This window comes from Phoca vitulina, unplaced genomic scaffold (genome assembly GCF_004348235.1).
Source record: "Phoca vitulina isolate PV1807 unplaced genomic scaffold, GSC_HSeal_1.0 scaffold11, whole genome shotgun sequence".
NCBI classification, from domain to species: Eukaryota; Metazoa; Chordata; class Mammalia; order Carnivora; family Phocidae; genus Phoca; species Phoca vitulina.
The window spans coordinates 21,557,157-21,629,245 of NW_022589714.1; positions in this window are offsets into that span (position 1 = coordinate 21,557,157).

Consider the following 72,089-nt stretch of genomic DNA (forward strand, 5'->3'; position numbering starts at 1 on the left):
TTACATAAAGATATAATCATAGCTTAATCAATGTAATATAAATGACATATATAAAAGGGAAAAAATGAGCATTGCTTTTTTAATTAAAAAAAACAACTTTCAAATACCTGTTATAATGTATGTTCCATAAAGATAAGACTTTTTGTATGTTTTGTGTGTGTATGTTTCTATGTGTGTGCATGTGCATGGGTATATATATATATATATATATATATATGGATATATATAATATCATATAAATCAATCAATATTTGTTGAGTTCATTTAAATATGATGTGGTATTTTCAAATAATTTTGACAGCAGCATTTTTTCTGTTCTATCTTAATCATTTATAACCCCACCTAGAACAGAGCCTTGCACATATACATGTCATAATTAGTGAAGAAACATTTATTAAGTGAATAAAGATATTTTGAGACAAGGCTAATGTTTTGGCTGATATATCTTCATTCAATGATAGTTTTAAATACTTACACCAGTGGTGAGTTATAAGGAGAGGAAAGAGAGATAGAGGGATAGAGGGTAGAGGGAGAGAAGACAGTAGGAGGAGAAGGAGAAAACAGGTAAATAAAGTATGTTAATTGTGTTTTGGTAACTCTTTTTCAAAGTGTGACCCCACAATTTCAACTGTTGGAAGTTAAAATATGCAAGGCCTTCAAAAATTAATAAAACTGACAGTACAAATCAACAAAACAGCAATTGTTAAATTTTATAGATCACAAATATGCCCATCTAATATGAATAATAATTCCTAAAACTATCCAAGTATTATGTGGTATAAAATGTCAATTGGAATAAAATTTGTAGTGATTGCATCTCTAAGATATTCAGGAAGTGCATTGTCATAGTCAGCTTAGGGGAACGAAAGGTAACTTGCTCTGGAAAACTAAGTTAAATGACTTGAAAATGGCTATAATCATAAAAAAGACAGTCATATTTTTCAATGTTTCTAGTCATCTAAAAAGCAACGACAAAAAAAAACCCTTTCTTCATGAATTTTTTATTAAAAATGGCAATATTTCTAAACATTAATTTATATGTAATTTTAAATATACATATGTGACATCAAATATTATGCCTTAACTGTTTGCTGTTAAATTTTAAATTCCTCAAAATTTCCATTATCAAACTGGACAGAAAGCTACTTGGTGGGGTCTTCTCATTGGGAAAGTGGGAGTTGTCTTATACTTGAGGTGTATTTAGGCATTTATGGTAATCCAACTTTAGAACACCCTATATTCCTATGAGTTTTCTGTAATGTTGCATTTATTAGTGGGGTGATATCTACTAAGATTAATTTAAATGTCATTTAGAAAACTGTGATAATAAAAGAGTGATAACCCCTATTCATGCCTCTTACTCAACATTTAGCTCTTTCTGGAATAAAGTATTAAATCTTTAAAAATGAGTATACATATTTACTTATCACTAGAATATTCTGTCATTATATATTTCTAACAATGGTGGGAAGCGATATTTTAATGTATCAGAACACATCTGATTTGGTTACTGCTCCTATGGGTTCATATTAATTTCCTTTTGCTGTTTAAACTTGAGATTCTGAAAATTGTTACACTTTAAAAAAAGATAAAAACATGAATGCTCTCAGATAACTTTATCTTCTGTATCTAGTCATTGTAAATGCTACAACGTTTTTGCTCCAGATTTGTCTTAAGTAATATGTATAATATTCACATAATCTTAGACATTTATTTGTGTCAATTACGTTTACAATCTGATAACTTTGGTCGATGAGTAAAAAAAAAAATTATAAAAGGTAAATCTCTGATGTTTTTATAGTTTTGTTTATTTTTGTAGTTTCGAGTTTTTATGTAAATTTCAGTTAGTTAACACACTGTGTAATATTAGTTTCAGTGTAGAATTTAGTGATTCATCCCTTACATAGAACATCCAGTGCTCATCACAAATGATGAAAATTAAATATCAAACTACCTGAGAAAATGTTGTTTTCAGTCTGGCTTCAGTCACAGGGCCTGGACAATCTGACGAAGAAATTCTATAGTTTTTCATAACTATTACATTTTAAAAATAATAGGTCTATTCAAGAAAACACAAATCACTCTAGTTTCTTCTTAACAGTGTGTCATGCTTGTATTCTTATTTTTATTTTCTGAGGCATGGAATTAAAGGCATTACTTCATGAAACCACACTGAAGGAAACTTGTCTGTGAGATTTCTTATCTTCTAAATCTTTGAAGTCACCTGAAATGATCTTCATTTCTACACAATTGGTCAGAATCTGTACGGTTTCTAGTTTACCTCCACTCCTTAATCATTAAGTAACTTAAAGACAGGGCTTTTTATGGTTATCATTGAATTTTATCACTGTGCATAGCACTTACTTGGTGTTCAATAAATACTTAGTAAATGACTCGGCAGATGAATAAAGGTGAAATTTATCAAGTTCTGTACATCAGAGTTTTGTGTATCATCTTTGTTCATATATAAATAAAATTATGGTCCTTACCCACTGTGTTTACCCAGATCAGGTTTTCTTCACTAAGTGGTTAACAAGGAGGGCATAAAATGATCTAAATATTTTAATTTACATGCTGACAATGTGGGTTTTTTTTGGGGGGTCACCCCAAAATGAAAAAGAAAACAAACAATATGAAATTCCATATTTCATTTTGCAATATGAAAAAATATTAGTAAAATATATGATGATATTCTATATAAGTAGATGGAACCTATTTTAGGCTAAATTCAACATATATCACATTGTCCTAACCAGACCAAGTGTAACTTACAAGTGCTACAGAAAATACCTAAATTTTAAAGATCACTTGTAACACCAGAAAGTTTACTATTTAAAGCTTACTAAATAACAGATGAATTAATTTACAACTTTTCTTTTCTTTTTTTTTTCAGGGACCATAAATGCTATTCTTCATGTATGGGAGGATTTTGATATGTAATATCAAAGCTATTAAGCTTATGTTACTTTTCTTACAAAGGATTTTTACTGAAGTATAATTAACATAACAGTGTTATGTTAGTTCAGGTGTACAATATAATGGATATCATCCAGCATTATTTCTTTGTTTCTCAGTGCTTGGTGGGAGGGCAGGGGTTGAAATCTAATAAATGTCATTCTGATTAATTTATGAGATTGATATCTGAAGAAAAAATATTGAAACTTTGTCTTTCTTTCGATGTTTCTAAGCTTAGAGAACATAGGTTGCCGACATTCAACGAGTTCATGGTAATAACAACTGCATTTAGAATGTAGGCAATCATAGACAAACAGAGCTTATAGATGGATTAAGAGGCCTGCAACATTTTTTGAGGCCCAGGATCCGATATTTCTTAAAACTAGAACCATATCTAATCTTCCCACTAAAGTGAGCCTAAAATTATTTTTTTTCTCAAATATGTTTTAAGTTAGAATTATGTCAGTTTAAACTGTAAGAATCCAAAGGGCTTTTTGTGACTCATGTTCTGTTTTGATTTCTATAGCTTACTAACCATCTCTCTATTAATCAGTTTCTTCAATGGAACGGTACAGGTAATTAGTTTACAGTCAAAGCTGGTGCTATCATGAGAAATATTTTATCCCATTAATACAAATTTCCATATCTGCAATGATCCCATATTATATTTGGTCTAGTAAAAAAGATTTCTATTTACCTCATCTTCAAATCTTTGTGGGCTACCCACTGTGGCTGCCAGCCATTCCTATACACTCTTTCTTATCATGTCCTAATTCTCAGTTCTAAATATGTTCTTACCATGGATGCCTGGGTGGCTCAGTCGTTAAGCGTCTGCCTTCAGCTCAGGTCATGATCCCAGGGTCCTGGGTTTGAGCCCCACATTGAGCCCTGCATGGAACCCCCATAGGGCTCCATGCTTGGTGGGAAGCCTGCTTCTCCCTCTCCAACTCCCCTTGCTTGTGTTCCTGCTCTCACTATCTCTCTCTCTGTCAAATAAATAAATAAAATCTTTAAAAAACTAATAATAAATAAATAAATAAATAATAAATAAATAAATAAATAAATAAATAAATAAATCCTTAACAAAGCATAGAACAGATATTTTTCTTACTCTTTATGGGAATTCTCAAATACTTTATGGACTTGATCCTGTTCTTCTAAATATCCTTTTATTCAGAGTGCAATTTCCACTTGTTCTTCATTTATTATGATATCATTGACCTTGTCTATGTGCTTTGCTTTCTTGGAGTTTTTTCCCAGATTGTCAGTTTCTTCTTTTAAATATTATATAAAAATTTAGTAAAATCCACAATTTAGATGGAGGATGGAAAGTAGCAAGGGTATCTGTCGGTTGTACTTATTCAGTTTATACACATTCTGTCAAACTCAAGGTATTATTTCAGGTGAAGAGAAGTTCTGATCTGGGCATACATTCAGACATGTATGTAGGTAGTTTTGAAATATCTCTTTGTATCCTTATCTATGGGTTGGATAATCTGAAGTCAGTAAACTTTGATCCAACTAGAGGGAACAACATAAATACTTCACAATTAAATTCAGAAAATATGTTTTACATAAGTCATCTGGATCTTAGTAAATTATGGTCACTCTACCTATAGTAAAATCTCAAATAACTCTGATGAGTCCTTTATAAACAAAATGAGAAAGCATATCATCCTGGCAGAACGAAAGTATGCATATCTGTGACAGGCGAATCTGTGAGGGCTACTTTCTCACTTCCCCATCTGAAATGAGCATAAGTCCCAGCTCAGGGCTCTTTTCTTTTCTAAGTTGGCTGGTTTCTTATCTGAACCAGTCACAAGCTTAATATGGTGCACCCCCAGCAGTGTAGGCACCTTTTCAGGGCAGAACTGCAGTGCTTATCTAAACTGCTATGACTCCAGTAACAACTTGAAGTTTTTACCTTCAAATATATGGCTTTTATTTCCACAGATAAAATTTTCAACAATGGTCTTGATTTGGTTCTAAATCAATGAAATGATAGTGGAAGGGTGATAGAGTGTATTTGGATGAGGTTTTAGAAAGGGATCATTTCCTTCCAACTGTACATCTAATAAAACCATGTAATAAATTCTTTCTTTGCTTTGCTGACAGGGTTATCTTCCAGAAGATTGGGAACATAACCAAGGAACTTCAATTTTTACTTAATTTTAGCAAAAAGAAGTCCTGCCTACTGAAGAGTAGTGATGAGAAATTTGGAGAAAAATAATCAACTTTCTGGGTATAGTCATAAGCACTATTCTTACTACTATAGTAGTAGCATTATTCTACTATTTTACTCCGCCAAAAAGGAGATTTTAAAAAAGTTTTAAGATAGTGGACAATTCTGTCGTAATAAAATATAATAATACAGAGGATCTGCAGAGATTGGAGGTCATGTCACAGAGTGATGAAGAGCACCTAATTCTAGCCATACCACTTACTAATGATATAATTGTCTGCATTATTTGTAAAATAAGGATAATGATAGTACATATCCTAAGGGTTTGTTGCAAAGTTTAAATGAAGTGAAATATGTGAAGTGCTTAGAACCGCACCTGGAAAAGGATCTTATTGAGAGATTTATAATGAAATTCTATCATTTCAATAAGTGAAGGAAGAATAATAATAATAAAAAAAAGCAAGCAGAGTATCAGCTCAGATATTTCTCTAATAAGGATACATGTATTTTTTTAAATATGTAAAGAAAGGATACTTAACTATGGAAAAATACATCAATAGAATGAAAGTAGTCCCATTGTGTCTATTATCAAAAATAAGCTGGCACTTGCAAAATATATCAAAAAGACCAAGAACATTTATGAATATGGATATACTCACCACTTTAGGCAAATCTTAAAGAATAAAAAAGAAATAAAAAAACATACTACTAAATGTAATATGTTTGCCTTTTGTCTGTCAAAGAGAACAATTTGCAAACTGGAAGGTATTAGTGATTTATTGTTGAAGGACCTCTTGCCTGTAACAAGTGAAGAAAAACATTAAATGAATTAAAAGCTCTGACACTGAGGATTATAAATATGACTTGATAAATAATTTAGAGTGTGATTGTGCAATCATTGCTGGCTATCTATGAAATATTATGAATAATAGGATTAGGGCCAGAATTTAAAAATAGGCAAATGTACTACACTTTTTATAAATCAGAAAATGATGTATTCTGGAATCTACAGGCAAAATGCACTAAATGTTGTCCTTGGCAAAATTTGGGTGTTAAATACAAACCAGGTGGTTTGTAAACGAATTTGTAGTTGACAAAGGGCCATAATATCAAGATTCTAAACCTTATCTTTCAAATTCCTTATTCTGTAATCCTCATCAAGATACCTCATTTTCTTGATTTATGTTTGTCACCTGAAAAGTGAAAGATTATATTAGACACTGCTTGAGTTCTCTTTTAACTAGAACATTTTATAAACCTATGACTATGTGATTCTGTCGTTGGCAAGGGCATCTCAAACAAAACATATTTTACTGTGTGTGCAAATCAAATGTGATTAACATGAAGAGAAGCTGTGAACATTAGCATTGTCAAAAACAAATCTGGACCTAAGAAAGGAGAGACTTTCACTGAATGGATTATTGCAGTGGAGAAGGGGTTGAGGACCATTACAATGGGGAGAACGCTCCCAACAGTGAGACCTGGAAGAATCTTAAACATCAGGCAGACAAAGGACTTTTCTTTTATAAAGACAAGTAAATGATGGTAGAAAAACAAGACGTGTGAGGAAATTAGAAGAGTGAATGCAGATGATGTGATACAAGAGTTGATCAGAGAACGTTTTACCCTGAGGTCAGCCTATTCTCTCTCTTGGAGAAGTTGTTAAAGAGGGTTTGCATGCTGGCTTAAGCTGAGGGTGGGTCAAAGATTAGGAGCATGGTGGAAGGAGAGAATTTTAACTAAAGTTTGATCAAGTTAGATTGATGGGCACCTTGTTCCAATTGGTCACTGGGGACAAATAGTTTAGCTAATTATTTATGAGACACATTACAGTCTTTTGGAGCCTGTGCCTGGCTTCGTCATAGGTAAACAAGGAGGAAGTCTGTAAGACATACGGGAAAGAGTGGTTCTAATAAGGCTTTTCCTGGAACTCACAGGGATTTTTTTAAGCGTATCTGTTGTCTGGCATCACAGTCTTGGTAAAATTTAACACTTTCAATGTACACGTCTCAGTGTAGATGTGTTTTCATTTTTCTCTGATAATTAACTATGAATGGAATTCTGAGTCATATGGTATCAAAAAAAAAAATTGCACCAGACGAAATAAATGGGCAACAGAAGAATTTATTTGAGATTATTGCAATAGGGAAGAGAGATTAAACCCAATTCCACTGAAACAAAAGGCAAAAGGGTTTTTGAGCACTGGTGTGAGCTAGTGGAAAAATACTGGAGGACTAAGTGAGGAAGGTTGCCAAATGTGACTAAGCTGTCTGTGTTTGCTAATGGGTATATATTAAAATTGGCTCCCTATTGTCCCACAAACTGGAAGACGGGGCTCTATTTTCATGATGATTGCATTTCAAAGGGGTGCCTCCCAGGTATTAGAGAAAGACATTTCTTGGGTTCTAAAACTTCAAGAGACCAGAGAAGTCTTATATCTCAAAGGGTCAGAGGAAAATGTATCATTTATCAAAGGTTTTGTAAAACAAATGCTCTAAAAATAGGGAGGTTAGGAGCCTGCATCAGAAAGAAACCTATCTAAAGTTTAGTCAAGCCGAGAGAAACATTAAGGCTATCTGGGTCAATAGTAAGTTCATATTTAACTTATAAGAAATTGTCAAATTGTTTTCCAACATAGTTGTACCATTTCGCATTCCCACTGCATTATGACAAAAACTAGAAACAACACAAATATCCATCAGCAGGTGAAAGGATAAATAAATTGTGCTATTATCTAAACAACGGAATAGTGCTCAACAATAAATAGAAATGATTGTTGACGCATGCGAAAACATAGGTGAATGTCACAAACGTTATATCGATTGAAAGATGCCAGGCAGGAAAGAGTACTTACTATATGATTCCATTTTTGTAGAAGTCTGAAAAGACAATTCAAATCTATAGTGACAGAAAGCAGGTAAGTGATTGCCTGAGGCTAGGAGTAGGACTGTGAAGGAACATGAGGGGCCATTTTGGAGTGCTGGAAACATTCTATATTTCAATAATGGTGATGATTAAAGGAGTATATGAATTTATGTAAACTTACCAAAATCTAGAGCTATAGTGGGTACATTTGATAATAAATTATACCCTAATTAGCCTATTTAAAACTTTTAAGAAAGTTGTAAGTCATGCTGGTATTACTAACCTGTTAAGTAGGAAGAAAACTCACATATTTATTACTTTCCATTTTTAATGTATAAGTTAATAATTAGGTTCTTGATGAGGTAAGAGAAAGGAGTCTGAAGATAAGAGTATCTATGACCTCAGGCTCTTATTGAACAAAGGGAGCAGAAGGGTGGGAGAAAAATCTTATTGGAATTTAGATTTATTTACTCACTGTCTCTTACTATGATTGTTGGGACTGAAGAACAATTTCCTAAGATATTCGTAAGTGATAACAAAATGTTCCCTGAGCTATTTAGTACATGGTGCTTTTTAAAATCTTGTAAACAACCTTCAACTTCAAAGCATGTAAAACATCGCAATGTTCAAATGATCTAAAGGAAGTTTGTTGTAGGAAAAGGAATTTTTTTCCACTTAAGTAGTAGTAAATGAACTTGATTAGCCTTTCATTTACCTATATTATTATTATATAAATTGTCTAGTTTCTTTTGCTCTTCTGACAAAATCTCAGAAAGCAAGTGTCTACTTTGTCTCCCAGGGTGCTTGTAAGATAAACGTGATGCTTGCAGGGGCGCCTGGGTGGCTCAGTCAGTTAAGCGGCTGCCTTCGGCTCAGGTCATGATCCCAGGGTCCTGGGATCGAGCCCCGCGTCAGGCTCCCTGCTCAGTGGAGAGTCTGCTTCTCCCTCTCTCTCTGCCTACTTGTGCTCTCTCTCTATCTCTCTGTCAAATAAATAAATAAAATCTTTAAAAAAACAAAACAAAACCCGTGATGCTTGCAGATTTAAACAGAAAAACAAGTGAGGTTTGATTTTGTCCATCACAACCACTGTGGCCCACTTGATGAATGAATGGCTTCAGAGAACATGTCTTAATTTCTGTTGCAAATTTTTAATTTATACCATGAGATCTTGTGGGCAAGATGAAGAAATGTGTTATGGAAGAAGGGTTGGAATTAATTGGTTAATCACACTGACACAAGGTTGCTAATAGTGATAGGAATGGCAGCATACCAGGGGACTTGGTCTTTGTCTCTGTAATTAAAAATCTTTGTCACTGACTTCACTAGACATCTTGGTGATCCATCTGTCATTAATCTCTTTTAAGACCTTTCCCTTTCCCCTTCCTCCAGTTCTGTCCAGTCTTTCAGAGGGCTGGTCTGCCCCACTACATTTGCCAGACTTCTTCACCATTAGGTGGCACTGGTAGAGGAATGCAAGGAAGAAGGAAAGGAGGAAAGGATGAAGGGGGAAGAAAAAGAGGCGAGCATTTGTGTGCCCATCACTCTATGTTTTAGGAAGTATTTTCTTGATGTTTTAGCTCCGTCTCCGTACTTCCTTCTGTGTTCACAGTTCTTGTTGGAGAGCCCCCTTCATGTTTCTAGCTGCCTCCACACAGCCTCCCATTGGAGCTCAAGAACACCACTGATTTCTAAGGGTCCTTCCTAAATTTGCTGATCTCTGAGTTTTCTAACGGCCACTTGTTTGTCTCTCATCTTTTTCAGGACTTTGCAATTATTTTCCCATATTAATCTCACTGCAATGAACTACTTGCCATGGTCTGTTCTTCTGACTTGCCCTTGACCCTCACTGGACATAGTTGCCATGTTCATTGTAATTTTAAGTGGCATGAAAGTAGGATAGTCAAGGAGGGTAGGATTCAAAAACATCTTGACAAATGTATTTTCTATTTTATCCAGCTATAATCCAATTGTCCACAGCGTGTTAAGATTTAATTCTTACATCTGTGCCTAAGAATCTTTATATTTGTAGAAAAAGGGCTATAAGTATATGCCATATAAAATGCTTCAATAGTGGTTTATGAACTCATGCTCAGGATAAGACAGACTGTGTTACAGGATGAATATTCTGGAAGAAGACATTAAGATGAAGTTTGTGGTACCCAGGAATTAACCACTGTGAAGGAAAGAGAAGAAGCAGAGCTGGGCAGAGAAAGAGGTAAAAGTCAAATGTAGTGTCAACAAAGCCACAGTAATTTGGGAGGGAGCTCTAGAATGATCATTGCCCTTTGGAGTGTTCTACAAGGGACTTAAATGGCCTGGCCTTATATCCATGCTTTACTCACCAGATAAAAACTTCCCCAGGAAGAGTGGGTTTTCTGTAGTTGAAGCAGACCCAAAAGAAATTGGAAACTGAAGGCTATCTGTTTATTGATTGAATTCTCCCCACCTCCCCACCCACATACACACTTCGTGTCCCCTCTCCAACACACAGCTGGGTTGCAAGTCTTTTCTTGAAGGGGGGAACTGAATTATATATTTCCAGATATTTCACAACCTGGCTTTGAGTCTTGGATCTCACTTTTACATATTTTATTATCTTAGACAAATTTTAAATGTCTCCTTGCCTCGGTTTATTCCTCTGTAAAATAAAATAATAATAGTACCTACTCATGATTATTAATTTAATGTGTCAACCTAGCTAGGCAACTCTGCCCAACTTCATGGTCAAACACTAGTCTTTGTTGGTTGGAAGCCATTTTTTAGATGTGATTAACATTTAAATCAGTAGATGTTGAGTAAAACAGATTGTCTTTCATAATGTGGGTGGGTCTCATATAATCAACTGAAGGTCTTAAGAGAAAATACCTGAAAAGGAAAGAATTCTGTCCTCAGACTGCCTGCAGACTCAAACCTGCAACATCAACTCTTGCTGGAATTTCCAGCCTGTAGCCCTGCCCTGTAGATCTCAGACTTGCCAGCCCCCACAATCATGTGAGCCAGTTCCTTAAAATAAATCTCTCTCTCATTATATGTATACATCCTATTGATTCTATTTCTCTGGAGAATGCTAATACAATATCTCACAGGGCCGTTATATGACTTAAATATATTGGGCTCTAGCACAGTGCTTGGCAAATACTTAGGATACAATAAATATTGGTTCCTATTGTTTACCTAAAGGTTTCTATTCATTAACAACTCAAGAAATTATGAATGCATTATCTTAACTATAAAAATAATGAACCCTCTGTATATGAACCAAGCTGGATTTAGATATTAATTATTCTTGAATATTTTAGAGTTCATCTAAAATTAAATGTACTCTCTTATACATGAAAAAATATGTTCAATTTTACTATTTTTTACGGTAGTCCCTAGATACTTTGTTTTTCCCAGCAAGTCTCTGAAAATTTATCATGCAGATTACAGTGTCATATTAACCACCTTTGAGTACTAGAAGACTGTAAAATGCACTCCATGGTGTTTCAATGCATGAAGGTACTTTCGGAGTGTTTTATGTAGCATAATCCATTTACTAAAACTTGCAGTGCCCCTTGTTTTATGAGGTTCTACGAAGATGACAGATGTTCCTTAATGTTTCACCCTGGGAATTCTCCCTCAAATAGAGCTGTCTACACAGGAGACTATGAATATAGATTCAATTGTTTAGAGGATGGAAATTCTCCAATTATAATACTATTTATTATGAGTTTCACAAAAATATTTGCACTAAAACAAAATGTACTGGAGTAGGATGTGTAACTCAATTGTCTCTTAATTGTCAAGCTAAAGGTTATTGCAAACTGTTTTTCAACACATAGGTGTAAATGTCTGACCGCCTATGTACAGATGATTTGGAGAAATTGTTCAGATACAGATTTCTCCATTTTATCCATACCGACTGGATCAGAATCCACAGGAAGAAAGCCCCCATATATCCATTGTAACAATGGATTCTATTTCTTATCCACCCTATAGTTTAAAATCTACTAGACTATATACTCACAAAATAAGTTTAAAAATTAGAAAATTTTCAGAATCAACTACATATTTAGAAATATAATTGAGCAAAATAACTTTTTAAAAATTTTTTTATAAACTTTAAACTCCCAATTATCTGCTCTGTTTTTGTTGAAAAACATAGTAGTTGGGTGTGTTGCATATATTTTTACATAGACACAATGTCAGAAAGCAAATAATTTATCTTCAGCAAGAAGTCTATGTCGTCTCACTATATTTATATCAATAGATTTTGACCTAAGGCAAACTGAAATCAACAACATACAGATGCTTTCTTTTGGAAATTATTGAAAGATGTTGCAATATTTCAGACTCGATAAACAAGTAATTAAGTTAAAAATTTGATCATTTTGATGTAATCATATGAATTCCAAAAAGCATTTTCCTTGTATAATACTAATTATATCTAACCAGCTATTGTACTTCTGCAGAACCACAAAACAGGGAAGTCTGATTCGATGTCATATTCACATTGTGGAGGAGAAAATAACTGTTTTCTTTTTCAAAACCCCTTTTCCTTAACACGTGCAATGATAAAAGAGCCAAAATCCATTTTAGTTTATCAAATGTTTATTCAATACATCCTATGTACTAGCTACTATTTATAGTATCAGCCACATAGATTAATAAAATCCCCCTTCTCTTTAGGGAGTTAAAACATTAAATTAAAACAATTTACCCTTATTTCTTAACAATACCATTATGTATTGCATTATTTAAGAATTTTTTTTTTAAGATATTATTTATTTGACAGAGAGAGACACAGCGAGAGAGGGAACACAAGCAGGGGGAGTGGGAGAGGGAGAAGCAGGCTTCCTGCTGAGCAGGGAGCCCCATTGCGGGGCTCGATCCCAGGACGCTGGGATCATGACCTGAGCCGAAGGCAGATTCTTAACGATTGAGCCACCCAGGCGCCCCTGCATTATTTAAGAATTATGCTCACTTACAAATAACAAGAACTCTATGTTAGTTTCCTATGGCTGCTATAACAAATTATCACAAACTTGGGATTTAAAACGATTCAAATTAATTTTCTTAAAGTTCTGGAGGACAGAAGTCCAAAATCAGTTTCCCTGGACTCAAATCAAGGTCTTGGCAGAGCTGCACTACTACTGTTGGAGACTCTAGGGGAGACTCTGTTTCCTTGTTTTTCCACACCTCTAGAACTGCATTCCTTGGCCCATGTTCCTTTCCTCCATCTTCAAACCAGCAGCTCCAGGGTAGCACGTTTCTGTAATCAAATCTCCTTTTGCCTCCTTCTTTTAAGGATCCTTTCAATTTAATTGAGCCCACCCATAATAATCAAGGATTGTCTTCCCTTTTCAATTTTTTTTTTAAATTTAATCACATCTGCAAAGTCACTTTTGCTATACAAGGTGATATTCACAGATTCCAGGGATGGGACCTCAATATTCAGCCTACAACTCACCCCAAAAAAGTAACTCAGATAAAAAAGAAGAATATTTTAGCAACCTAAAAATAAAAGTCCAGAATAGGATATAAAGGCTAGAATGACAGCACTACAGTGTTTTCAGGGAATCAGTTCTTTTCTACACCATCCCTTGGATATGACCCTTGTCCAAGTGCCTCTATAATGGCTTCTGGAGTTTTAGCCATTATTTCTGTATTTCATTAGGAAGAAGGAAGGACAGAAGAGCAAAGACATATAAATTAGCTCTCTCCTCCTCTTTGGAGAACTTTTCCAGAAATCCCACCCGAGGACTTCAGGTCACTACTCATTGGCTCGAACTCAGTCACATGGTTCCGACTGGCTGTATAGAAGGCTTGAAATGAAATTGTTTATCTTTTAGGGGCATCTGGGTGGCTCAGTCAGTTAAGTGTTTGCTTGCGGCTCAGGTCATGATCTCAGAGTCCTGGGATAGAGCTCCCTGCTCAGCAGGGAGTCTGCTTCTCCCTCTCCCCTCTTTCTTTGCTCCTCCCCCCTCCGCTCATGCTCTGTCTTGCCCTTTGTCTCAAATAATAAAGTATTTAAAAAAAATAATTGTTTATCTCTTATATTGCTGCCCATATAAATTGGATTTGGGAAAAGGAAAATGGGAACTGAATACTAGGATCTGCTGTTACACATTAATATTTATTATAAACCTATATTTTGGCTTATCTATTATGAAAATACATGTGTTATTAAGCCAATAATTATATTATCTCTTAGTAAGACCATTGCATACATAGCAAAATATGAACTCTTGCTTTTGAAATACACCAGTTTTAGAAGTAGGGTTCTTTCCTTTGGGTGTGTCTGGGAAAAAAAAAGATCAAATATGCTGCAGTCATGCTGTATCAGAAATCTATCGTAGTTGTCATTGTGTCATGTGATGCTGCCTACAAACACTGAAATTAGAATGGAAGTGCTGACAATGAAAATGTTGGAGGAACTGTGCGTGAAGATGACTCATTTTACGTGTCCTTTTGAAAGATGTGAGAATTATTCTGCCAGGATTTCTGGCCGAAATTTGAAGTTCTATCCTATTTAGCTCTGTCTCTTAATAAGGTAACTAAGACCTGAGTAATAAATTCCAAGCAGGTATAAACAGAGACATTTCCAATATACTTATTTTTTTCTAATAAAATATGCTATGAAGATGAAAACATTAATAAATTATGCTATAAGAAATACTATAGGTACTAAGATAATTTCTGGCAAATTAAAAAAGAAAATACGTTAACTGTTAGGGTGTTGGGTTTTTCTTAAAATATCCTGAAACCACTTTGTTGTCTTTCCCATATCATCAGTGTTATTTATCCTGAGTCAGACATAAGTATACTCTTGTATTTATATTTTATCCTTCTGCAGCTGTTTACACTAAAAATTGCATCCACACAGAATTGCTTCCCTGCGGCACAAACCACATTGTTTTGCTTTGAGGTTTCAAACATCAGAAGTAACTTTGAAGTGTTCTGCTAAGTGCCTTGCACTCAATAACGTGCCACTATTTTCTCCTGGCTCTCTGCTATCTCACTTGTTCCTTTTCAGGTGACTTTGTGACATCCTCCCTTCTGACTTGCCTTAATAATATTGGCATTTATCACAGCTGTTTTCCGATCCCTCTAGTTGCTCTTCCTGGGGGATTTTATTGTCCTTGTCTTGTTTATGACTTGCAAATCTGTATCCCCACTCCAAATTTCTCCTGTAAGTTCCAGCGCTGTAGGTTTAAATGTCCACTGAAGTTTTCCACTTAAATGCCCTACAGGCACCTACAACAAAGACTATTCAGAGCTTGAACTCTCCCCAACTTGCTACAAATTTACCTTTTCTCTATGTTCCTTCTGTTAGTGAAAGACACCATCATCCATTTAGTAGTTGAGGTAGGAAAGGAGGGATTACTGTATGTCTTCTTCATGTAATTTGTGTCCCTCATCCCTCAACAACAGCCATATTTAATTACCTTATCCTGTAAACATCATTCCAAAATATCTCTAGAATCTCTACATTCTACTCATCCAAATCCACTATGATCACTTACCTTAAGACCTCAACAGTTGTTATTCTGCATTAAGTGACAATTTTGCAACTCGACTCAAGACCAAGTGTATTGATCCACCCTCTCCCCAGTCCCATCACCACATGACCAACAGAGTCCTTTTCTGAAAGCTTGTATCTCACTGTGTTTATGACCTCTTCAAAACGCTTGGGTTAGAGTCCAGTTTACTCCAGATGGCTATAAATTTTTTCTTTCTTTCTTTTTTTTTTTCTAATTCAAGTTCTGCTTTTCTCTCCAGGCACATCCTTTTTTTCTAACTCTAAGCTCCAGATTTACCATTTTTCTTGATTCCTAAATATACCATGTGCTGTCTTAATTCTATGTGTTCAATATAAACATAAGATCTGTTCTTAGAAACTGAACATCCCATTAATTAAAATTCTTACTAGCGCTTTGGGTCTCATTTAAATTATTTCATCCCTTCCTAATTTCCACAATCTGGTAAAGAAAAACACACACACAGAGACACACACACACACCTGACCTACTCTAGTAATGTTTCCTTATCTTTCCTGTTCTGCCCTTACTCATAAAATGTCAAATTCAGTATCTGCACATTTGTGTAAATAAATGCCATAAACTTATGCTTACTTCTCATATTTTTAAGACATGGTTAGTTTCTGAACTAATCTGTATAAAAGTGATTTTAAGAAAATCAACCTCCAGTCCCTGAGAGCTAAGGTGCATATTGGGCACCTTCAGCAATCATGAAGGTAAAGGAAGTGAAGGTCCCTGACCTCCTCAGTCTGAGATGAGGGAAAAGGGGTACATGAGTGAAATTCTTCACACTTGTGGTTTCTTTGATGCAGGAAACACTTAGAGTGACCTTGAAGGTAGGGTTTCGTTTTTGCACTAATCCACACTGTAAAAAAACTCCCCTATAGTGATTAGTTTATCTGTTGTACATATATTTGGAATTATAGTTAGTTTTCATGATTGTCCACAGGGATTTTGGAACTCTCCTTGAGCCTCATTTATGCACTTTCCTGATTTAGTCCTCATAACATTCATTATTTTTGCCTATTGTCTTAATTTGGAATATCTTTCCTTTTTTTTCATTGTTTTGCCATTTATAACCTTTTAAAATGTAAGGATGCCTTTTGATATATCAGCCTCTATTAGATCAAAAAGAATGACTCTTGTAAAAGAAATTTAAAAGATTAAAAGAGACCAGATTCCAAGGATCAGACTAGACTGAATCTACCTTAAGAAACATAAAACAAGGAAACCATGGAGACCCATTTAATAATTTTAATTTAAGGCAATAATTTTAGTAATAATAATAACAACAACAATTAAGGCAATAATTTTAATAATAATAACAGCAACAATAATAATAACAGAGATCACATTCTTTATCTTTTATCTTGCTGTTTATAACTTACTCAGAAGGCCCAGAGCAGGCTGAAATGTGAAAATATTCTGTGAGAATTGTCTCTTAACATATACCGGAAATGTGGATACATTGAAGAAAGGAAGATTACATAGATCATTATGAAATGATCAATACATCACAGATGAGTTTCAAGGTGGCACAATTATCATGGGTGAAATTGCAGTTTCAACAGTGACCTAAGCACACATTCCTTAGAAACTCACATTTTTTTTTTTAAGATTTCATTTATTTATTTGAGAGAGAGAGAGAGACAGAGATAGTGACAGAGAACACAAGCTGGGAGGAGAGGGAGAAGCAGGCTCCCTGCTCAGCAGGGAGCCCAGTGTGGGACTCTATCCCAGGACCCAGGACCTGAGCTGAAGGCAGACGTTTAACTGACTGAGCCACCCAGGTGCCCCAGAAACTCACATTCTTAACTTCTAAATTTAGCAACAGAAAAGATTTAATATAGTAAAACAGAGCCAAGCAGAACAACAATAGATTAAATCCAAGTGTGGGAAAAGAGAAAATGCCTTCTATGTGGGAGTATTCCACTAAGAGAGTTAAACCTGAACTTATTTTTACATATTCCAAACTCCTTGATTTAATATCTCTTGCTAAAGGGTATCACAAAGAGCAAAACCATTTTTTTTTTTTTAAGATTTTATTTATTTGACAGAGACACAGCGAGAGAGGGAACACAAGCAGGGGGAGTGGGAGAGGGAGAAGCAGACTTCCCCCAGGCAAGGAGCCTGATGCGGGGCTCGATCCCAGGACCCCGGGATCATGACCCAAGCTGAAGGCAGACGCCTAGTGACTGAGCCACCCAGGCGCCCCAAAACCATTATTTTAATAATTAATTCAGCCAATAAAAACAAATCAAAGGATGCTAAAACTAATGGACAAAAGTTTGACAAATAATGAAATATTTATATAATATCCCCACAAAATACTTACTGATTACAAAAGAAAAAAACAGTAACTCTACAATAGAGATCATCAGACACCTTAGTCAAGAGATCAATGTTAACATCATCAGTGATGGGGGAAATTAAATTGTGTGCCTGCCATGTAATGGATGCAATGCGAAGAATACATTATTACTTCTCACTTTCATGATATTTTGCCAAAGAAGCATTACCAGAATTGAATCATAAGGAAACATCAAACAAACACAAATAGAGGTCTATTCTTCAAAATAACTGCTGGTAATCTTCAGAAGTTTCAAGATCATGAATGTCAATGCAAGACCGTGGAGCTATATCCGATTGAAGGAAGCTAGAGAGATTAATAACTGAATGTAACATATTATTCTGAATTGAATCATTTTGTTATAAAGGACATTATTGAAATAATTGATGAATCATAAATGGTGAGGATAAATTAGAAGATCATAATATATCAATTTTAATTTCCTGATTTTTGTGTTTATATTTTGATCACTCAAGACTTTTTTTTAAAATTTTTTTATTGTTATGTTCATCCCCATACATTACATCATTAATTTTAGATATAGTGTTCCATGATTCATTGTTTGTGCATAACACCCAGTGCTCCATGCAGAACGTGCCCTCCTCAATACCCATCACCAGGCTAACCCATCCTCCCACCCCCCTCCCCTCTAGAACCCTCAGTTTGTTTTTCAGAGTCCATCGTCTCTCATGGTTCTTCTCCCCCTCCGATTTCCCCCCCTTCATTCTTCCCCTCCTGCTACATTCTTCTTCTTCTTTTTTTCTTTCTTAACATATATTGCATTATTTGTTTCAGAGGTACAGATCTGAGATTCAACAGTCTTGCACAGTTCACAGCGCTTACCAGAGCACATACCCTCCCCAGTGTCCATCACCCAGTCACCCCATCCCTCCCACCCCACCCCCCACTCCAGCAACCCTCAGTTTGTTTCCTGAGATTAAGAATTCCTCATATCAGTGAGGTCATATGATACATGTCTTTCTCTGTTTGACTTATTTCGCTCAGCATAATACCCTCCAGTTCCATCCACGTCGTTGCAAATGGCAAGATCTCATTCCTTTTGATGGCTGCATAATATTCCGTTGTATATATATACCACTTCTTCTTTATCCATTCATCTGTTGATGGACATCTTGGCTCTTTCCACAGTTTGGCTATTGTGGACATTGCTGCTATAAACATCGGGGTGCACGTACCCTTTTGGGTCCCTACTTTTGTATCTTTGGGGTAAATACCCAGTAGTGCAATTGCTGGATCATATGGTAGCTCTATTTTCAACTTTTTGAGGAACCTCCATACTGTTTTCCAGAGTGGCTGCACCAGCTTGCATTCCCACCAACAGTGTAGGAGGGTTCCCCTTTCTCCGCATCCCCGCCAACATCTGTCATTTCCTGACTTGTTAATTTTAGCCATTCTGACTGGTGTGAGGTGGTATCTCATTGAGGTTTTGATTTGGATTTCCCTGATGCCGAGCGATATTTCAAGACTTTTTTTTTTGGTAAGAAATAATCATTGAAGATTTCAGAATGCTGGGGCATCCTGTCAACAACTTATTCTCAAAAGTCTTAGAAAAAAATGACTTCCTTACTATACTTGCTACTTTACTGTAAATTTGAAATTACTTCAAAATAAAAATAGAAGATAAAATGTTAATTTATATTTTTATTAGAAGTATCATGTTTCTATTTTATTATGAACAATATATTAATTAATAATATTAATTAATAGTATTTATTACTAGTTTTATTTTTATTACTTAATTTGTGAATATTTATATGATGCACAAATAAATTGTCATCTATAATATTTAAAATATCTTTTCCACAGTGTCTCAAGTTATTTGTGGCTGCTAATCAAAAAACCAGAATCCCAGAAAATTAAACTATTAAGGATGATCTTGAGTTCTAGGTTTCTTTTTTTGTTTGTTCATTTTTAATTAGAGTTAGAAGGGTGCATCTTAAACTTGACTCCATGTTAGACTCACCTAGTCAGTTTTTTTTTTTAAATATACACATGACCACACTGCACCCAAGAATGTAATATAATTGGTCTGGGTGATACATGAACATTGCCATTTTCTCTAGTATCCAAGAACAGAGACATGGTCACCACCAGAGTTGAGAAATATCAAGCTAGAAATGTTAGTATGATAATCAGTGTATTGCTTTCTGTTTTAGGATATATTGTGAGAATAACTGAACAAGGAATATTGATTGATAGATACTGCATCTCCTGTTCTTAGTTAATGAACAGCATCTTCTTTTGATACAAGGAAATTAATAATAATACAACCATCAAATATAATAATTATTTTATCTAATACATATATTGTTGACTTTTTCTATTTTAGACAAGAAGAGCCTACCTACTAAGTTTTATATAAAATTTGTGCAAAATGGACAAATTCATTCTGTGAAATGCTTTGTAATTCTTCATTTTCAGTAGGACCTAGTATAAACCAAAAGGGTTTACAATATTCCAAATAATTTCAAGCTTATTTACCAAAATAATTGCTTAGTAATGAATCCTGATTTATTAAAAACCAAATGATCACTTTGTTTCATCATATTTCAGTCTCTCCTGACAGAAATATTAACGATTTTCCCACATCTGTCTATACATCACTTTGTAGTCCATTCAAAAGATGTAAATATAAGCCTTATGGTCACAGCTGAGGTTGAATTCATGTCTATATACTTAGCCCCAAATAGAAAGCCTGACCAAGTCCAGTGAATTAATGAATGAGAAGTTCAGATGATAGACATTTTTGGTTTTCTCATTTGGTCCTCCAAATTATAGTGTGGCTTCACTTTTTCCTCATATATAAAGTTATTTCAGCCAATATGTGTTAGATTTTACATTTTTTCTATAAAATTTCTTAAAATAAATTCTCAGTTTTTTCATATAGAAGGATAGCAAAACAAAAGTTCTTAAAATATTGCTAATAGGTTGTAGTTGGATGCTTCTATAATGAAAAATTATCAAAAGATGATCTCTCTCAGTAGGGGGGCTTTACGTATGCACTGGCACTTAAACTCCTCTATATCAAGGTACACTGAACTCTTTAGTAGAAGAAAATTATTCTACTTAATAGGTACCCTTCGTATCTATGAAAATAAAAACAGGTAAATGCAAGTTATAAATGAAAGTTCTTTTTAATAAACACTTTGTCTTTTTAGAGTATCAGCTTTCCTCTGATGTTAGTATCTTGCACACCTTCCTCCTTTCTAAAGTCTGTTAAGTTGGTCGATTACAGTACGTTGCAGTCTTTGGTTTTATGCCTTTCCTTGTCCTTGGCATTCTCTTTGCCTCTTTATGGTAACGAGGCTAATCCTCTTTTCAGTGGGCTCCTGTGGGGCTGTAGCACCAAGACTCTCAATAAAAAGCTGAACAGTTCAACAATTTTTATTGAGTCTTGATTGAACAGCCCTTAGGGAGCTAAGCATAGAAAAGAAGAGATGGAGAAAAGTAGTCAAGAGTTGTAATAGCCTCAGTCTAAGGAAGTATAGCACCAGTCCAACAGACCTGGCAATGTCAAAAATTTAACAGCTTGGCATCAGTGCACATCTCCTGGTGCCAAATAATGAGGCTCAGAGAACAGAAATAAAAATGGCATTGAAGTTACATTTTTCTTTTCTTTTCATTATGAAACACCTGAAATTGGGGGTGCCTGGGTGGCTCAGTCGTTAAGCATCTGCCTTTGGCTTAGGTCATGATCCCAGAGTCCTGGGATCTAGCCCCGCATCAGGCTCCCTGCTCAGCGGGAAGCCTGCTTCTCCCTCGCCCACTCCCCCTGCTCGTGTTCCCTCTCTCATTGTGTCTCTCTCTGTCAAATAAATAAATAAATAAATCTTAAAAAAAAAAAAACAACAAAACACCTAAATTTGTAACAGATTTGTGAATGACCAAAGTCAACACCCTTCTGTTTAAGTGAAATCTTAACTTTCAAAAAATAAGAAATCATGTTACATAATAGAGAGTGAAAAATCTGCTGGCATTGAGGAAATTCCTTCACAACTACTTGGCCTTCCTCAGACCCTTTCAGTCCTGCTCTCACAGCACTCATACCTCTTCTGTCAAGCTAATAGAAGAAATAATATGGGAATGAAAAAGAGGAGTTCCACCCACAGAAGAAGAAAGAAACCTATAAAGGTGGACATGGTTCCTCACAAAGAGAATGCTTCTGGTAGTTCCTAGACAGCAGCAACTGGGAGCATTGATATTCATTATTGAGGACTTGAGGACTCAAAAGAAAGCTTATTGAAGGCTCTTGTTGGTTTGCTATATCCTTCACATGTATCTCATGGAAAGCTGTTAAGGAAAATAGCTTTCTATGGTCAAATAACTTGTCAAAACTCCAAGTAGAAAAAAATTAGTTTTGGACTTTGTAGAACTCTCTATATTGTACAATGTTGTAAACCTTCAAGCAATGGAAAAACTATGCAGCATTTCTCAAATTACATATGTGTTCTTCAAAACATTTTGAATGTAGGACATGAAAAAGGTAGAAAATAGAAGGGCAAACTTATCTCAAATAACTCCTTGGCATAACACATCAAAGAGCATAAAGTGTTCTTATTAGATTGCAACTTAATTTTAGTGATGGTTCTGTGAATGAAATCAGACAATTATTATGTATAATCTTAGAAGTGATAAGGAACCTGAGGCTAAGAGTGACTCAATGAATCATATTACTGTACCAAAGACAAAAATATTCACATATTTAGATTTCTTTCTTCCACTTCAAGTTTCCAAGAGAAACAACTCTTAAATAGATAGCCTTGGAGAATAAGATTCCCTCGGGATATACTCTTTTGACAATCCCAGCTTTAGGGCTCTTTTTCCTCAGTAAAGATGTCAAGGCATCAGTCAACTCTGTTGCCCAGTAAGGGACACCACAGGCTCTAAACCTGGGAATCTATACCCTATTAAATCAGAATTACTGAAGAGTCTAAAGTTTACCCAACACACAAACACACACACACACACACACACACACACACATATATATATATAGAGAGAGAGAGAGAGAGAGAGAGTGCTAGCTAACTAGCTAACAGAAACATGAGGCCCCTTGCTCAGGGATCAGAACCAACACACCAAAGTAACTTGGTGAGGTTGGTCCCCCATGATAACAACCCAGAGTTGATACGATGAGAGCCAGATGTCATAAACCTACATGTTCAGAAGAATCACCCTTTAGGAAAGGGAACTAGAAATACCAATGTCTCCAGTTATATAGAATTGGGAATATCTATTCTCCTAAGACTGGAGGAAGATCCTTGGGTCCCTACCTATTAGAGGGTAAATATATTTCTCCAGGGAGAAGTTAAGACTGTGTCTCTGAGTTTACCATTCAAGATTTTTTCCTTTTTGAAATTGTAAACACATGGAAGAAGAATGTTCTAAATCTCTTTGGAGGTCTGTGAACTATGCAGCTATCCTTTCCCTTAACTCAATATTTTAAAAATATATAGGCATATGAAATAAAAAGAACCCCAAGTTAAATTAGATCATTTTGTATAATCATATATTGAGTCCTTGGCCATCCTTTTATCTAAGGGAAATTGCATGGAGACAAATATAAATTGTTAGTTAATAATAGGTTGGGAAGGACAAGATGATCCATGTGAGTGCCATACAGAAAACAACATGGCATTAACACTCTAAAAACAAATCTTGATGAGTCAGACATAAGATGGCCATGTTGTTTTCAATCAGTTTTGTATCCAACAGAGAATAAATATTATTTATGTTAATGGCATATTCCAGAGACTCAAAGAGATATTCAGTACTTTCTTCTGCCACACAGGAAGCAGAAGCTGTCAATTGATTTAAAGCAATAAAGCAGAATGATTATCCTGTTGTGACTCCCTGGGTTTTGGTATGTCACTAGAAACAATAGAGGCTGAGCTCATTTAGGTTGACCCACTGAGGCCTCTCATCCAATTTATGTGGTAAGAGAGGCTGCATCTGGTTCTAAAGGCAAGAAGGACATAGAATCATTCTGGATGAGCATGAAGGATGTCATAGAATGCCTTTAATGTACTTGGTGTATACAATTGATCAATCTCTTATAAGATTAGAAAATTAGTATGATGTTTTACAAAAAGACAAGTTCATGAACCAAAGAGATAGAATGCTATTTCTTTTGTTTTTTGCATAGTGTATTGATTTGATTTTTAAAATTATCATTTGAAAAGGAATTTCACTACATCTTCTACTTTATTCCTATGTAAAATGAGAAAAAGAGAAGTTATTAAAAATACAGAAATAGAAGAAAAATAATAATAAGGGACCATTCTTTTTTTTTCACTATTTCGATTTTTTTTCACATTCAGAAATGGAAAAAAATCAGACTTATTCTTTTCTAAATTCTTATAAAGTACTTAGGTCTTTTGTTGAATCTTTACAGAGTTAATTGAGGGGACTCCAGGTCCAGGAAAGGCAGCTGAAAGGTACGTAAGAACTTGAATGTATACGGTTTTATTAGAAAAAAAACATATTGAGTTCAATGTTATCCAAACACCCAGGGTGTCAAATATCCATTCCTCTTTATTTCTTACTAATGCCACAGTGACACAGTCTGACATTTTTTTTCTTTTTCCCTTGTTGATATTTCATTTTTTGTCTTTTTAAGGAGAGCAGTCCCAATTATGAATCTGAGGTCTAGTTAAATCACATGAAATGAAAGAAAATAAGTTAAATTACATTTCTGTTTAACTTAGAACAATATAATTCCAAAGAACTCATCTTAATCCAAGTAGTTATTTATGAGAAATATATTGACCTATATTGACTCTAAAAACTTTGTAACTAAATTCACACAGTTTTGAATTTATGGAGATTTATATGAGATCAAAATCTAATTCACTTTATGGATGGAAAGACAAGCAAACAGAAATAAATGAAAATATGTTACAAGCAGATCATACTTTGCATACTTCTTTTTCTATTTCATCTTATTTTACAGATGTTTAACTTTCATCCTCTCATCTTCTAACAAATTACATTCATGAATCCTGTCGAAGATACAAATTATAGTTTCCATATAAACAGTTCCCAAAGTCATGTATAATGATGTGAAAGTTTTGTTAGTAAGATTCCATTTCTGAATTTAATTTCAATGTACAAGAAAAATAAAATTAAGGTGAAAGCTGGGACAAAAGTGGCTTTGTCTCTTACCTGGATATATTTAAGGATGTACATTGTATCTGACAGGGGAATTCTTCCTGTAAAACAGAAGGCATGTAAATCTGCCCTTCAAGCAATATTAATTGAGCATGTTATATGGGAAAAAATAAGGTTTTCTGAGACCCACAGTGTAGAATAGAGGCTAGAGTGCTGGCACGTACAAATTCTCTGTTTGATACCTTCATGCAGAGTATAGACTGGTGCTTATCAAAAAGCCTGAGAGTACCTTCAAAGACAACAGCTGGAACTTTGCACTAGAGATTTTCCATTTGAGGACCAATTTACCAGCCTGCTATCAGACACTTATTGAAACTGCCCTTATGACTGAAAAACATCAAACAATGTTGATAGCTGAAGCACATATGTTGTCTTGGGTGATATTAGAAAATAAATTCTAATGGGGAAAGCAATGCCCAGAATAGTTCTATAATAAAATGAAAAGGAATCATGCTACAGGATCATGCTACCAAGGGAATGCAAGGAAGAAATAGTTATGAGTACGGAGCCTCTTTTCCCCTAGGACTAACTTTGGAATCGTGTGCGGAGCTGCCAGATTCTATCATCACTTGGACTATACTCTATAAACAGCACTCAACTGACCAACAAAGAGCTGCTTGCTTTGTGGATGGCAGTTCCAGAGTAAATAAACAACAACCTGTTTGGAAGGCCACCACTCTAATCAAAGAAGGTGGGCTAACTTGCATGCTTCTTGACATGATGTCTTGGTTTTTACAAGCTCATGGGAAGTGGTCAATGGCCTGACCATATTGACAGGCAGAGGGCAATGGAAACAGCCCTATACAAATCACTATAGAAATTTATAAGTGGTGATGAAGTAGAACATCTCAATGTCCACCAGGAAAAACCCCTTCCAGCATCGGAATGTGATTGGAATTATACAATTTATAGTTACCATATCAATACTTCCCAAAGTTATGTACCAAAGACGTGAAAGTTTTCATAATAATATTCAATTCTAATTTAATTTCAATGTTGGAGAAAAATAAAATTATGTTTAAACATTCATTTTGTTCCAAATTTATGTTATACTTCTACTTTAGTTCAATTTATTTTAATTGTATGATAATAGAACTTAGATCATCATTAAAATTTCCTTTATTAAAAAAAAACATGTTATTGGAATAGAGATGCATTCTATCTCAGAAATGTCATAATCATAACAATTCAGTTATATCCATAATTGAGGTTTTACTTATTTATTCAACAAGCCCTTTTTGAGGAACAGTTATGCATTAGTCATTTTGCTAAGACATAGGGATACAGCAAACTATAACAAACTATAACACTGGCAAATTCCCTGTACTTGTGCAATCTTTCTTCTATTGAAAGAAAGAAGAAGGAAAGAAAGAAAGAAAGAAAGAAAGAAAGAAAGAAAGAAAGAAAGAAAAGAAAGAAAGAAAGAAGAAAGAAAGAAAGAAGAAAAAAGAAAAGAACAACATAAATTCAGATGCTGATTAGTGCTGTGAGGGAAATAATTATGAGAGAATAAAGATTGAAACCATTTGGAAGAATCCATGATTGAGAGAGATGTATCTGCAGGCAATTGACTATAGAGATATAAAAATGAAGACAGGAAGATCAGTTATAAGATGATTCAGATATGACTATCAGGGTATCTCAGAAAAAAAGTAAGGTTTGGAGAAACAGCAGTTTCATACTATGTACTGGGCATCATTTTTGGCACTGATGATTTATCATTAAATAAAAGAAAAATTCCTAATCTCATGGAGCTTGCATTCCAGTGGGAAAGAAAGATAATTAAAAAAAATAAACAAATTAAAATAAATGTCAAGATAAAGGAAATAACAAAGAAAAATATAAAACAAGGAAGTTGTGTCAGAGATTGGAGAGAGGTGGTAATTTGAATGATATGGTCAAGGTCGACCTCATTCATAATATTGAGTAAAGACATAAAGTGATGAGGGGATATATCCTGCAGATATCTAAAGGGAGAACATTCCAGACACAGCAAACAGTGCAGAGGCCCAGAGGCAGAAGTACACCTGAAGTCTGAAAAATAGTGAGGAATATGTGAGCCTGGATAAGAGTAAACCAAGAGTAATAGATTCGCTCAGAAAGGTTATAAAGAGATAAATCTTCATTTCAATTCAACATTTTTTGAGTACCTACAACATATTAACCATTTTTCCAAGTCATGGAGATACATCAGTGAATAAAAGAGACAACATTTCTGCCCTCTTGGAGCTTATATTCTAGAATACAAGAATATTGAGTAAATGGGTTTCAGCAAAAAATGAGAAGAGAGAGATTATAGATTGTAAGAATAGACAATTCCTTCAGTTTTGTGGTAAGATAGATGAGGTAGATTGAAGGGGAAGTAGAGGCAGGAGAGTCCTTGGCCTATCTTTAATAACTAGAATGATCATCGGCAATGCTGCCCTGCTCTTTGCCAAATGTACATCTCTTCAGGTTTCTTCCTTGTTTACATCTCTTCATTGCCTCCCAGAGCAATTCATTTGCCTTCAAAAGAATGCTTTTAGCTCATCAGCAGAGGCTCTTCACAATCTCTTCACTATACATTTCTCCAGTCTCCTGTCTTGCTACCCAATCCCACCCACTTCACCCCACCGTGATCAACACTTCATGTGTTACAGTCAAGAAATTATTAGCAATTGTCTGTGTTTTTTTTTCATTCTTCAGTGTATTGGCTCATACTATTTCTTTCAACCAAATATTTTTCTCACTTTTTTGGTTAAGCTAACTCTGCTTCAGTTTTTCAGGATAGCTGAAGAAGAGGGAGTTTTCTCCACACCTCAGTATCAGTTTTTCTCTTCTGTGAGGTTATAGCACCAAGTACAAATTTCTTTTATAATATACCTTGCGATATAATGAAACTTCCCCTTCAAGTTTAATAATATCCCTTAACAAATTAAGCATCCCTTGATAAAAATGGCTACGTCTTCCATTTAGTAAATATTGGCATCTGACACACATAAGAGCTCAATAATGATGAATGGATGAATGCGAAGAGCTAAAAACTACTCAAGAAATCATTCCAGAAAGAATGTTAACCTCTGGCTACCCTGAAACCTCAATGATATGTTCCAGAGCAGGAGAGCTGGGACTCTGAGACAGAATTTAAGGTTAGTTAGAATACAATATTTTTCATCAAAGTCTGCATAATATCATATTGCAATATGATGGGTTTCACTTGTAGATTAATGAAAAAGGTATATGATTTTATCAAAATACAGGTGTTTTAAAGTTTGCTTTAACATATATAAAATATAAAATAACACACATAGATATACAGACATAGATATATAATTTTCAGCTTTCTATTTGTATCTATTTCACTAAAGAGTTATGCTCAGTAAAAGACAATAGAAATATCAGAATTGTAATCAGTACCTTAAAAATGTAACTACATGGTAGAGAGAAAAGAACATACCTTGAATTACAAATGTTGTGGCAGTAAAGTGGGGTAAAATGTGATTTTATTTGGACTGAAACAAAATTTTCCAGACAAACTAATAATATGGTGTCATTCAGAACCAATATTTTTTCAAGAAAATGTTGATTTTTGTTTATGTAGTTATTTCTTCTCCATTTCATTTTACGTTTTCCCAAACACCAATTTTTAGGTTGCAGACTAAAATATTGAAAGTTTGGGGGTGCCTGGGTGGCTCAGTCAATTAAACGTCTGACTCTTCATTTGGACTCAAGTCATGATCTCAGGGTTGTGAGATGGAGCCCCGAATTGGACTCCACACTGGGTGTGGAGCCTGCTTAAGTCTCTCTCTCTCCCTCTCTAAAAAAAAAAAAAAAAAAAAAAATTGTTTAAAGCTTGTGAAAGAAAATAAATCACTCATTCACTCTAAGTATCATTTAACCATGAAATAGTCATTCTCAGAATTTTGGTTGATTGGGGGCTACCATCCCTCAAGATTCATGGACCTTCTTATAATTACACCAAGGTTTAGTATAGGTGATTAGAGATTACTGGGTTTTTGTAGCTGTTATTATTGTTTTTTAATTTAAGAAGACACTGTTTACTTCATTGTCATCAAGCTCACATAGAAATTTCTGGTCATGTAAGGAGCTGCTTGTTGTAACTTGAGAGGACTGTCAATTTCTTTCTGGTTTCTATAGTTGTTGAAAGTGGTCTCATATTTTAACACCTCATGTGACTACCTGTCTCATCCAGAGTGAATGAGCTTAAAAAGGAATCACAATTTAATTTTATTTATTTATTTATTATTATTATTATTTTTTTAAGATTTTATTTATTTGACAGAGAGAGAGAGAGCAAGAGCAGGAACACAAGCATGGGGAGTGGGAGAGGGAGAAGCAGGCCTCCCGCCGAGCAGGGAGCCCGATGTGGGACTTGATCCCAGGACCCTGGGATCATGACCTGAGCTGAAGGCAGACGCTTAATGACTGAGCCGCCCAGGAGCCCTCACAATTTAATTTTAGACAATAAAGGGAGAGTAAGTCTTTTGGAATGCCTCTAAAGGAAAGGGGGATGAAACATTAGTGAGAAAAAGAAAAGAAATGGGGAAAATCAAAAGAAGGTGTAACTTAGAAAAACAGAGAGAGATTGAAAATAGATTTAAGGGTGCCTGGGTGGCTCAGATGGTTAAGTGTCTGCCTTCAGCTCAGGTCATGATCCCAGGGTCCTGGGATCGAGTCCCACATCGGGCTCCCCACTCTGCGGGAAGCCTGCTTCTCCCTCTCCCACTCCCTCTGCTTGTGTTCCCTCTTTCGCTGTGTCTCTCTCTGTCAAATAAATAAATAAAATCTTTAAAAGAAAAAAAAAGAAAATAGATTTAAAATGGCCAAGGCTCAGGTCTTGTATGACTCCATCTCTTGTGTAATGGGTTGTATTTCAGGTACATAGCAGGACTTGAAATAGCTTGGGTGAGATTAAAAGGACCATCAACATTTTAAGAGGACATTCTTAATAGGAAAAAGATTGGTTTAAAAAATTATTTAAATAAAATACTTTATTGGAAAATATACAAAGTTTTAGAGGAATATAAAGAGAAAGAATTATATATTAACATTTTGATATATGATGTAGTCTAAGTCCTTGTTACCCAGATGAGAAGTGAATAAAGTGTTCAACTCAATTTTTAAAAGATTAAAATAACTAAAAGACTATAATCAATACAATCTGATGTTAGATAAAAGTTATTTTTTTCAATCTATTTCTATCTCTTTAGAAGAGTATACCAGAAAAAAAAAATATCTAATTTCTTCTGGTATATGGAATTGGATGAACAACTGCTGATCCAATGTTGGAACCCCCATCTTTGATCTGAAACAACTGAGAGAATATTAGCATGTAGAAATCCATAAGGATGTGCGAGATTAAACAGTATCTGTGATAGCAGTGGTCTGCTTCTCTTCCCTGGTCGAAGCTTATGTCAAATTGTGTCCCTCAATCCATAGATCACAATGCGCAGAAATAGGGAAAGAAGTGTGCAAAGGGTCCTTGAACAGCCCCTTGTTATCCTCTGGATGATGAATGCAGCCCTGGACTGAATATCCCTTGTCCTCGATGGCATCAGTAAGCATCATTATCAGTTAATTCCACACATCCGTGAGAGCTACTCAGAAGTAATATACCACAAATTTATCTTTCTTCTTCAGGAGGATTAATCTCCTTGAAATAAAACCTGCAGTGACCCATGGCAAAAGATGCTTTCTGTAGTAAAATAACCCAGAGACACGGCTCTTTTATGCATTTGCAATCATTCAGGAAGAGGCCGGTGCCCTCTGTTCATCCATCAGAGGAAAAATAAAGATGCTAAAATTACTTGTATCAACAATGAGGGCATTTGATTTACCACCTGTGCTATGTGTGGCTGAAAGGCCCGGCCCAGCCTCCCTGATGCTGTACTTGAGGTGTTTCCCAAGTGTTTCTGAGTAGACAAGCAGGAAGGCTGCCGAAGAGGGATAGAAACGGTCATCACCATTCTTCTGTAGATTAACTGTGCCTGTCAGCCCAAGAGAGTAATCAGAGGGCAAAGCAGTTTGTAAGCCTCCCTACCATTTGTCTATTTATTCTCTCTCTCTTATCTTTCTACCTATCATCTATCTATCTATCATCTATCTATCTATCTATCATCGATCTATCATCTATCTTCATCTGTATCCTGCTCTCAATTTTCTCCCATCCCAGTTCACTCTCTCTTTCTACTCTTCCCTTCAGATCTCTTTTGTATGACATCATTGTTAAGAGCACAGACTCTGACTAGATGGTCTAGGATTGAATCTAAGCTCTTACCTTAATAAATGTGTTTTCTTGTGCAAATTATACAACTTCACCGCCCTCAGTTTTCTCTCCTTTAAATTGGGATTAGTTAAGAGACTTCAGTAAGCATAGTAGGTACTTAGAGTTTTGTAAGTGCTATGGAAGTGTTTGTTATTCTTACCAGACTTCATTACTCATTGATAATAACAAATTACTACTTCTCTTGTTCTTTTTTAGCAGCATTACTACAATAAAAGTTGACCTTTATAGGTGGACTAAATAATACCAGGTTTATCATTAGATTTTTGAGGACTGCAATTTGCAAGTAAAATGGTATATCATCAATGACTTATTTAATAATATAAATGAGTTCTGGTTGTGAAGGATTTTATTTCCATAAATGAATTTAAATATTCTCTACGAAATTTCTTTTTATTTTAATTTTAATAGTTCTTTTTTAAATTTAAATTCAATTGGCCATCATATAGTATATCATTAATTTGAAATGTAGAATTCAATAATTCATCAGTTGCGTATAACACTTTGCTCATCAAAGTACCATAAAAAGACTTTAGGAGCTGTGCAGAATCCACAGACCTTTTCCTTCTGGCCAACTCACCCTGTGGGCAAAACTTGATTTTGCCTCTGGATAGTCATCTTTATTGATCTAGTACAAAATCCGGAAGGCTATGTAAAGGCATATTGAAAAGGCAGATAGGGAAGTAGGTAGCACACTAGGTTATGCTCTAAATTGCAATAATAAATGATATAATTAACTATCTTTGTCATTCTTTGGTTTACCACGTTATATAACACATTCAAGTTTTGATTTTTATTTTTGTTTTTCATACCGTTATTTTTCTCTTAAGCAGCTTTATTTTCTTTATATATTTTGTCTTTCTTTATACATTATAGTGGCCCAGATGTGTTACAAAAATATAAGTAGATAATAATAATGATTATAATAAAATGTGATTTCTAAAGAATAAATATATAAAAGGTATATCTTATTATGATATGATCTCAATATTTACCTTACAAATTCCATGGGTAAGCCTGAGATAGGAAGTGTTAGACTAATTTTGGTCAGCTTCACTTAGGATTTTATTATTGTCATTCCTCTTGTTAAAAACAAGTTACCAAATGATTTTGGTTGCTTTTATTATGTGAAATAAACAGTTATTTTAATTTATTCTGAAATGCATGCCTTCTCACAAGCAGCAACCATATATTAATAACATTTCTATATTCTACACCTGTTAATAGTTACTTTATCTACTCTATATGCACACTAAAGAGTGATATGAGAATTCCAGTGTCTGCTTTACAATAATATATGGGTTGGGATAAGTCTAATAAAGTTCTGAGCAAAGGACATGGAAGCAAGTGATGACTGAGCACATTCACGCTCCTATGCCCTGTATTGTATTTTCTCTTCTTCCTTCTATATTTCATAGAAATGTGCCAGGTTCATCAGCTGCAAATGTTAAAGAATCTTGGAAATTAAAAAAAGAAATTTCAACTAAAATGAAGAAAAGCACAATGAAATTATGTAGTATTATTCAACATTCATTGTACCATCCAAAGACTGTGCATGGGCTCTAATTTGTGTTTATTTCAGTCACAGACTAATGGTTTATTAGTTTGTGAGAATGGTTATTGAAACATTAACTAAAGATATTTTTCTTCTTGTTTTTTAGTTGATGATTTGTTCTTTAACTAAAAGTTGTGACATTTCCATCAAAGCAAATAAGAAATTTTAGATAACTGATTCCTATTCAGAACACTAAAAATAAGCTTTTTTGTTTTTTGTTTGATTGTTTTTCCTAAAGAAAAACAGTTTTATTACACATAGCTTTAGAACACTTATATTTTCCTAGGGGAAAAATTGACTATCACCATTTAAAGTGACAAAACTGTTTTCATATAAAACATATAAACATGACATTTTAGGTATGTTCTTATAAGATATTCTTTTTTTTTGCTACATAATGGGAATTTGAAACTGCAAATTATTTTTTTGCTGAAAGGAAAGTCAAACCAGTAACAATACTAACCATCAATGAGATTTTCTTCTTTTAGTAAAAAACCTATTGTGAAGTTAATATAGTTAGCTTTTGGTATTTATGTAGTTCAGACTTTTGCTTCTTAAGAACACATTTTTGATAGAGAATTGTGTAGTATTAAGATGAGCTCTAGGTGCTTGTCAACATTTTTTAAAATTTACTTATTATCCGTCTCAACATTATAATTCTATTGCAAATACATTTTTTAATTTTTTTTAAGATTTTATTTATTTATTTATTTATTTATTTATTTATTTGTCAGAGAGAGAGAGAGAGGGCAAGCACAAGCAGGGAGAGTTGCAGGCAGAGGCAGAAAGTCTCCCTGCTGAGCCAGGAGCCAGATGTCGAACACTATCCCAGGACCCTGAGATCATGACCTGAGCCGAAGTCAGACGCTTAACCGACTGAGCCACCCAGGCATCCCACAAATACATTTTTAATACATATTTGAAAATGGTACTGAGTGTATACTGATAGCATATTAATTTAGCATATCTGATTTATTAGCATATCTGCATATTAGTATTTATTTAACATTTGTGATTTTATTTAATATATTATCTGTTAATTAAATTACCATAACATAATTTTTGAACAAAATTTACTTTATTTAAAAATCTCCAACACAATAACTGACCCATTGTAGTCTCACAAATATGTTTCCCTGAACGATAATAATCAAGCTATGTAATGCTCACATCTATTTTATTTTTTAATTTTTTTAAAGGATTCTTTTTTTTTAAAAGATTTTATTTATTTATTTGACAGAGAGAGACACAGCAAGAGAGGGAACACAAGCAGGGGGAGTGGGAGAGGGAGAAGCAGGCTTCCCGTTGAGCAGGGAACCTGATGTGGGGCTCGATCCCAGGAACCTGGGATCATCACCTGAGCCGAAGGCAGACACTTAACGACTGAGCCACCCAGGTGCCCTGCTCACATCTATTTTAAATAACCAGTAGCATTAATCTATAGTCCCATTAAATAGAAAAATCAGAAATAAAAAAAAGGCCTGAAAGTATTCTCCATGAAACTTTAGTTTATGTATTATTATACACATGGACAGGAAAAAAACCACACAGACCAAAGCCTTTAACTAAATCTCTGTTAAATTATTACAACCTGAGAACAACTCTAAAATAACTTTTTGCAGAAAGCAAAGAATTTAAAGATTTTGTAGCACAGACAAGGGGAATTTGGTCAGAGTACACCTTGTTCGGGAAAATTGTTTGCCATTGAATTCTTCAATAGATATAGGGAAACAGAGGTTGTATTAGTCATGGGCCAGGATAAAAAGGTACCAAGACTAGCATCTCAGTTTCAGCGACATTGCTCAGACAATACGAGGTTAACAAAAGCATTATAAGTGACCAATTAAGGGTGGCCATGGACTGAATATTTGTGTCTCCTCCAAAATTCATATGTTGAAACCTTAATCTCCAAAATAATGGTATTTGGAGGTAGGGCTCCGGGGAAGTAATTAGGTCATGAGGTCAAGCCCTCAGGATGGAATGACTGCACTTATAAGAAGAGACACCAGAAAGCTTTCTTCTCCCTCTGCTCTCCTCCATGGAAACAACAGAAAGAGAGCCATCTGCAAACCACGAGGTGAGCTCTTATCAAACAGCAGATCTGTCAGCACCTTGATCTTGGACTTCTCAGCCTCCAGAACTGTGAGAAATCAATTTCTTTTAACCCACTCAGTCTATGGTATCTTTGTGATAGCAGACAGAACTGACTAAGACAGGCTCAGTGGGAAGTTTTAGTACTTCAAGGTCTTTCTCAGTCGTTCTTTTCATCCATCATTGGGTTCAGGGCCAACATGCTTAAGCAAAAGTCAGAGTCCAGATTTTCACTGCTATAAAATATATAAGTTTGAAAAACTGATGAGGTCCATAAGTTTAGGAATAGTTAAGTTTGTTTTTTTTTTTTTTTAAGATTTTATTTATTTATTTGACAGAGAGAGACACAGCGAGAGAGGGAACACAAGCAGGGGGAGTGGGAGAGGGAGAGTGTGTGTGTGTGTGTGTGTGTGTGTGTGTTAACTTCAATCATATGTTGAGTTAGCTGTTGTGTAGAAGCAGAACAGAATGCAACATAGGACTAGGATGCCAAGGACAGCAGGAAGTTGACTTGCTAAAAAGCTCTAAAATGCTTCCCTTAGCCACCCACCTATATTATGTGTTCTTAACAAAGAACACCAACTCCATCCTTCATCTGAACTTATTAACCAGATGACCCAGAAGTTGACAGTCTTTAGTTTTCCAAGCTTAATTATATTTTTTCTGTTTTAGTCTTTATCCTATTTGTCAGATGTTGACAAAATACCAAAGATTAGACTTTAAAAATCAAATCACAGAATTAAAGGTAAAACAACCTGAAAGTTTATATCATTGATAACTAATAATCTAGAAATCTAAACTATAAAAAATGAAAAAGAAACCTATAAAAAGGAGGAGATAGACACAAAGAAATTATGTGATAGATAGTGGCTCCAGGCATTGAAGTATCTTTGTCTGGGAATCTTGGGAGGAAGCTGTCTACATATGGAAGTCTGCTGCTTAATCTGAAGTTTTGGGGAAAGTTGTCTCCTTCATGCTGCCATCTATTCCCAGAGAATATTGAGAGATATTCAGCATAGTCATACCTCATTTTATTGCACTTCACAGATATTGCATTTTTTACAAATGAAGTTTCAAGATGTCAGCGGAGGAAGTAAGTGCAGATGTGGTGGAAATAGCAAGAGAACTAGAATTAAAAGTGGAGCCTGAAGACGTGACTGAATTGCACGATAAAACCTTAATGGGTGAGGGAGTTGCTTTTTAAGGATGATCAAAGAAAGCGATTTCTTGAGATGGAATCTACAACTGATGAAGATGCTGTGAAGGTCATTGAAATGACAATAAAGGATTTAGAGTATTATATAAATTCAGTTGATAAAGCAGGGTTTTGAGAGGGTTTGAGAATGGCAGAGTTTGAGAGGATCTACTCCAATTTTGAAAGAAGTTCTACTGTAGGTAAAATGCTAAAAAATAGCATCTCATGCTACAGACAGATTATTCATGAAAGGAAGAATCAATGTGGTGAAACTCGTCTTATTTTAAGAAATTGCCACGGCTACTCCAACCCCAGCAACCACCATCCTTAGTCAACAGCCATCAACATCAAGAGGAAACTCTCCATCAGGAAAAAAGATTGCAACTTGCTAGAAGTTCAGATGATGGTTAACATTTTTTAACAATAAAGTATTTTTTAATTAAGGTATGTACATTGGGATTGTTTAGACATAATGCTATTGCACACTAAATAGACTACAATATCATGAAAGGATAACTTTTATATCCACTGGGAAATCAAAAAATTCATTTGACTCCCTTCTTTGTGGTTGTCTGGAATCGAACAAGAAATATCTTTGAGTTATATGTGAAGTTTGTGAGCAATGAAGACATCATGCCATTGGCTCATGTTTTTATAATTATGAAATGTGAATCCAAAAATCTGTTTTTAACTTAATTACTGGTGAGTAGATGAAGGTTCCTGATATGGGTCATTCCAATAAGGTTCAACAGCAGTCTAAGATTTGATGGCATGCAGGAGTTTTTGTACTTAAACATGGAACAAACTGTCTACACCCTAAATAAAAAAAAAAAAAGTATATATTGCTTTAATAATTTATAATAACTCTCCAAATAAACTTACCAGTTTGATTTCATGGAATCATTTGCTCTTTTAATTTTCATTGATGACCTACAATGATAAGGGCAATTCATTTCTGTATGGTGAACAGTGTCTTAAAAAGCTTATTGATCATAGCTGCTATCAATGGACAATTCTCTGACTTGATAAGGTAGCTGGTATAATGGAAGTTGGGAACACAAATTCTAGAAGAAAATTATTTTGTTTACTTTTTTTGGTTGTGCATTTATTTTCCTACTATCTGTGTAATTGCCTTTTGTTGGGAAAAGCTTTTATCCATGCAAAATATAGACAGACAATAGCAAGAACATATTAATATCCATTCAAGATACCCATATCCATTCAAAAAATCCATCTGCAAATGTTTAAATAGATTTTAAGGCTTTAATTCTTACCCATGTCTCACTTTTATAGTTTGGCCAGGGTTACAAGTTTGGCATATGGGACCTGAGCCAGGAACATCCTCAGCAATTTTGAGTAAAATAGCCCTAGCAACGTGGGTTTAAATTTGATGTCAATTAATCTCTACTATGATGATAAAAGTAACAGTCTTGGGCAATAAATTATGTTAGCCAAAATTATTAGAATGCAGGTGGAATACCTTCTTGAGGTCTAACACAGTCAATGTGGAGGGATTGAGTTCATGATTACCTAGTGAGGATATTAGCAATTTTTCAGTGATATTTAATTTATACCATAAAATGTAGCCAATTGTCTCTTATTAACTGACAGGTACATTAAAATCCAGAAACAAAAACAATTTAGAGACAGTTATTATATTTGTAGACAACTATTTGTTACTTTAATAGAAGTATATATCTTTAATTTAGAAAGAGGCAATTACATATATGTATAATACACACATGTAAAAATATATAGCTTACATATATATATCATGAAACTATGAAGACTGGATTTTCAATATGTCATTTTTATCATTTTTATCTTATTTTGTTAAGCAAATGATAATCACAATAGTTATGAGTTAATTATAACTTGGTGAATGCCCCCAAACCTAATTATTTTTTATTGTCCTTTCTTCTATAAAATGAAGAAGCAAATTACTGTGTTAACTGGTAAGCATTCCAAGAAACACAAAGATGGTTTTAGCAAAGGAGACTATAACTTCCAGGAAAATTAAAATAGGAAATTTAGAAAATTTAAATCATTAAATTTCCCTATAACACATAAAGAGCAAAAACACAGAGTGGTGAAATTTTTCCAGCAGTGGCAGCAATGGATTTCAAAGTGTCCCAACAAAACTCTCTTCCCGCATGTTTGTACAATAATGTGTGAGGGAACTAGGATGGACAGATGGCCTAGCCAAAGAAATTCCCCTTGACCCAGTGGGTTAGGTAATCAGAGTAGGGAGGGCTGCAAAAAGAATTGCCCAATAGCTACAGATTTGTAGAAAAGATTCCATCTACATGATAACAGAAAATAAGTGAGGTCTTTGTTTATTGTTCTATACCTCCTGCAAAAACCCAACAGTGCTTTATTTGTGGAGAGGTAAGGGAAATATTATCAAGCTCATTCTAAAATTCATATGGAAAAATAAAAAGTAGAAATAAAAAAATGCTGGAAGGGGAAAGTAAAGGAGGATGGTAGAATCTAAATTGACCTGATATTAATTTATATTATAAAACTTTTTATTAATTAAAAAATATAGTAATGGAAATGAATAGACCAATGATACATAATAATACATTTAGGGGGGCCTGGGTGACTCAGTCGTTAAGCATCTGCCTTCGGCTCAGGTCATGATCCCGGGGTCCTGGGATTGAGCCCCGCATCGGGCTCCCTGCTCAGCAGGAAGCGTTCTTTCCCTCTCCCACTCCCCCTGCTTGTGTTCCCTCTCTCACTGTCTCTCTCTGTCAAATAAATAAATAAAATCTTTAAAAAATAGTAATAATAATACATTTAGAAATTGACACTGATACATAATGCAGTATACAATATGATAAAAGTAGCATATCAAATTGCCAAGAAAAAATGGGGTATTCAATAAACTGAGATAGGATATCTTGGTAGTCCCAGAGAAAAAAATAATTTCTATCTGTATCCCATACCTAATATCAAGACTAATTCCAAATGGATTACAAATTCAAGTTCTTCCCCATTTTTGAAATTGGACTATTTTTCTACATATTACAATTGCTGTCAGAAAAATCAACATGAGATAAAAGCTCTTATACTAAGGAACTTACATGTCAAATTAAACTGTACCATGAAAAAGGAAAAATATATTTATAGAACCTAAACAAAATAAATAATAAAAAATTCTAAAATGCACTGTATGATTGTTCTATCTATAAAGTCTCTAAATTATAAAAGCAAAAATTTGAATGTTTTAGAAGTGAATAATAAGCCTAAAATGCATGAAAATAGAAAGTAAGAAAGGCAGAAAAATTTTAAAAAGGAGGAAAATACATTTTAAAATAAATTTATGCATATGACTAACAACTATTATATAACTAGTTTTGCATATTTTAGCATTAGGAAATTTTCAAGAGACCTAAATTTATGATCAGATTCCATATTTTACATATATAAGTGAATATACACATATACACACCAGACACATATATATGCTGACTGCTTTCATATTTAAAAAGATGAGTGTCAAATATTGTGAGCTGATATTTCTAAGTTTAATTTTACATGTTTTCCTCTGAAGGGGGAGAGAGGGCGGGTATTGAGCATACATGCTAGAGTGATAAAATCAATGGGCCATAGAGCCTGAGTTAAGTAATTAAAGTTAGAAAAGAGAACAGAAGAAGAATAATAGTGAAAAAGTAATAAAGTCAATGGATTAGACAATCTGGTGGGATTTTTTTGAGGGAAGAAAGTAAGGAAGGAAGCTAGAAAGAGAGGAGATAATGGCTGAGGAAATGGAATGTTGAGATGGGTGCACTTGTTGCCAAAGGCCCGGGGCATGATCACAACAGGTATGGCCGAGGTGAGGTAGGGGACAAAATCATGGACTGTAAATCATTATGAGAACAGGAAGTAAGAAATTAGGGACAGAGTATGAAATCAGTGCTTTTATAATGAAAAGGAATTAGGTAATTTGAAAAAAAAATTAAAAGGATATATAATGGATTAATAAATAGTGAAAATAATAAAGCATTTTTATATGTTGAAGACAATAAAATAGGAAAACAGATTGCTGGAGAAAGAAAATGGATAGAATATAGAAGTAGCAAAGTATTTGGGAGTGAATGGGGTCTACAACCCTCAGGGAGAGATTAAAGTTCCCAAAGAGTAGGCTAGGCATGGTGGAATAAAGAGGGATGGTGGATAGAAGCAAGTAATTTATTTACTTATAAATAAAAGGAAAGGAAAGGAGGGTTCTACTGATTGGAGAAGTATATCAGCTAAAAGTGGATGATGATTAAAAATAGGGAAGAAGTGTGATTAAGAAGAAACAACGTGAGAGACTATGGACTCTGAGAAACAAACTGAGGGTTCTAGAGGGGAAGGAGGTGGGGGGATGGGTTAGCCTGGTGGTGGGTATTAAAGAGGGCATGTACTGAATGGAGCACTGGGTGTTATGCACAAACAATGAATCATGGAACACTACATCAAAAGCTAATGATGTAATGTATGGTGATTAACATAACATAATTAAAGAAAAAAAAACGAAGAAGAAACAACTTTAGGGCGCCTGGGTGGTTCAGTTGGTTAAGCGACTGCCTTCGGCTCAGGTCATGATCCTGGAGTCCTGGGATTGAGTCCCGCATCGGGCTCCCTGCTCAGCGGGGAATCTGCTTCTCCCTCTGACCCTCCCCCCTTCTCGTGCTCCCTCTCTCAAATAAATAAATAAAATCTTAAAAAAAAAAAAAAAAGAAGAAGAAACAACGTTATATTTTCCTTAGAAAATAAAGAAATGATTTTAAGGGAATATTGGTGAAACATTGTTAGACAATTCTGAGTTCTCATTTCAAGACTGTGATTAACTTAGAACACTTTTTGTCCGATTGTCTTATTGTCTATTTGCTGCAGACACTGAGATAGCAAAAGCTTAGGTTCATTCAGGGCTTAGGTGAGGGTGGGTTAGGGGTAACAGAGTGAATATCCTAGTAAGGAGCATAAGAGATAATGTTGGATAATGAATAAGGTAGAGACGGGAGGTTGGTGAAGGGTAGGAAGAAACTGGTATAGTCCCCTCAATCAGTTGCAGTAGTTTATTTTTTTAAAGATTTTATTTATTTATCTTGAGAGAGAAAGAGCACAAGCGAGGGGAACAGGAGAGGGAGAAGCAGTCTTCCCACTGAGCAGGGAGCCCAGTGTGGGGCTCGATCCCAGGACCCTGAGATCATGACCCAAGCCAAAGGCAGATGCTTAACTGACTGAGCCACCTGGGCGCCCCAGTTGCAGTGGTTTAAACAGCGCCCCCCAAAAACTTTATGTTAACCCTAGCCTCAGGATATGACCTTATTTTGAAATACAGTCTTTTAGATGTCTTTAGTTAAGAAAGGTCATACTTATTTAGAGTAGGCCCTATATCTAATAACTTAGGGTCCTTATAAAAAGAGCAAAGTACACAGAGATAGACACAGCAAGGCCATGAGCACACACAGGCAGAGACTGGAGTGATGCTGCCACAAGCCAAGGAAACACAAGGAGCCATCAGAATCTGGAAGAGGCAAGTAAGGATCCGCCCCTAGAGCCGTTTAGGGAATGTGGCCAGGTCAACACTGTGGTTTCAGACTTGTGGCTCCAAGAATGGAAAAGAATAAATTTCTGTTATTTTCACCCATCCAGTTTGTGATAATTTGTTACAGCAGTCCTAGGAAATTAATAGAATTGTTTTTGTGGAGTTGACAATTCTGGTGTTTGCCAGATTATATACTTTACGCAAGTATCTGAATCAGAAGCTTGTAAACTTACAGTGAAATGTTTTTTGAAAATGTGATTTCAGGTCAGTGTTGTTTCTGATAATGTCCAAGTCCACAGTGAGGTAATGTTGAGGGTATGACAGAAGAGCAGGAAAAAGTCAGATGATGACAGGTAGGTGAAGGAACTGGTTGGAGAACTAGAATAAGGATGAATTTTCCAAGAATGGGAGAAAGAGTTAGCCTAGAGAGTTTGATGATGATATAGGAAGTAAATACCTCAAAGAATGAAGAACAATTTTAAGCTCAATAAATGGAAACAGGAATGAGTAGCCATTTTACTCTTGGAAGAAGGAGAAATAGTTTAAAGATGGCATTTGTGGGGGGAGCGTTATTTAAATTCCAGTTAGTTCACATACAGTGTAATATTAGTTTCAGATATACAATTTCCATACCACACCTAGTGCTCATCACAAGTGCCCTCCTTAATCCCAATCACCTATTTCACCCATCCCCCACCCACCTCCTCTCTGGTAACCATCAGTTTGTTCTCTGTAATGAAGAGTCTGTTTCTTGGTTTGTAAAGATGGTATTTTTTACTCTCATTTTCCTTTTATAGATAAGACACAGAGAAACAAGTATCCCACCTAGACAGAAAAATAGGTTCTTTCTTTTTCTTCTTTTTTTCTTTTTTCCTATTTTTTGTTGTTGTTGTTGTTTTTGTTGTTGTTGTTGTCGCTGCTGTTGTTAAAAAACCGGCTGGCTAAGTGTAGCTGATACAATTTTCCAAACACAGTGTTCTAGAGGCCTTTTATTTTTTCAACTTTTTTTCAACCTCCTTTGCTGGAAACACTCTCCGTTTTGACTGGGTATTTTGTTAACCCTTTCCAGCCCAGGACACAATTGGGTAAATTCAATTAGGTGGTTTATTTTTCACTATTCTATAAATTTATTTATGTTGGTTAAATTTGAAATATAAATAATGATATCACCTATAAAAAGATGAGTTTCACTGAACAATATCATTCTCCCTTTTGAAAAATTTTGGTTCTTTCAGAAAACATTTATATATGTGACAACTCAATTATTAATTATCATTTGAGCACTCTTCATTTGAGATCATATATTTAGTGACTCTTATATAATGGGATCTGCCTAAGAATTATCAACTAAAAGATAACTAAGAAATAGTCCTTGTCCTGAGGTTGCTAATAGAAGCAATATGCAGAGGCACCTGGGTGGCTCAGTTGGTTAAGCTTCTGCCTTAGGCTCAGGTCATGATCCCAGGGTCCTGGAATAGAGTCCTGGGATCGAGTCCCACATCGGACTCCTTGTTCAGTAGGGAGCCTGCTTCTCCCTCTGCCTGCCGTTCTCTCTCTCTCTCTCTGACAAATAAAATAAAAATAAAATCTTTTTTTAAAAAGAAGCAATATACAAAGATATATAAATGGCATTTAAAATGTCAGTATTAATAATAATATGTATGAGAGATGTGGAAGCAGAGGAAAGGTACTATTCATTCAATCTTCATGCCACATGAGAAAAGTGGCACAATCTTGAAAAAGGAGGGATCCCCAAAAAAAAATTAAATTTATTTTTCCTTAGACCTGATAAATGGGAGCTCAGAAAAATAAATTAAATTAAATTGATTTGAAGGGAAAAAAAAACCCTGATAATTATTATACACTTGAGTTTTTGGACTAAAATACATATCCACTTCTCAGTATTAGAGATCATGATTTTTCAGAGCACCTCCTTTCTTTCTTTAATCTTCTGGTTCTCTGAATTACTATTCATATATTTCACTATATATCTGAAATCATATTCTATTAATCTAGTTGTCTTTTTTTTTCTTCAGACATTGAATCAAAAGTAAAACAAAAAAAAGTAATCATTGAAATATTTCCCTAATATCTATTTTTTCTTAAGGTTCAGTTCCCGAGTAAAAGCTACATGGAAATGTGTTTTAAACCTATTTGAAACCAGTATTGACTTTAATGGACTAGGCGATATTTGTAATCTTCTAATGTAAATCACCCTAGTCACTGGCACTACACCCTTCTTTCGCCCTATCGTGGGAAGGAAAAGCGAAACTGACTGCCAGCACAGGCATCCTTAGCTCATCCCAATCCTGTACATAGCTTTTTATTAGGCATTGGTGGCACAAAAGAAATATAGTCATTCTTATCTTAAACAGACACCCTAGAAATCCTTAGTTGTTACTGAGATGAGCTGTGAACCCAAAATATATAAGATTCAAATAGCAGTAGAAAAAATGGGAAAATCTGACTTATACTGCAGTGCCCCAAATTTTGCAATTCAAACATAACTACTTCAGCCAAGAATCTTCTAGACAGTGTTTCACAAAATGTGCCATAAATGTTGAAAGAAATCTTCAACCAAATATGTTTTGAAAATACCGGGTTAGACAAAACTAAACAAGTTTGTTTGTTAATGAAATTGTTTAGTTATTTAGTTACGAAGAAATATATTTGTTTGATGCTAAAAGGACAAGGCCAAGGTTGCTTCCACGCGTTTGTGTGTATTTCATTAACTTTTTATCCTGAGATAATTGTAAATTCACATTCACTGTAGTAAATAATACAGATAACACCCGTACAAACCTCAGTCTCCCCCAATAGTAACATCTTATGAAAGTTTAACATAATATCACAACCAGGAAATCGAAATAATAGGTTTATTTTCGAAGATAGCTCAGAGTTTAGCATTCCAATGATTCTTGTGATGTTCTGCGAAGGGGGTCAATAGTGTGCAAAAAGCCTAATTTTACCTGCATGTATAACTTTGCATTGTGTTATTTTTTCCTTTAGTAAGTAAGCTGTGCCAGGAGCTTTGTATTCTATGGAACATGCTCTAGATAAAGGTCCCCTAGAAATACTGTAAGGAGGTTATATCTTTAAACTCATGTCCCATAGTTGATCAAATATGGGTAACAATTTGAGCTTTCTGGATTAGAATGTAGGAGGTTGTCTAGACATAAAAAGAAGTTGTTAAAAAAAGGGGAGGTTGTTTAGACGCAAAAGAAATCAATAAAATGTGCAAGAAGTGAAGATACGTTAGTTTACAATATTCGAAAAGTGAGCAATGTTCTGATTCTAAGAATGATAAAATGTTCTAAAAGACAAAAATAAATTTTGAATGTATTATAACTTCAATATAATTTTATTTTTTCAATATAATGTACTTTGATGGATAGAATTCAAAATAATCTGTTTCCTTATATTCAAGTATATATTTGACAAATATTTTTAAAGTATCTAAAATGTGTCAGACTCTGCTAGGGGCTAATGATATAATGAATAAGAACTAATCTTTGCCCTCAAAACACTCACAGGCTAAACCAAGTGGCATTCAAAAGGATAGTTTTAGGGCAACTCCCTCGGATCCCCTCCCTCCATGGAGCTTTGTACTATCACTTTGTTTTCGTTCAATAAACCTTGCTTTGTTGCCAAAAAAAAAAAAAAAAAGGATAGTTTTAACAATTGCACAGATATATGTAAAATTATTTTTTTCTATAGAAAATTTTATTTTGTTTTATCCTTAGGTAGGGAATAATTATTTGACAGTTTGCTAGATTAGTAGTCTCAATGATATCACTATCTTACCTACCTCTAAGGAACTATTTTATAAAAAGAAATAAAAGGAACTTGAGGTAAACAAATATTTAGAATTAGTGAAGCATACGTCATTTCTACACTGAAAAATGCAGTGGGAAATTTACTGATATACAGCTGGATACATAAATAATTAAGTAACCCTGGTGATATATTTCCATAGTACAGAGGAGGTAATTTGGAGGTGTCTTCTGTCCAAAACAAATCTTTGTGGCCCTAGCTAATTTGAGAATAGCCCTCCTCTTTAGGATCCTACTTCACAAGCATTTTTTTCGTAACACCTTTATTGATACATAACTTACATTCTATCAAATTCAGCCTCTTAAAGTATACGATTCAGTGGCTTTTTGCAACTATCACCATTATCTCATTTTAGACTATTTTGGCACCCCCAAAGAAACCTTAACCCATTTAGCAGTCACTCCCTATTTCCTCCTTCCCTAAATCCTGGCCTACTATTCTACTTCTTATCTCCATGGATTTGCTATTCTGGACATTTCATTTAATACAATCATACATTTGTATAATTTTGTGACTGGCTCCATTTGCATAGAATGCTTTGGTGGCTTTTTGGTACAATTTGGGCACATCAGAAATAGTACAGGAGTACCATTTCCTTTTAGTAGCTATTCCCTTTGTGTTAGGTCAAGGTTTACCATGCAAAAATAAGGCAGAAGGAAGGGACTTAGATATGGTCTTAAATTCTCCCAGTTACATTTTAATAAAGCATGCAATTCTAACTACACAAGGGATTTTTAAGATAAAAGGATCATAGAGTTCCTTTTTATTCAATCTTTATCCAATAATTCAACCAACACCATTATGTCTCTAAGGATATAATTATTTATTCACTTAGTCTTTTTTCTCTTTTGCTAGGGAAATATACACACGCCTGATCTAGGCAAAAAAGATCACAACACAAATATGGTTCCTATCTATACAGAATGTACACTTATGTGGGGGAAATTAATTAAGTAAATAAACAAATTGCTAGTTTTGAAAGATACTTTTAAGAAATAAAGAATGACAGCATGACTAGGAAAGGCACATAGAGGAGATCTTTAAGCTCATCTATGAAGGATGAGAAAGAACCAGCAATAGGAAGATGAGGGGGAAAAGAATATCTGGCAGAGAGTAATTCCAGTGACACTACATGAGAATGAGATAGGCATGTTGATCGTACAGAAAAAGTTGAAAAAAGTGGTTCAAGTGTAATAGGAAAGGGTAGTGTGGCACAGAAATAAGATGAAGAAATGGTAAAGGATCATGCAGGATCTTGTAGGGAGTTTGAGTTTCCATCTAAGTGCACTTGAAAGTATTGAAGCATTTGTTAAAAAGGGATGAAATGAATCAATAACTTTGTAAGAAGCCATTCTTGCCACCATGTGATACATAGTTTAAATAATGGGATGTACTTACTGGCTTTTAGAGTCTCCCAAGCAGAAGGAACAATGGTTAACTCTAGGGATGTAGCAGTAGAGATGAGAAGTAATAACTGCCAGGCTGTAGTTGAATACTCTTGGAAACAGTGCCTCCAAAGTTTTCTTATTTATTTCAAAGAAGTTGGATTGTTAAAAGGCTTACCTGGAGAACGAGTCTGTTTTTTGCTTCATAATAAGCACCCTCAAATCTCGTAACAACAGCAAACCTTTATTTCCTTCTTACCGGTATGCAGGTCAGCTTGACTTCATTAGATTTAGATGGACTTGGCCCAAGACTTTGGGCTGGGGCCAGGCATGCTGTGTGTATTCCCAGTGTCTTTGTAACAGTGGCTACTCAAGAAATGTTCTCCCGGCAGTTGCAAAATGTACGAGAGGGTAAGGCAAACCACGCTAGTGGGTTTGAATCTTTCTTTGGAACTGGAACCCTGTTCCTTCAAACCACTTCTCTTCCAAAGCAACTCAAATGGGCCTGTCTAACATCAATGTGGCAGAGAACTATACCATCTACTTTAAGTGGAAGGGCTGCACGGACACATGGTTAGGGGTATGGATGTATAATTCTCATACAGAAAGTAAAGAATTGGAAACAATACCCCAACCTACCACATTGAATAGTTATAATTTTTGCCTCCTAGTTCCTAAATATCTCTCTGCACCCACACAAAAAGACTTATTTCTTTAACAAAATAGATATGTAATTATTAAAAATCAACTTGCCTTACACAAACACCTACATATTTTCCAAGAAAAAAAGTATTTAACTCCTTTAACTATTTCTCTAGTGTTAACGTCATATCAAAATAGTTGAGATCCAGGCCCCAAATGTCCTTTCAAGTCTTATCTTGCACCACGCTAAAGCTTTTGTCCACCTTTTCAATCCCATAAGCTGATCCATGACTCCCTACATACATCATGAACTTTCAACTTGCCATGCAGTTATTCTACCTACTTCTTTTAGCTAAAATATTCCACCTCCACCATGTGATCTGATAAAATTCTTTTTATTTTTTTTCAACACCACATTCAAATGTCAAATCTACTGTAAAGCCTTTCTGATCCTGCAGGCAGTATTAATAGCTTCTTCATCTAGGTATTATTGTATTCTTTTAATGCCATTTGTAATGTAGTCATTGGAGATAGGATGTCTTTTCTTCTCTCACCCTCTCAGCTGCCCAAAATATAGAAATTTCTTCTCTCTCTTTTTTTTAAAGATTTATTTATTTGAGAGAGAGAATGAGAGAGAGAGAGCACATGAGAAGGGGGAGGGTCAGAGGGAGAAGCAGACTCCCTGCTGAGCAGGGAGCCCGATGCGGGACTCGATCTGGGGACTCCAGGATCATGACCTGAGCCGAAGGCAGTCGCTTAACCAACTGAGCCACCCAGGCGCCTGAGAAATTTCTTCTCTTTTATGGCATTAAGGAGGGTACATCTCTCAGTGTACTATCATTTTGCATTCACTGAAGAAAACAGACACAACGCTATTATTTCAGACAGAAAACGGCATAATAAAGAGACATAGCTGCTTAAAAAGGGTTGGACATCCTGGAGTAGCCCAACTGATTAGGTGTGTAGCCACAGTTCCCAGAACATCACAGCATTAATGAGGCAGATGCTCTACTCCCTCTGCCCTAGGAGGAAGGAAGGGAATATGGAAGATGCCACTGGATCAATTAGCTTAAGAATGCACTGCTCTGGTGCGCCTGGGTGGCTCAGTCCTTAAGCGTCTGCCTTTGGCTCAGGTCATGATCTCAGGGTCCTGGGATCCAGCCCGCATCGGGCTCCCTGCTCAGCGGGGAGTCCGCTTCTCCCTCTCCCCCTGCTCCCTGCTCATGCTCTCTCTCTCTCAAATAAATAAATAAAATCTTAAAAAAAAAAAAAAAAAGGAAAAGAATGCACTGCTCTAGCTGGGTTGGAAAGGGTTGGGAGCAAGAGGTTATCAGCTCTTCCCTCAACACCCACACACTGGAGCTTGGATCTAGCAGTCCTGCTTCAGAAAATTCCACATCTCTGCAACCTGGCTTGCCAACAGAAGCCTGCAAAAAGCAGCAGGAACATTGCTTTCATCTATGTTCTGCCTTTCAAACCTTGGATCAGTGCATTTAGTTGTGGAAGCCAATTTACATTAATGTTCCTAATCAGAAGGAAGTCAGAAAAATAGAGTTTTTAACAGTGGGAATTCATGTTGGGTGTGAAATACACCATATATCTGATAGTTTATTCCACTTCTTACTCTTCCCGTACTTTAAGAGGACTAGGCAGTAGCTGATGGATGAGCTAGATCAAATCTGACAAACATTGGTCCACATTTATCTGTCTGTGTAGACTTAAGGTATTAAAACAGTGAGCAAATAAACCATCCTTCTTTTGTGCTTTTGAGCCTTCACTTAACAGGGTGTGAGACAGCAGCTGCCCAGCTAAACATTCTCTCTGTGTACATGCCTCTTCCCTTGATCCAACTCCAAGCTCTGGTTCAGAGGAGAGTGTTCCAGAAATTTAATCCTATTTTGCCTCAAATCTAAGCAATTTTTTCAATCCTGATTTATGGGGAGAAAAATAAAAAAAAAAAAGCAACACAAAACAAAACAAAAACAAACAAAACAACATAATCAAAGGGGAACAGATTAGGATTATAATATCATTTCTAATTCCAGGATTTATATGTTTGGAAGTCAGTACCCAGGGCAAGATCATAAGCCCTTCATTGTAAAGAGTATTCTCAGTGCTTAGAACCTTTCAGATATTTTAATTAAATTTAAGGGAATATGATTCTCACTTAACATTTTTAAATTTCATGTAATAACGGGACAGCATAATAATGTCAGTAGCAGTCAGTCACTGACAATCAGACAGGTGTACGTTCAAACTTGGCTTTAACTCTTAACAAATCTGTGACCATGACCTATTATTTCAACTTCCTATATCTCTGATTTTTCACTTATAAATGAGGTACAGTATTACCTGTCTTTAGGGCATATGCAAATATAAATGGATATGTTTATGAGAAAATGTGGTAATGAGTAGATAACCAGTGAACATTAGTTTGTTTTCCCTCCCCTTCCTTGTCTCTGCTCTCCTTAAAATTCTTGTCACTAGTCTCAACACAAGATCAGTGCATTATATTTCCTCTCAGGTGTGATGCCCAGAAGTGAACACCCTGCTTTGGGTGTGGTTCATCTAACACAGCTATAGAGGGGAGACCACCACAATAATTTTAATTAGATATACCTGATATATCATTAGATTATTTGAAAAACAATTTGCACTATTGCTTTATATTTCATTTAATCAGTCCCTTAGATTTTCATACTAGCTTCTTCAGGAGCATGCCTACATTCTTATTGTACTCAAAGTAAAGAATATACATTGCTTTGTATTATGTTTCATGTATTAAATTTAACCTATTGCCTCTTATTAACCTATTGTCTAGATTTTCTTTTATGCTGACTCTCTATTTCTATATACTTGTGATATTTTAAAACTTTATGTCATTTATAATCCTTTTGCACACCATGACTATCCTCACCAAAGTATATATAAAAATTACTGGTTAGGAAAAGCCTGAGGCAGAAACTCAGATTGTCTACTAGAGATCACTTTCCAGGTTGACATCAACTTTATGGGTACTGATAACCTAGTTCATCAAATTATCAATTTCCTTAATTATGCTCATTCCTTTCACTTCCCTCAACTTATTTCACAAGGATGTCATGATATATTTTGCTAGATAATTTCAAGAAATAAAGATTCACTTGACATAAATTATAGCTATCAACCTGTTTGGAGGAAAGAAAAAAATCCTATAACATCCTGATCAACAGAATATTGATTTGAATTTACTATTCACGTTTCCTGCATTTTGGATGTAGTAGGGCCCGCATCTTTACGAGCCAGCGACAGTGGCACAGTAATCAGTTATCCCTTTGATACATATTGTGCTTCTAGAGTTGAATTATTTAGCTGTTATCTTTTGAGCGAAGGACAATTTTTGGACTTTTTGGATGTAACTCCGGCTATTAATAATTAAATAGAGCCACTTTGGTCACAATTATCATTATTTGAAAATTATTCAGCCATGCAGACAGCACTTGACTTACAATGGTTCAAACGACTATTTTTTGACATTACAATGGTGCTAAAGTGTTATACATTTAGTAGAAACTATTTTGAATTTTGAATTTTGAATTTTGAATTTTATCTCTTTCCAGGCTAGTCTCTCATGCTGGCTAGTGGACAGCAGGCCCCGGCGCCCAGTCAGCCACACAAACTTGAAGGTGAACAATCAGGACACGGAGAGCCATTCTGTACCATACAACATCCTGTTTTTCAGTTTCCGTACAGTATGCAAAAATTACACGAGATTTCCAATGCTTTATTTATAAAATAGGTTTTGTGTTAGATGTTGTTGCCAAACTGTAGGCCAGTGTACATGTTCTGAGCACATTTAAGGGATGGTAGGCTACGTTATGATGTTCAGTAGGTTAGGTGTATTAAATGCATTTTCAAACTAATGATATTTTCAACTTATGGTGGGTTTATTGGGACATAAACCATCGTTAAGTCAAGGAAGATCTATATTAAACTTTGAAAGGCTATAACTCTGTGCTTGGATTTTTAAAGTTGAACAAAATGAAATATTTACCCAAAGTAGCTTACTATCAGCACTTAATCCTCTATAACAGTATGAAGAAAATCGGTAGTAAATTCAAGAAAAATACAAACATCCTGGGCGCCTGGGTGGCTCAGTTGGTTAAGCGACTGCCTTCGGCTCAGGTCATGATCCTGGAGTCCCGGGATCGAGTCCCGCATCGGACTCCCTGCTCAGCAGGGAGTCTGCTTCTCCCTCTGATTCTCCCCCCTCTCATGTTCTCTCTGTCTGTCTCATTCTCTCTCTCAAATAAATAAATAAAATCTTTAAAAAAAAAAAAAAAAGAAAAATACAAACATCCTAACAATTTTTAAATTAACCTAATTTTCTACTATAAACCCAGGTTTAGTTTATTGATCACATTCAGATATCACAATGTGTATCTGATGCACTTAGGGAACGGGGTGACCCTGAGCATCTATTTCAGTAAATTAATTGTAGGAGTTTAAAGATCTGTATGCTAGAAGAAGTAAAGAGAAAGGCAGAGATTATTTTTCACATGTGTCACAACACAGGTCCAACCCTGAGATTCTTACTGAGCCTCATGGAGAAAGAGCTAACACAGAACCTGAAATAGGGGCGTCTGGGTGGCTCCGTGCATTAAATGGCTGCCTTCAGCTCAGGTCATGATCCCGGAGTCCTGGGATCGAGTTCCACCTCGAAACTTCTTCTCCCTCTCCTCCCTGCTCGTGCGCTGGCTCTCTCTCATTCTCTCTCAAATAAATAAATAAAATCTTAAAAAAAAAAAAAGGAATCTGAAGTACCTTTTGTCACCCTGCACCCTTTTACTTGTTCTGCTGCTTTGCTGCCATATTCTGTAATGTGATGGTTGGTCTACTTTTGAACGGGCCGGGAAGCTTTAACATATTGAGTATGCCAAAAACGTAATGGCAATCTGGTACTTTTAGAGGTATAAGCATTATGTGCATGGAGAAGTGCCACCTTCTTATAGCCATCCGTGTTTATAAAATTGACAAAAGTTGCAGCTAAAGGGTTGAGGACTTTACAAGCAACAGATTGAAATGAAGGACTAGAGCAAGAGATTAAGACCATGTTATACGCTCTTGTGTAACTATAATCATAAGTGTTCTTTGTGTGTACACATAAGACAACATTTGGGAATGTTCAGAAATAACTAAGATTTTGAGGGTATCTGGAGACATTATATAAGTAGCTACAGCTAGAAATTAGCAACAGCACTGTTAACATGATCCATTATTTATTCACAGGCCATCAAGTGCAGAAGAAACTGGGTTTCAATTGTAAATTATTATTTACCCTAACATAAAGTTGTTATATCATTTTTCCTTTTAGGTTGTATCTTCTGGTCCATCTTCTAATGCCCTTAAAAATGTTTAGTGCATTTTGAATAAATATAAAGCAGTCTGACACATATTTTTTTATCTTTTTCAGAACAGGGGCCAGATTTTATCCACTTTTGTTTCGGTCCTTACAATATTGTGGAATATAGTATACATTAGATAACACTTTTTTACTATAAATATTGGATTTATGGCAACATTTTTGAATTCTTAAACTATTGTGCTTAGGTTAATTTTTGATCAGTAATTCTGTTTAAAATAAGCTAGTGAATTTTTCTCTGAGTCTACTTTGAGAGAGACTATTTTGGGGATATTAGATAATCCAAGCTTTTCTACATCACAGAATCATCATATTTTAGAGATAATAAATGTGTATAGTCAAAATTCATTAAAAAACAAGCTAATGGAAACTGGCTTGTCAATAATACACAGCTCAAGTTTGAACTTTGAGATTTACATTTCATAAAATAGGTTTGCATTCCTATGAAAATAAATGTGAGCCTATAATGCCGAAATAAAAATATAGACAAAAATAATGAGACAAGTAAAAGCAGAAGGCTCAGCCTTTATTAATAGTTTTTTTTTTTTTTTTTTTTCTGTATTGCTGGATCTATCAGTAGTAAAAAACATACTGCTTCCTCTATGTGAGTATTCTGATATGCTGGGTCAATTCCTATGATCCTTTTCCTAAATGTCTAGAAATAAAGAATCCCTCATGTTCACACCAGGATTTCTCCATTAATATCCTCATTGCCTTTCTCTTTTTATTAACAAAACAAAACAAACAATATATGCTGCTTTCAATTCCACATTTTTTTCTTTTCTCTCAGTTTTGTTTTTGGGGTTTTTTGGTTTTTTTTTTAAGTCACATAAAATGTCATTTGTTAGAACAGTATTTTCCCAACTGGGAAAAACATAGTAAGACTAGACTACGTGACAAAAAATAATAAATCCTTTACTTCCCTTTCAGAATCTTAAGGTTTCTTCTTGGCTCTAGATCTCTCTACAGTTTTGCAAGACAGGTGACTCGCAAAAAAAAAAAAAAAAAAGAAAAAAAAAATTCCAGAGAGATGATGGTTTCTTAAAGTAACTTCTGTTCAGAATAACGCTTTTAAAGAAATAAAACATCTTTTTACATAATAACAAACCATTTAAAATACATCTCAATCATAACAATAGGTTTTAAATAACATCTCAACAAATTCAATTAAATTTCTTGATAGATAAAATACGGTAAAAAAGTTTCTAGAAGCTATTTATTCAAGCCAGAGCAGTTTTTGAAGAACTTGAAGGTCTAATGGTAAGTCTAGTTAATGTAATACACTATCAGTGTGGCAACAATTAAAAAAAAGGAACTGGAAGAGAAAAAAAATACTGGAAGTCAGAACTGTAATTGAGAATTTGTCTGTATCCCAATCATAGGTCTGTGAACACTTTATAGGTGTGTGCATGATGTATTTAAACAATCCATCTTTTCATATGTAATTTCATTCTCTGATGAAGAATACACAACTTTAAATTAGCCCAAATTTACCTGATTGAATTTCAATATTGTTATACAAAATATCTGAGACATTATTTTTAAGAATGTGCTATGGTGAGCGCTGTGAATTGTGTAAGACTGTTGAATCACAGACCTGTACCTCTGAAGCAAATCATACAGTATATGTTAAAAAAAGAAGAAGATAGTAGGAAGGGAAAAATGAAGGGGGGGGGGATTGGAGGGGGAGACGAACCATGAGAGACTATGGACTCTGAGAAACAAACAGGGTTTTAGAGGGGAGGGGGGAGGGGGGATGGGTTAGCCTGGTGATGGGTATTCAAGAGGGCACATACTGCATGGAGCACTGGGTGTTATACGCAAACAATGAATCATGGAACACTACATCCAAAACTAGTGATGTAATGTATGGTGATTAACACAACATAATAAAATAAAAATAAAAAAGGAAAAAAAGAATGAGAGGAAATATTTTTAAAGTATTATAAATAATGCAATTTTTACAATCAAGATTATAATACCAAAATAAAAATATGATGCTAATAAATTCAAGGAGATGTCATTATGAATGGTGCTTGCAATCATAAAGAAACATATTAACTATTTAAGTTGTTACTTAAACAGGAAAAAACTATTAACAGTGAAAATAATAAAATAATCAAACTGATTTGTTCCTGTCATTTAAAAAGTTATATATTGAATTTCCTATATATTTCCAAGTAAAAAGGATTTTTATTTTTGTAAAACATGCATGCCTGTGTAAAATGTTCTTAAGGTGTTGCATATAACTAATTTTGATTTAAATGGGATCTGATTTATTCAAATTGATCCAATATACTTGTTTAAAATATCAGCACTTTTTAATTTATTGAAACTATATTCAGGGTATTTGGGACAGAATTAAAATATGAAAAAGACTACTCTTTATATGACATTGAAGGCAGTCCAACTTCTAAAAATGTCCGAAGAGATGTAGAAAAAAATGTAAATATTTGAATCGGGTACAAGCCTTAAGATAAATAATCTTTGATGTTTTAATCCCATTACACTTTACCAATATTGTCTCAGAAATGTACTATTCAAATGTGACGCAGACAAATTTAGAAATGAATTTGAAGAAAGGCAAAAAAGGCTTCACTGCCAGGAAATCCAATACGTTAAATGCTTTCCTAACTTGTCATAATTGACAGTGATTCCTGACTTATAGAATTTACTCAATGAAAAACTAACAATAATGAATACCTTTAAGAAATAATAATTAGGAAGCTAACAGAAAAGAAGTGCAAAAGCAATAATTTTCACCTAATTTAAAAGTATTTCTTTCAAAAACTAGTCTTTCAGGGTAACAAATCCTGACTCAGGGCCTCCCCAGATTCACTGGGCCATGGTTTTCTACTCCATGTTACTGATGACCCTTGACAAAGATCAACAAAGACTGATACTAGTTCGAGTGGTAAGAAAAGATTTTAATCAGTAATATCCCATTGTAATAGGAAACGGAGTTCAGGGTAAACTGAACTCAACTTCAATTTTTACAAAGATGGCAAAGAGTTTTAAAGGGAGAATGAGGGACTAAGAAGAGGGTTGATTGGGGGCTCAGTTGAGTCAGGAAAATGAGAAGTTATCACAAAGGGGAAGGGAGGTGTTGGTTCATGTGAAAGCCCTCTGGGTTTGTTAACTGCTGCTTATGGCAGTTAAGCTCCTATCCTCTCACAGAGGCTGGGAGCTAGGGCCCCACTCTGTTGAGGTGTTTGCTGGAACAAACAGCAAATTCTTTTGGTAGCCTTGAGTTTTCTGGGGCAGGCAGTTTAAGGTCTAGGATCTTCTGAGGAATGTGGCTACTAGAAACCAGGTTAGTGTTTTGTTCGTCTTTATAGGCCAAGGTTAAGGCCTAGTCAAAAAGACAGTTCCGAGGAGCCTGGCTAGACTTTGGTGAAGGACAGAATCTTGGTAACCCTCCGGGAAGATCACCTGGCAGCCAATAATACTTGCATAGGCCATGGCAGAGACGGCTTCATGCCTGTCTCACCCGTGCAGTCACACAGGGCTCTACGCTCAGGGTTCTGTGCCATTATGAAGTTCTTAATAATTTTTCAACAAGAGGTCCACATTTTCATTTCACACTTGTCCCCACAAATTGTGTAGCCTTTCTTAGGCCATGAAGTGGAAGTTTGGATTTCCACTACAGAGAAGCTTATTGAGTTCTCTTACTGCCTTCAAACATCATGTGTTGTAGCTCTGCTCCCACCCTCAGAGCTTCTCTGTTTTCATGCAGGTGAACTTTGATTAACAGGAAACCAGTAAAAAGAATGGTGGATACATTCTTCTCCCTTCTTGGATGCTGAGGGAATGACCTCAGACATGGCGCTTCTGAACGATTCCTGCAGTGGATGTGTTTTCTGATGAAACTAAGCATTGGTAACACACTTCCTTTCATTGTTTTCCTTCCGTCCCTGCCTAACTCCCTCTTTTCCCTCACTCTAGGATTAGACTGTGTGCCTGCCTCTTGCAATAAAGCAATTGCATGCATATTAGGCTCCAGGCTAGTTTTTTAAGGTACCCAAACTAAGATATTCAGGAATAGTGAAAATTTCCACATAATTTTTCTTCTTTTTAAATAAAATATTTAGGCATTAATAAAATTTATTAAAGAATGATAAAAGAATAATTTCTAGTCACTATTAGGATTTGGCTATGAGTTTCTCCCTCTCCCTCTCTCTCTCACTCTGAGTGTCCTCTCTCTTTCAAATAAATAAATCTTTTAAAAAATTAAAGAAAAATAAAAGTAGCTACAGTTTATCTACAACATTTAACAGAGAGTAGTTAAAAAAATAAAAATACAGTCTTCATTATACTCTTACTATATCACCACAAAATAATTAACTTATAAACCACAATTTGGTCTCTACTCTCAAGATTCAAATAGATATTTTTCTTGAAGTTCTAAAATATGCATTAATCAATTATGTAATAGATTTTGAGATACTGTTAAAAATGCTTAAATTTTGCCATAGGCCAATGGTCACCATCCCTTACATATGTGCCAGAGCATGTCATAAAATGACACTGTCTCTGGAAAACTCACAGGGCCCCTTGGTCTCCCTGTCATTCTTTTCCCATGTACTGTTCTCTCCCTGTAATCTTGTTGCCCTCTGTGCACCATAGTTAGGAACCTCTGTCCATCTGCTGCTAAATCCACTCTGATCTTTTCCTCTACTTGACCACCAGAGACTATGCAATGTCAGATACCAAGCATTTCCTCCCAAGCATGCACAGATTCCACTATACCATGATGCTTTTCTTATTTTGGAGTGATTGTGATATTCTCAAGATAAAATCTTCACCATGTGAACAATGCTCTGTGACTTCATGGAAGACATTTGAGTTTCTAACAAGAAGCATGTTGCTGGGCCTGGCTTCATTTCACTGGTTTTTCTTCTTATACCTTGCTTGTTTTATGCTCTGTTTCTTCGGCTTGACATTCTTATTCAACTTTTAATCTCAATTAAATAGAAGGATTGAATAGATAATACTCTAGTCTGCATTTTTGGCTCATCTAGCAAAAGTGTACTTAAGTAATATAACCCATGGATCGGAGTAAAAACAGAATTTATTTTTCATTATATTTGTGACACCCTTCCAATTAATGAGTTTAATTAGGTAACTCATAAATCTCCTTCCAAATTGAATGCTGTGTCTATTGTCTGTGAATGTGAAACATCATGTGGTCTGCCTTTGGGGGAAAAAACTCAGAAACATGTCACGAACAGCAACATTATAGGAAAAAAATAGACTGAAAAAATTCATGTGTCAAATTTGTTGACATTCTTATAAAGAAAAGGGTGACAAGAAACAGATTATTGAGGTCAACAAGAGAGATTCATGACAGATAAAAAACTCTGATTGATTTAACTCCAGACTTTCTAATACAAGTATATTTCGTAACCCTTACTAAGGTTATGCCAGAAGACTTATGGTTTAAATATTCTTCTATTTAATTTCCTTTGGATTTTCAGCATTATTTATTTTTCAAAAGATGTGGGGTGCATCTAGTTGTATATATTTAAGTTTTTTTATGCTAGATTCAGCATTTTTCTTCTATTGGAACCACATCAAAATTTACCATCTACCAATACCAACTCTCTTTCCCTCTTTTTCTTTTGTAATACATAAATTGAGATACTAATGAAATTTGCATTCCTGAAATAGACTCATGAGATTATATAAAATGAAACTATTTTTCCTTCCTAGCCCACTACTGCTACCAAGTGTTTCTAATTTAAAGAAGTATGACACACTCTGAATTTCCTTGACTATTAGGTGTCAGGTAGATCTTTACATTTAGCAGGTGTATCTAGTAATCACATGCAAAACTTGACAGCACATTCAAAGAAATGTTGATCGAATGTTTTTACCGGTTTTATGGACTAACTATGAAATCAGAAAATTCATGCCTCATTTTCAGTCTTAGATTTAAAACAATGAAGCAAACTGGGATGAATAGAAAGGGTGGGATGGGAAGTAAGGACACGGTTCTCAGCATTGTGGTAAGTAACCTTTCACTAATGAGGAAAATTTGCCCCTAGAATTTATTCATTTTTTAAAGCAGTCACACTTTCTGAGAAAAAAAAAAGTCATACTTCATTAAAAATATACAGTTGAGCAACAATGAGCAACAATGAATATTGCACTTGGCAGAGTTCACGATTAATTAACAAAATTTTCCATCCCCCTCCTTGGTAATTGTGTTGGTACTTCGCACTTTGTACTGACGTTGGAGTGGTTTTTCAGTACCTAAGATTTTTGAAAAGCAAGGGAAAAATCTAACTCACAAAAGAAAATAACAAGCCAAAAATCAGAATATATTTCTTATTAACTTTAACTGTGGAAGGAAAACAGATGGTTGGAAAATTAAGGCCTTATTCATATCTGTTCGCTGGAAAAGCTCAAAGCAAATTCTAAGTAAGTGTGCTAGCATCCATGTCCTTCAATGTAATAACAGCTTTAGGAGAGTGATTCAGAGCACCTGAGGGAAGTGAACCAAAGATCCTCTTGACTTTTATTTATTGCACAGAAGAGAATGACCACAGATTGAAAAAGAGAAACAAGTCTTTCCTGCAGGGTAAAGAATGAAAAAGCCAGAGAATTTATTAATCTTTTGTGAGACCAATAGCTAGCACTTAAATTTGGCCAACATGAATCTTATAAGAGAACAGAATTTATTCACTTAACAAAAGTGCACACATGCTCACATGTGTGTGCATACACACACACACACACACACACACACTCCTCCCAAAACCAAGTAAGACCAAATGCTACTTTTCTATTCATAAAGCTCTATATTTTGGTAAAATTTGTTTTTGTTGACTTAATAAGCTTTGAATAAATAACTACATTTATAAAGATAGAAAGGAAGATGCTTACGGTACAAAAGATCCAATTTTTATTTTTAAAGATCTCGTGTGTAGTAATTTTGTATTTCAGTTCCCAAATATAGGCATGATCTGCAATTTTTCATACATTTTTTTTAAAGATTTTATTTATTTATTTGACAGAGAGAGAGAGATAGCGAGAGCAGGAACACAAGCAGGGGGAGTGGGAGAGGGAGAAGCAGGCTTCCCACGGAGCAGGGAGCCTGATGTGGGACTCGATCCCAGGACCCCGGGATCATGACCTGAGCCAAAGGCAGAGGCTTAACGACTGAGCCACCCAGGCGCCCATATACATCTTTGTTTAAATCAACTTATACCTTACCCTGTGTTCCCAATGCACCAAGTTTATAGAGATTTTAAACTCAGACATTTTTAGACATTGCCAGCCCAGTATGACAAGGTTTTGGTCTTAATGACATTGTAAAGCAGCTGCGAAAAACCGCTGATTATATTCCATTGCTCCACCCTAGTCTTATCTGAGAGAGCCATTCTTCTGCCATATATGTTCCATCAGACTAGGTGATCCTGTGTTGATTTGGGTTCGTTACAGGGACATGAGACTCTATTTTAAGTCTGCAGTATTTGTTGCCTACACTACATTTTTCTTGGGTGTTAAAGTTAGCAAATACCCTCTGAGGACTTGGTATCTCCCATGACACTGACTACATGAACTGCCCGGGCTTCTGGTGCTGATGGACTCACTATCTTCTGTCTTCCCAGTTTGAGACTTCTCTGAAAAGCTTTAACACTTCAGAGTATTTTTTAAAATCACCGTTCCTAGCCATTTGTGCGCCATAAACCCTTTTGACATCCTGATGATGTGTATGGATCCATTCTCAGAATAATGTTATAAATGCATTTAAAAAAAAATGAAAAAAAGACCAATTATATTGAAATACATTATCAAAATATTCTAAACAAATTTGTGATATGATAATATCTGAGTACTTTCATTAACATTTTAATAAATGTAATCAATATAAAGATAGTTCTTATAGTGATTTTTGATGGAGTGATAATCATCAAAATTATTTTGAGGTACCTGCAATAGGTATGACATGATAGAAAATATCTGTAATGTCTGTTGGTAACCAAATCCCAGGTACCATTAGTATTGATCACATTTGTAATTGAAAAAAATGTTAAATTGTAGTTAGGGCTAATTGAGAAAAAAACAATGTAATCTTTACATTTACATTCACAGAACCCCTAAATTCTCATCTATGGGTCCCAGATTAAGGATTTCTTCTTAAAAAAAAGAATTTCCTCTTTATATAATTTAGGCTTTTACAAAATGCAGAAAGTATCAGGAACTTCCCGTTGTTTCATCTTGCTACTCTGAAAATAGTACCTGGGACAAGATATCACAAAGCCTGGCCTTCTGATTAATCAGTAAAAAGAGAATTCCAATGAAGACAAAATCAATTTAATAATTTGCTATTTAATTTTGCCACATATATTTTCATTGGCTTAAGATCCAATATGCTTTCTCCTCTCAAAAAAATAATCCTTCTGTTGTATAGCTCTAAATTCTGAGATACGCCAGCCTCAGTAGAGCAAAATAGATCTTCAGAAAAAGTCAAGGAAACAAGCAATGTTAAACAATCCTCTCTCAGCACAGCACTGTTGCATAAATCCCCAAAAATCCCATGGCTCTCCAATTTCTCAAAGTGCCTATTTCTCACATGGCTTCACACATGGTTTTTGTAAGTTATACTTTGTCTCTGTTGCCAGAATCCTTGTCACCGGATCCATGTTATTTTCTCTGCCCCTATATGTCTCTTTGACTGGAGGAGTTACCAGAGGAAGACTTTAACCTCATTAGGGGTTTGGTACTAGCAGGGCCTAGGTATAGAAACAGGGAGGCTTTCCTTTTTAGTCTTCTAATTACACCTCAACTGCCTGCAAATTCAGGCAAGGTTCTAAAATATATTGCAAGTTCGTGAAATACCAGTGGCCTTTGGAATTCAATTTGTGTCTTGCATTATAAGCATGGTAATAGCTTTGAATGTTCAGAAACTTCATTCCCATCTTCGTGTTCTATTTTCTCCATAATAGTCAATTAAGCTCTGTTTCTTCATAGAACTAATCCCCACTTAGATATATGGGGATGGGTTCAGAGTTGTCACTATCTGGTTTTAAATTTGTAGAGTCCCCAGTGAGAGTTTTCCACATCCATTCCTCTCTCCGAGGTGAAATGTTTTTCTAATTTTCTATTTAAATTAGCATTTCATGAGAGCTTGTATAATTTCATCTGAAATGTAGATGGGAGTTGGGTTTGATGTGAAGTAAAGTGGGTACTATGGATTGGGGTGAGAAAGACAGAATAAAGATATCAGAACTAAGAATATTCAAGCAAAGTTTACTTTTCTCCACTAAATATAAATGTAAAGAAAGAGAGAATTGATGTTGGGGATATTTTTTAGTGAGTCAGATGTTGACTCATTTCTTTTTATATTCATTGGCTTGAAACTATGACAAAATCAACAGCAGAGAAAATTTTTAAAAACATTTTAAGTGCTTTTTCCAATAGAAAATGGAAAATTTGTCCAAAAATAATAGTAGAACCAAGGAATGTGCATGATAATTAACTGCCACTGAATGAAGAAAATGATTTGAATGTAGAAATACTAGATGTGAAAAAATAAAATAAATGAAGAGTTGGAATACTGATTGTTACTTTGTGATTTTCTACACAAAGTAAGCCAAGCTGAATATCTTAATCTTTAGAGACTTTCTTTCTTTTTATTTTCTATAGAATAATTTTCTTTTCTATCCTCTAGATTTACATTAGTTTTGACTTACTCAAGTGTAAAGGAACTTCGTTCTACCTATCAGTTTCATTAACTACAGTCCAAGCAGACAAGAGATAGAGGGTCTCTCACAGATGCATGTGATGGTTGATTTAAGTCATGTCTCCATGATACATAGTAGCCCTCCCTTATCTGTCGTTTTACTGTCCGTGGTTTCAGTTATCCATGGTCAGCTGCGGTCAGGAAGCATAGTATCATCCTTCTAACGTATCATCAAGTGGTTAGTAGTAGCCTAACAATTTGTCAAAATGCCTACATCATTCACCTCACTTCATCTTATCATGTAGGGCTTTATCATCTCACATCATCACAAGAAGAAAGGTGAATACAACATAATAAGATATTTTGAGAGAGAGAGAGAGACCACATTCACATAACTTTTTTTACAGTATATTGTTATAATAAATATAGTTTATTATTGGTTATTGCTGTTCATCTCCTCCTTTGTCTGATTTACAAATTAAACTCTATCATAGGGATATGTGTATAGGAATAAAACACAGTATATAATAGGTTTCAGTACTATCTTCAGTTTCAGGCATCCGCTGAGGGTCTTAAAACGTATCCCCTGTGGATAAAGGGGACTACTATCTGTGAAGCGCTACAACCAAACCTGCCAATGAAGCATAAAACAGTCTGCACTTTTTGCTTCATAAAACAGACATGATAGATGTGGACAATCTCATTCACAAACTGTGACTTTGAGTTTTTTTTTAATATCAAAAAAATATTGAAAATAAAATAAAGGGAAGTGCAACAGAGCACTATTTGCAGGCAAATGTGGAATGTTCTGAGGTGATTATGATTCAGCAGTCATAAAGCAGAGTGTCCAAGAAACGGTCACAACTAATAGCAACATCCTATGGAAACAGATCCCAGGAGGTCAAAGACATGTCCTCTGACTCCAAGTTGTTTACTCTCCTCAGCATGTAATTGTTCCACCAATCAGTATAAAACCAAACATATCTACAAAATGAAACTTTATAAATGGCTACAGTTTATAGCTATTTAAATTGCTAGAAATAATGACATTTTAAATGATGACAGTGATACTTCAACATTTTTTGTAGAATTTTTTTTTAAATTTCTACTTAGGTAAAGTGCCTAGAGCTAATACAAGGATATTAAGAACACTTTCATTATCAGTCAATGCAATGAAAGATAAAGACAACTAAAGAGAGTTACCAACATGAGGCGAAATGAAAAACTTCATGAGTCCTACACAAGTTCCATTGGTTTAAATTAAAAGGAAAAACATAGAATGGATTAAAATCTCCATCTGTAGTTTTTAATAAGTTCTAGAAATCACATGCCTAATATTAATTTATAAATAGTGGCTACAGTACCTCCAAAATGGACATTTATAGTAGCAGAGCAATCTTAAAAGTATTTTACAAATATGGAAGTAAACAATTTTCACCTGTGATATTCATCAGTAAAATGGGATCAAATGTGATAATTTTCAAAATATAGGCATGATATTTTGCAAATAAATCTGTAAGATTTGCTCTGTAGAAACTAAGCACATATGACAATAGGATGATAGAGAATCTGATGTACATCCTATTTCTTTTCATTTCTTTCCACCTTCTTTCTTTCCTTCCTCCATTCTATTCTTCTTTCCTTCCATTTCCCCATTTCTTCTCGCTTTCTTTTTCTTTTTAACTCATAATTCATAGATCACTTTTATTAGTCTAGGCTCTAGACTAGTGATTCAGAGCAACATAAGATATAGCACCCAATTTTGAATAACTCAATATTGTGGTGGAGAAAGACTTACAGAAGAGTATTTATGAAATCTGTATGCTATATTGAAGCTATCTGCAGGAAGCTATGGGACAGAGAAAATGAAAGAATGATGAAGTGTGAAAGGTTGAGAAAATTAGTATTTAATGGAATGATTAGAACCCTGGTTCAAGATGTCCCAAGTAGGTTTGAAGTAAGATTGCATTATTCATATAATTACAAAGAGTTCAGCATGTTGAAAGTATTATGTGAATAGGGACTGCTGATCAACAAAGATGTGAAGAGAGAGGTAGGCTGCACAATATCTGGAAGAGAACTGAATAAGTCTGAAGAGTTTTAGAGAGGGAAATTCACCCATGGACTAAATTAAGTAAATGAGTCCATTAGAAACTCAATTTAGTCAAAATGATTATGTGTCCCTGTTAGGTCATTTTCCCATCCTTTTTTTTTTTTTTTTCCCACAAAATGTGATTATATGTTCAATGTTTATCTGCTTATTAAGTGATAGACTATAATTGAGCTTATTTTTTTAGTAAAAATTGGAATATATTTATATTATGATTGCTAAATCACCAATACCAATCACAGTACCTATCACAGGATAGGTGATCAATAAATATTAACTAAATGAATAAACAGATGGTTTTAGTCTGAGTCTATGAGGAATTTATAATTATATCCTTTATAGGTATTATTGTTAAATCCACTGTATCTAAAGTTTTGACTCTGGATGACAAGAATAATGTGGAAGGCAAAATTATAAAGATATCCCCAAGATTTTTGTTCTCTGATTATTCAGTCAAATGCTAATCTTAGTAAATCTGTGAATGGACTTTGCAGATATAATTAAGGCAACTAACCAGCTGACCTTAAGATAGATTATTCTGGGTTATTCAGGGGAGCTAAATGTAATCACATGGACCCTTAAAAGCAAAAGAGGAAGACAGAAAAGTCAACCAGAGAGATGTAGCCGAAGGAGAAGTCTTAGAGATTTAAAGCTTGAGGGGACTCAACCTACATGAACATGTAACATGTAAGGAAGCCACATGGAAAATATGATAAGTAATATGAGCACTTTCCAGGTGCAAAGGCTGTTCCCTGGCTGACAGCCTCCAAGGAAACAGAGACCTCAGTCCTACAATTGCCAAGAAACTAAATCAGGCCGTCAACCTTAATGAGCTTGGAAAGAGATTCATCTCTGAGTCTGCAGAAAGGAACATCTTGATTTTAGTCTTATGAAATCCAGAATAAAGGAGCCAGCTACGTCATACTATGCCCAGACCTGTGACTCACAGAACTGTGAGATAATAAATGGGTGTTAATTTAAACTGTTAAATTTGTGGTAATTTGTTATAACTACTAAAACAAGCAATTATAATATCCTTAAAATAAATATCATGAGAAAGCAAACTTTGAATGATGCCTCATATTTAAATTTTACTTTATTTCAACACATATTAAATAAAAATCTATTATGTTTCTGACATGAAGATATTCAAAGTGAGAGAGAAGAAATATTTCAGTGAAAATTAGACTGTCAGAACTCAGGGGACATTGCTAATATCCCTTTTAAGCATTCCATCACGGGCTTACAAGTATCATGACTATTGAAAAGAAAGGGAGAGGGGTATCTATTTAATGTGAAGAGGAGGGTGAAAAGAGAGAGGGCTTGTCTGTTGGTCTCAGTGGTTTCAGTGAAGTACAAGATTTTCTGCTGAGTATGAAAGAGTCAGAATTAAATATAGGATTTAAGCAGAATCTGAGAAAATAATTGAACAATGACAAATAATAAAGGTTGCTGAGAGTTCCAAAGAATAAAATGATGACAAAGTATTTACCTGTTATCCTTATTGTACCTCTCTCATCCCAGAAAACTCAGGTCAGGTCATCTCAAGAATTTTCTGCAAAATAGCATTTTTTTTTTTAAATTTCTGTTTTTGTTTTGGCAAAAGATGTATATACTCTTTTAAAAAAGAATTACTTAGATCTTCTATGTTTATCTAAATTGCTGAGACCAACAAATAGTCTGAACAAATACAAAACTAGGATTCAACTCCTAATGCTTAACATATTAAAAATTATGGAACCAAATCCAATTCACAAAAATCTATAGATATTATATAAAACAAATACAATGTAAATTAATGGCAAGCTTAATGTGATTGATCATGTTGCTTTGCTGAATGGAACAATTTACCATAAGACAAATTTGGCACCGATGGCTTTGAAGTTTTGGAGTTCATTCTGACATGCATTTCCATGTGTTCACTCATTCTTCACAGCTTTGCAAAAGCTATATAGGACTTGCCTTGACTGAAATATATTATTGACAATAACCTTGTCATTTTATTATTTTCTTATTATCCTATCATAATTAAATACAGACTGCTTTACATATTTGTAAAGGCACATGCATTGTATCACCTGCATATTCGAATTATGCTTATATTAATTTTAAATTCAAATGCTATATATTTTACTTCAAAATAAATTAATAACGAGTATATGTATGTGATTAAACAAATAAATGAGAAACAAATAAGCAGCATAAAGATTATAAAGTGACAGATAAGTCTGCCTCCTGCCACCGGTCCCCCAGTTCTTCATCCCCTACATTGAGGCAACCATTGTAACCACTTCTTATTATTCTAGAAATCATTTGTTTATATATATGCATGTGTGCAAGTGTGTGTATGTGTGATTAATAAATACACATTTCTTTATTATACAAGTGAAAATGGTTCTGAACCTTGTTATCTTCATATAATAAGAAGTCTTAAACATTGTTTTATCATTTCCTGAAGATTTACTTTATTGTTTTAGTGGCTACACATTTTTAATGATAATGTCATAATTTCTTTAATTCCCTACTGATGATTCTTTAGTTGTTTGCTACTACAAACAGTGCTGCATTAGACATTTAACTGTTATATTTAAGACTTCACATTTTCCTTTATCTGGTACCACTTTAAAAAAATAGACTTTATTTTTTTAAAACAATTTTAGGTTCACAGCAAAATTTAGCAGGTAGTATAGAAATTTCCCATGTACCCCTGACTCATGCATAACCTCTTTACTATCAACATCCCCCACTAAAGTGGTACATTTGTTACAACATGAACACTTGACACATGATTATTACTCAAAGTCCATAGTTTACATTACAGTTCACTAAATATTGTACATTCTATAGGTTTGAACAATTGTATGAGGACATGTATCCACTATTATAGTATTATACAAAATATTTTCACTGCCCTAAAAATCCTCTTGCTCCACCTATTCATCCTATGTTAATTTTTACATCATCTATAGAATGAAAAATAGTACAAAGCACTAAAGTAGTGTCTTGGGAAGGAGTCTGTGAAAAATCTCTGTACAGGTTCCATAGTAGGTGAAGTAAAATTTCACTTTCAATGTAGGAGATGTAGATTGCTTCAGAGCAAAACGGTAATCATGGTGATCCCTTACTTAGCAGAGAAGGGGCAGAGAGAAACAGGTAGGCAGGACTGGCACTAAGACCCTGGGTTTCCCCAGAAACAGATGAACCCAGTTGAGATCTCCTGGTCCACAGTAATCAGGAAAAAAGAAAGAAAGTGTGTAAAACTGTTCTCTCCTGGAAAACACCAAAGACAGAAGAATTATTTATTTAGAGGCTTTTGTTTAATGTAAATGATTGAAGAAAGGAGACAGAAGAAGACTGAGTTAGAGGATGAAGAAAAGTCTTTTTTTTTTTTTTAAGTAACAAATGCAGGAGAAAGGAGAAAGCTAAATAAAGAAATATAGAGGAGGGACACAAATGTTGGATAAGAAAATTAAATTCAGGGGCAGAGTCTTAGAATTTGGTGGTTATAAAAAAAGAAGCAATAGCAAAACATTGGCCAGATTTTAATAGTCAGACAGCATCAAAATAGTTTTCACCTACACTTTTCATAAAAGTTATGGTTTGAATTCAATATCTTCTATAATTTGGCTGCAACAGTTTGGAGTTTTTAAATTTCCATTTCATTTACAGGTTTTAAAGCTGGCTGTAAAAAATCTGTTCCCAAACAAAACTCAGACCTACCAAAAGAATTAAACATATTTTATGTGCTCTCCAGACAGTTTTATCTCTCCTCAAAAAAAAAAAAAATTAAAAATTAAAAGTACAATATTACCAGCCTCCTACTCTTCCACATGGTTAAGATGGGAAAAGATTTTGATATCAAGTATTATGTATGCCACTTACCCTTAAGTAAAATAAAATAAACATTTAACCAGATTGAGATACTGATGTTTATAAAGAGCTTCATATATGCTGGTATTTTTTAGATGTGTTTTATGATGTATTCATAAATAATGGATCTATAGCAAGCAAATATACTACTGAAGTGTAATTCTAACATGTTTGGAAAGAGATGCTGTGCTCTTAAAGCACTTATTTTGAATTTTATTAACTATAACACAACATGTATTATCTACTTTATAGAGGGCACTTACTAGAGATCTTTTATTCTTATTTTATACTTACATAAAAAAATTAAGTCCATGCACAAGAAATAGTCTAGCAAATTATCCTGTATTATTATGTCAGGTTAAAATTATAATCAATATCACTATTCTTTTAGAAACAATAATAGAAGATATTGACTGGTAAATGATAGGCAGATAAAGATAATATAGATTTATTTAAGTATTGGTTAATATACACAATATATGGTTCAGATCAAACAAAATATACAGCAGTTGATTATGTTTAGTAATGTACATTCAAATTGATATTATGACTCAACAGTGCTTTATTAAAACAATTATGATTATTAAGTCAGAATTTCATTTACAATAAGGACCTTATCTACATCCTTGCAAAGTTTCTGAAATATAATGAGAACTAAATAAGTAAATCTTTAAAAATTGAAATGATAAAATATATTCTAATAGTTAAGTCTCCCAAATTACACTATCCTTGCTAATGCATAAACCATTTATTATTAAAGACTGCAGTAGAGCCTAAATGCCTGGGAAATGAATTTTCATGAAACAGATAAACAGATAATTATAAAATAATGCATATTATTAAGTCAAGGTGTCCTTAATGCATACAGATCTACTAATAGATCTATTAATATTCTGTATTATTGTTCATTATACAAAATATATTTTAAAATGTAAAATATAAATAAATTAATTAAATTTCATATTTTCATTAATGTTTTATACTTTACTTCATTAAAGGGAACAATATTTTATAGGTAGTTTTTGATCATTGACTTAGCTAACCACAGTTATTATGTGTCATGGCTTGTATATAATTAAATGTATAGATTCAACAGAGTCAGTAAAGTACCAGAAAATTAGGGATCCTGATCAGCTGATTTTCATTGCTTTAAAAGTATTCTCATCTCTTCTTTTGTTTACTTAAGCAAAGGAGTATTCATTCCTCCAAAAAATAAGGAGTTTGAATTACCTCAAACATGGTGGAACTCTTCCATACCTGCTAAACTATGTGCACTGATCCAGTATCTCCCATGTAGTTATGTATCCTCTTTGGTAAATTAAATAAATTTTTGTTTTCTATGGATAAATATTCTGTTACAAATAATTATGTGTATATTTAATGTACTTTAAAATCTACAACCGGGGGCGCCTGGGTGGCTCAGTCATTAAGCGTCTGCCTTTGGCTCAGGTCGTGATCCCAGAGTCCTGGAATCGAGCCCTGCATCGGGCTCCCTGCTCAGCAGGAGGCCTGCTTCTCCCTCTCCCACTCCCCCTGCTTGTGTTTCCTCTCTCTCTGTGTCTCTCTCTATCAAATAAATAAATTAATTAAAATCTAAAAATAAAAAATAAAATCTACAACCAAATTCATCAAATTTTGAAAACCTCTGCTTAATAATTCAAAGCAAAATAATGACCTATGTGATATTTGAAGGAGGCATTTTTCATTTTTTGTTTTATTTAATCTATTGATAAATCAAATCTATTCAAATATAACCAGTAATATATTTCAAAGATTACTTTTATTTATTTTCATTACAAAAAATATATATGTGTAGCATATAATTTATGTAAATTCCAAACAAAATAGAAAGAAAAGAAGTGATAGCCCACCGAAAACCAAATATAATTAACATTTTGGTTATATGTCATTCTTGATTTTATGTTTCTGCATGCTTTTCAGTAAGGTTAAGTCACACTACTTTTAACAATAATGTGTAAGTCTTTTGAATTATATAATGGAAACATAGAGGGCTTTTTCCAAAGATATCAAAATTAATGAAATATTTTTATTTAAAACATAAGTAGACATACTTAAAAGTAGAATATCTTACACTGTAATATTATACACTAAAGTTTAATGTGTCCATCTCCAGAATTAAGTAGGCTTACACATTTTAAGGTTTTCTCATTTGATCATTGAAAACTGTATCTTACTGCAATTTCAAAATGATTTTTTTTGTAATGACATGAATAAATTTCTTATGGATTTTAACCAGTGGTATTTATCTTATGTGGTTTATTTATCTTATGTGGCACATGGTTTGTGCCAAATTATTTTTTGAAAGAAAATGGACGAAGAACTGTATCAACCTAAAAAAGTGCTCAACATCACTAATCATCAGGGAAATGTAAATCAAAACTAAAGTAAGATATCACTTCACGCCCATAAAGATGGCTATTACCCCCAAAAAAAATTAAAAAAAAAAAAGATAACAAGTGTTGATGAGAATGTGAAGGAATGGGGACTCCTGTACACTATTGGTGGGAATGTAAACTGGTGCAGTCACCATGGAAACAGTATGGAGACTCCTCAAAAAAAAGAAAAACAGAATAGTATATGATCCAGCAAACCCACTTCTAGGCATAAATTTTTAGATTATTTTTATTTATAATATTTTCTTTAATTTTCCTGGGAATGTACATTAATTGAAGAAAAATACTATATTGTATAGATGTAAAATGAATAATTGAAAAATAACCCACTTATAACGTCATCCTAAACAACAAAAATTATTAGTTTTTAGTGAGGTCTTAGACTAATTTAAATTGTTGGTGGTATATGCCCACAACATTATGTTTCTTAAAAAAAAAAAATTAATTAGGGGCTCCTGGGTGGCTCAGTTGATTAAGCGACTTACTCTTGATTTCGGCTCAGGTCATGATCTCAGGTTTGTGGGATCAAGTCCCAAGTTGGGCTCTATGCTGGGCACAGAGCCTGCTTGAAATTCTCTCTTTTCCTCTCCCTCTACCCCTCCCCCCACCTCTCACACACATATGGGTGCACACTCTCTCTCTCAAAAAAAAAAAATTAATTAGAGGGGCACCTAGGTGGCTCACTCATTTAGGCATCCAACTCTTGATCTCAGCTCAGGTCTTAATCTCAGGGTCATGAGTTCAAGCCCCCATGTTGGGCTCCATGCCCAGCATGGAGCTTACTTAAAATTAATCAATCAATCAATAAAATATACAGTTCTTAAAAATAATTAAGTAGAGATACTTGTTACATAGAATGCTATTTGATGTTTTCTCATCAAACTTAATTAAAAGTATAATGTTCTAAAGTACCTCAGCAATATTATTTTCTTAATTATTTGATATATAATAATTTTGTTTTTGTGATTTTCATTATAAGTTTTAGCTGATTATCATCACCATATAGAAATACA